Here is a 72,089-nt window from a genome sequence, read left to right on the forward strand (position 1 = left end):
CACCAGAAGATTTTGTTATTCTTCAATCCCAAGTGCCTACATCACATCACACTACATCTCCAAAACTGAGACCCTTGCCCTCCGACACCTCGGAAGAGCACTCCTGACATCAACTCCATAAATGATTTAATTTATTGGCATCCTACTCCTGCCTTGGAGCGTCAATACTCATCACGAAATATCGCAACCCCAGTGAAGTCCTTCCCGGTCAACTCCTCCTCATGGCACCCAGACCCTGCATTGCAGATCTTTTCCATTTACCACATCCCCCAAAAATCCCTTCCAACATTCCACCAAACCCAGAGTCTGACGAAACTCATTTACTGACAACCTGCAGCTTCAGCCCCACACACAACGTCAACCATGCTGAACTCATCAAAGATCTCCTGATCCCTACAGTGGAAGCACTTCTTTGCTCCCAACCTAATCACAATGTTGAACCTTGCTTGTCCCATTCATATCCTATTGAACTGTGACCTCCTGCCCCCCATCCGCCCCCCCCCCCCTCCCACCACCACCACCACCTCCTACCAACAAATCACCCCCTGTTCAAATTCCAAGAATTCCTATTTCCAATTTGGGCTTACCATCCTCCCCCAGGTACATTCCCAAGAAGATAAACCTCTCGACAGAAGAACAGCCATTCACATTCTCAAGACAGCAGCAAATTTTAATCATCCTCCCTGCCAATTAAGAAACAAATTGCAGAGACTACCTGACAGACAGCTTCCATCGGCTGTAACTTCTATACCTATGAGCTTTGCCATAGTGATCTCATCCCAGAAGTCCAACATAACCTCCAATCTCTTTTCAATTCCATAAGCCCATCCCAGAATCTCCCCCTTGAATCCCATTCTGTCCTCATCTCAATGACCTCTGCACACCCACCTTCTACATATTTCTAATATCCATAAACCCAACAGTCCTGAATGTCCCACTATAGCTGGTTACTTTGCTCCCACTGAAAGACCCTCCACTATTGTCGACCAACACCTCCAACCAGTTTCTCACAGCAAAGATACAAATGACTTCCTCCATCAACTCTGGACCATTGCTATCCCACTACCATCTGGATCTCTACTCGACACTGTTGGTACCACTTCCCTACACACAAACATGCTTGCTGCTTTTGAACACTACCTCTCCCAACATCCTTCAGACTCTGAACCTACTGCCTCTTTCTTTATACATGTGATCAGTTACATCCATAAGATATATTTTATATGATATACCAGCTCTGCTGCAATCATTGCACAAGTTTTTATACTGATGTGACTACCAATCAGCTTTCTATCAGGATAAGGCCGCCAACAACCAATGGGCAAGTGGAAAGAGGACCTCCCTGTGGCACAATATGCAGCTGAACATAACATACTTGATTTCAATGGCTGCTTCACAATCCTGGGCATTGGGATCCTCCCCTCCATGACCAGCTTTGTTGAACGGCACAGATGGGAGTTATCTTTACAATACATTCTCCATTCCTGAAATCAGCCCAATCTCAACCTACAGTAACAAAATGCCCCTCCACCCTCCTTCCCACCCAACAGGGCTTCTCTGTCCTGTCACTTCCTCCAAGATCATGTTCTCTCATCCTCACTGTGCACTGCTCCCTGCCAGCATTACTCAATTCAGTGTCCGTTCTCTCTCTTCTTTCCTGTTTTTCATCATCTTCCAAATCACACTTACTCTGGCATCTGAGCCACATATATCACTGGTCTCATTTGCAAACAGAACATGGACAGATTATTGGTGCAGCATATCATGCCCTGAATTCTTCCCACCAGTAAATATAATTATACCTATTGGTCACATTTCCTCCCACATCCTCACATATTTTCCACGTGTACCTGTGCCGTATGAACTTTTGAACCTCGACCTAACTAGTTCCCCCTCCCATTCTCTATTACCTTATCCCAACAGGCGAACTCCCATAAGTCATTCATTCTGTCCTTTTTCCCATGTTTTTCATTTTAAATGCTTGTGCTTATATGTGCATATTTTTATGCACCTTTTTCTGGTATACAGTTCTCCTCACACCCACAAAATGCCTTCATTTTCCCATTTCCTATGTTACTTCCTGTTTCCAATGCCATTCCTGCCACAACAGACACTGTTCCATCTTCCTGCACTGATTCAGAAAACTATCCCTCTACCTGGCTACAACTCAACTCACACCCTGTTCCTTAAATGCTGCCTAAACCATGGAATCCCGCCTTCCCAATGGACTAACTATAAAAATTCCTTTCTCTGTGTCACTCTCATTTCACAATGACCTTCAGCTTTTAAGATTTCGACAGTTCTTGTCCCTCAAAAAAATGGCACTGCACAACCACATCTCCATAGCACTTGCATCCCAGAACCACCTCTGCTGGATAGTGTTACCTGTTAAATCCCTAATACACACATCACATCTCTGAAATTCAATGCCTTGCATGACAGAACATTCCAGAGACCATCTGCATAAGTTATCCAGCCTCCTGACATTTGTTGCCACCTTGGGCTACCACTCATAGTACCTGGACCTTGCCTAGCTTACCATTACAACTTGCCACATCCCCTAAAACTGCCTACCAATACTCCACTAAATCCAGAGCCAAAACAATCCCAGAACACTGTTGATAACTTTTCAAACAAACTCCTCAGCTCCATAGAATTTTCAGTCCTATCCAAAGGGCTCACCTTTTGTGCTACACCCAAATTTTGCCATGTTGGACTTGTCAAATATCTGCTTTTCTTCTCCCAATTCCTGCAATGGGAACATTTCTTTGTCAACGATTCCTATCAAACAAAGCCAATTTAATCTCAACATCTAACCCTGCCTCTCCAAGTTCATACCACCATTCAACCTTCATCCTCAGCTCCTCCCACCTAACTACTCCCTAGTCACCTTCCAGAAATTCCTTAGCTCCTTCTTCAGGTTCGTTTCTAAGAAGACCTTTCAGCAGATGAAAGGGCAGCCACTGTCATTATGAAATGCAGTGACTACCTGGTGGAAGGCCATCACGAATTGTCTGACTCACCCACCTATAAATGCTGCCATAGTGATCCTATCCCAGAAATACAACATAACCTAACAAAGCCTTAAGCCCTTCCCAGGACCTCTCCTCTTGAATCCATTTCCCTCCTCACTCCTACAATATCCTTCACACCCACCTTCTGCATGCTCCCCAAAATCCACAACCCCAACAATCCTGAACACCCCATTGTAGATGGTTATTGTGCTCCTACTGGAAGAATTTTTGCCTTATTGAGCAACACCTCCAACCAATTGCCCTAAATATAGCATTACCACCAAAGACACCAACCATTTCTTTCACCAGCTCTTAAGCTCCTGGATCCCTACCCATCACTGTTGATGCCAATTCCCTATACATCAACATCCCACATGCCCATGATCTTGAAGCTACTGAACAGTACCTCTCCCAATGTCCTCCACACTCTGAACACAGTACGTTGTTCCTCATACAGCATACTAACTTTTTTATTTCATCAAATAGATAAAAAATCTACTCACCAAGTGGCAGCAGAACACACATAAAAGACTGTTGTAACTGGAAAGTTTTCAGAGCCAGTGACTCCTTCTTCAGGCAGAAAGGTTGAAGGGGAAGGAAGAAGGCTGAAGGAAAAGGACTGGAGAGATCTATGAAAAGGAGTAGATTTTGGGAGTCTCCCAGGACTGCGGGTCAGGGGAGACTTATTGTACGGGGTGAGAAGGAAGCCTTTCCACAGTAAACACACCAACAACCAGTAGTACCTGCATTTTGACAACTGTCACCCATTCCACACCAAAAAGTCTCTCCCACACAGCCTGGCCACTGAGGGACAGGGTATCAGCAGTGAGCAGTGACAAGAATTCCATTGCCCAGAATGCTGAAGGTTTCACAAAGGCCTTAACAGACAGGCAATATCCCACACACCTATCTGGCAAATAGATTTCCTGTGCCATATCCCTACCTCTACAACTACATTTACATCCATACTCCGCAAGCCACCTGACGGTGTGCGGCAGAGGGTACTTTGAATACCTCTATTGGTTCTCCCTTCTATTCCAGTCTCGTATTGTTCGTGGAAAGAAAGATTGTCAGTATGCCTCTGTGTGGGCTCTTATCTCTCTGATTTTATCCTCATGGTCTCTTCATGAGATATACATAGGAGGGAGCAATATATTGCTTAACTCCTCGGTGAAGGTATGTTCTTGAAACTTCAACAAAAGCTTGTACCAAGCTACTGAGCATCTCTCTTGCAGAGTCTTCCACTCAATCCTCCCACCATCCTCAAGAACCAGCTATGAAGGTGTACCCCCTTTGTCAAATGATACCTCCTCAGACTAGAACATAACCACATCCTCCACCAGGGCTTTGATTATCTATCATCATGCCCCAAACTGAGGGACATCCTACCCCAGATCTATCTCACCACTCACAAAGTGGTGTTCCATTGCCCACCCAACCTCCACCAACATCACACCCCTGTTAGAGACCAAAGTGCAAGACCTTCCCAATCCACCCACTCAGCTCTTCCCACTCCAGTCCTGTCACAGACTTATTCTACGCCCTCAGAGGCTGGGCCACCTGTGGGGAAGCAGTCATGTCACATACCAGCTTTACTGCAATCATTGCACAGCTTTTTATATTGGTATGATTACCAACCAGCTGCCCACCAGGATGATTGTTAACTGCCAAACTGTGGTCAAGAGCAAAGTGGACCAACCTGTAACACAACATGCAACTCAACATAACAAGCTTGATTTAAATGGCTGCTTCAGAACCTGGACCATCTGGATCCTTCTCTTCTGTCATCAGCTTTACTGAATTGCACAGATGGGAATTATTCGTACACCACAGTCTCTGCTCCTGAAATCACCCCAATCTCAACATAATGTACCCATGACCTCTAACCAACAGTTTCTAACTCCTCTGTCCTGTCACCTCCTCCAAATTCATGTCCCCTTCACCCTCGCTATTCACCACTGTCAGCCAACACACCCACTAGTCTTTTCCATTTCTCTGCAACCCTCCTTTACTGTTCCCATCCTCCCTCCCCCACTGCCTTCTGACACTGGTCCTGGCAGCCTTATCCTGCCACCACCTATCTAGCCCCAGCACACTCTGCCAGACAGCACTGACTTCTATTCCCCTATACTTTCCCTGCTAATCCTGCCCCTTTGACATTCCACCCCAGATTTCTTCTTCCATTCAATATATCACAGTGGCATTTGGCTGGAGCATTGGTATGTGAGGTGTGGCTGCTTGTATGAAAATGTTTGTGTTTTCATTGTTGAAGCGCATACTGGCAGAAATCTCAAATTTGTAACAATCTTTTCATTGTGCCTGTTTGCAACTTAATGTGTCATCTTCATTGTGAGTAACAATCTATCATTTTCATAATGCTGTTGATATTTCAGTTTGGACTTCCTCATATTTGATTTCATCAATTATATCCTCACACACAACTAGTTCTCCTTTGAGGGTCAGATACACAAACAAATCCAAGGCCTCAGCCAAGAACACCCAATGGAACCAGCTTATGCCATTGTATTTATGAGACAAATAGGTGAACCTTTTCTAGCCTCCCAAGAACCCAAGCCCTTTGTCTGGTTTAGGCTGGTTGATGATATCTTCATGACATGAGTCAGGACCCTCCTCATATCTCCAAAGCCTTAACCCCATCCCTTTCACCTAATTGTTCTCAGCCCCACTTAACACCTCCACAGATGGCTCATCACTTCTCTGATGGATCTATTCATACCTCTGTCCACATCACACCCACTAATCACCAACAATACTTGCACTCTGTCAACTGTCACTCCTTCCACACTGAAAACTAGCCCCCATTTAACTTGCTCACCTGTGGACAGTGTATCTGCAGTAACAAGAGAAGTCTCTTGCCCAGTGTGCTGAAGGTCTCTCAGAGGCCTTCATGGAAAGACACCACCCTGCAAACAAAGTCTGCAAACAGATTTCCAGTGCCATATCCTCACACATCTCTGATCTTCACACCATCTCCAAGAACATGCTGCAACACAATGCCCCCCTCATTGTCCAACATCCCTCCATACTGGATCATCTGAAACATGTCCTTCGCCAGGCCTTTGACTATCATCATGCCCAGAAATTAAGGACATCCTACCCACCATCCTCAACACTCCTCCTATAGTGGTATTCCACTGCCCATCCAATCTACACAAAATCCTGGTCCATCCCTATACCACTCCCCTCAGTGGTTATATTCCTATGGAAGCCCCAGGAGCAATGCCTAACCAATTCACCCACCCAGAACATCATAATGCAACCCTGTCACAGACTTATCCTATCATGTAAGTGGCAGGGCCACCTGTGAAAGGGGCCATGTCATCTACCAGTTCTGCTGCAATTTCTGCATAGCATTTTATGTGAGCATGACTGCCAACTAGTGGTCCACCACAAAGTATGGTCACAACCAAACTGTGGCCAAAGAACAGGGTTGACCACCTAGTGATGTAATACACACCTGGGCACTACATGCTAGAGATCCATGGCTACATCACAACCTGTGCTGTTTGCAACTTTCCCCAAAGCACTAAGTTTTATGAGCTATGTGAGTGGGAGTTATCCTTGCAACACAACCTTTACTCCGGTTATCTTCTTGGCCTCAATCTCTTCTAAGCCACTACGCCTACCCGCTCTATCCAACAGTCTCCCCTTCCTCTGTCCTGTCATCTCCACCCATTCTACACCTTCACATTATCATCATTGTGTCCCGTACGAACTCACCAGATCTGGTGCCATGTGTTACAATCCTTTTCCGTACACCTGCTAACCACGTCCTGCATTCCTAATCTGCATACCAGCTGTCTCCCTCCAAGACACAGCCTGCCCCTCCCCAACCTCACCTTCTGCTTCCTATTCCACATGACACAACCCCTCACCCCAGTCCACTAGCCATACTAAAACCTCAGTGTGTGTGTGTGTGTGTGTGTGTGTGTGTGAGACAGAGTTTGTGTGTGTGTGTGTGTGTGTGTGTGTGTGTGTGTTTGTGTGTGTGTTTTTGTGTGTGTTTTCTCTAGTTTGTTAAAGGATTTTTCTAAAAGCTAGCGAGTTTTCACCCTTTTTTGTGTGTCAATGACACAACACTTCACTTCTACTACTCAGTGAAAGGTCTTGTTTACTCCATAATTTTACTTACCTTGTAAAAGAAGATCTATTCATGTGTACAGCTGTGTACTGTGAACTTTATCTCAAACTTGTATGAATAAAGAAAATAAATTTTAAATCATTATCTTGTTTTTGTTGTACATTCTTGACATAATAAATTATATAGCATCCATATACCAATAAGTAGCAATAACATTTTTTTGCAAATAAAGTGAGATGTAGAAAAACTATTGGAAAAACTCATGTGGCCATGCAATGTATAAAGACAGTGTTTTATGGGAACAATTAAAAAAACTAGTTTAAAAAACAAAGACAATAATCACATATTTAAAAAATAAACAATATCATTGTACTGATAAGTGTTCAGATGCAGTCTTCAACCAATTTATATATGTAAATGTTATCACTCTCTCTGTGGTTGTCTTTTGAACCATTATTATGTACACTGTGTGGTTGTCTTTTGAACCATTATTATGTACACTGCTTATCCAGGTCTGTAATGTAATGTATTGTAATTTACTGAAGTGATGTCAAACAGATAATAAGTTAAAGTGCGAGCTGAGTTTCATTTGTAGAAGTGTTAAACCTATGGCAAATAATCCCAGTTTTCAGAATTGTAGCATTGTCCAGCAGAGAGAAAACAGTATCGCTGCAGACTGCAGTCTGCCACCATTATGCAGCACATTTAAAATTTACATTATTGTTTTACAGGTGGATTATTATCAGTGACAATTATTTACCAATTTTCTTCTAGCAAAGTTGGAGATCTGAAACAGGCAGTTTAATGAGGAGCTTGCCAGTTATTGTAAGGTTGTTGTTGTTGTCTTCAGTCCTGAGACTGGTTTGATGCAGCTCTCCATGCTACTCTTATCCTGTGCAAGCTGCTTCATCTCCCAGTACCTACTGCAACCTACATCCTTCTGAATCTGCTTAGTGTACTCATCTCTCGGTCTCCCTCTACGATTTTTACCCTCCACGCTGCCCTCCAATGCTAAATTTGTGATCCCTTGATGCCTCAAAACATGTCCTACCAACCGATCCCTTCTTCTAGTCAAGTTGTGCCACAAACTTCTCTTCTCCCCAATCCTATTCAATACCTCCTCATTAGTTACGTGATCTATCCACCTTATCTTCAGTATTCTTCTGTAGCACCACATTTTGAAAGCTTCTATTCTCTTCTTGTCCAAACTAGTTATCATCCATGTTTCACTTCCATACATGGCTACACTCCAAACAAATACTTTCAGAAACGACTTCCTGATACATAAATCTATATTCGATGTTAACAAATTTCTCTTCTTCAGAAACGCTTTCCTTGCCATTGCCAGTCTACATTTTATATCCTCTCTACTTCGACCATCATCAGTTATTTTGCTCCCCAAATAGCAAAACTCCTTTACTACTTTAAGTGTCTCATTTCCTAATCTAATTCCCTCAGCATCACCCGATTTAATTTGACTACATTCCATTATCCTCGTTTTGCTTTTGTTAATGTTCATCTTATATCCTCCTTTCAAGACACTGTCCATTCCGTTCAACTGCTCTTCCAAGTCCTTTGCCGTCTCTGACAGAATTACAATGTCATCGGCGAACCTCAAAGTTTTTACTTCATGTCCATGAATTTTAATACCTACTCCAAATTTTTCTTTTGTTTCCTTTACTGCTTGCTCAATATACAGATTGAATAACATCGGGGAGAGGCTACAACCCTGTCTCACTCCTTTCCCAACCACTGCTTCCCTTTCATGCCCCTCGACTCTTATTACTGCCATCTGGTTTCTGTACAAATTATAAATAGCCTTTCGCTCCCTGTATTTTACCCCTGCCACCTTTAGAATTTGAAAAAGAGTATTCCAGTCAACATTGTCAAAAGCTTTCTCTAAGTCTACAAATGCTAGAAACGTAGGTTTGCCTTTTCTTAATCTTTCTTCTAAGATAAGTCGTAAGGTCAGTATTGCCTCACGTGTTCCAACATTTCTACGGAATCCAAACTGATCCTCCCCGAGGTCTGCATCTACCAGTTTTTCCATTCGTCTGTAAAGAATTCGCGTTAGTATTTTGCAGCCGTGGCTTATTAAACTGATAGTTCGGTAATTTTCACATCTGTCAGCACCTGCTTTCTTTGGGATTGGAATTATTATATTCTTCTTGAAGTCTGAGGGTATTTCGCCTGTCTCATACATCTTGCTCACCAGCTGGTAGAGTTTTGTCATGACTGGCTCTCCCAAGGCCGTCAGTAGTTCTAATGGAATGTTGTCTACTCCGGGGGCCTTGTTTCGACTCAGGTCTTTCAGTGCTCTGTCAAACTCTTCACGCAGTATCGTATCTCCCATTTCGTCTTCATCTACATCCTCTTCTATTTCCATAATATTGTCCTCAAGTACATCGCCCTTGTATAAACCTTCTATATACTCCTTCCACCTTTCTGCCTTCCCTTCTTTGCTTAGAACTGGGCTGCCATCTGAGCTCTTGATATTCATACACGTGGTTCTCTTCTCTCCAAAGGTCTCTTTAATTTTCCTGTAGGCAGTATCTATCTTACCCCTAGTGAGATAAGCTTCTACATCCTTACATTTGTCCTCTAGCCATCCCTGTTTAGCCATTTTGCACTTCCTGTCAATCTCATTTTTGAGACGTTTGTATTCCTTTTTGCCTGCTTCATTTACTGCATTTTTATATTTTCTCCTTTCATCAATTAAATTCAATATTTCTTCTGTTACCCAAGGATTTCTAGCAGCCCTCGTCTTTGTACCTACTTTATCCTCTGCTGCCTTCACTACTACATCCCTCAGAGCTACCCATTCTTCTTCTACTGTATTTCTTTCCCCTATTCCTGTTAATTGTTCCCTTATGCTCTCTCTGAAACTCTGTACAACCTCTGGTTCTTTCAGTTTATCCAGGTCCCATCTCCTTAATTTCCCACATTTTTGCAGTTTCTTCAGTTTTAATCTACAGGTCATAACCAACAGATTGTGGTCAGAGTCCACATCTGCCCCTGGAAATGTCTTACAACTTAAAACCTGGTTCCTAAATCTCTGTCTTACCATTATATAATCTATCTGATACCTTTTAGTATCTCCAGGGTTCTTCCACGTATACAACCTTCTTTCATGATTCTTAAACCAAGTGTTAGCTATGATTAAGTTGTGCTCTGTGCAAAATTCTACTAGGCGGCTTCCTCTTTCATTTCTTAGCCCCAATCCATATTCACCTACTATGTTTCCTTCTCTCCCTTTTCCTACTACCGAATTCCAGTCACCCATTACTATTAAATTTTCGTCTCCCTTCACTATCTGAATAATTTCTTTTATTTCATCGTACATTTCTTCAATTTCTTCATCATCTGCAGAGCTAGTTGGCATATAAACTTGTACTACTGTAGTAGGTGTGGGCTTCGTATCTATCTTGGCCACAATAATGCGTTCACTATGCTGTTTGTAGTAGCTTACCCGCATTCCTATTTTCCTATTCATTATTAAACCTACTCCTGCATTACCCCTATTTGATTTTGTGTTTATAACCCTGTAGTCACCTGACCAGAAGTCTTGTTCCTCCTGCCACCGAACTTCACTAATTCCCACTATATCTAACTTTAACCTATCCATTTCCCTTTTTAAATTTTCTAACTTACCTGCCCGATTAAGGGATCTGACATTCCACGCTCCGATCCGTAGAACGCCAGTTTTCTTTCTCCTGATAACGACATCCTCCTGAGTAGTCCCCGCCCGGAGATCCGAATGGGGGACTATTTTACCTCCGGAATATTTTACCCAAGAGGATGCCATCATCATTTAGTTATACAGTAAAGCTGCATGTCCTCGGGAAAAATTACGGCTGTAGTTTCCCCTTGCTTTCAGTCGTTCGCAGTACCAGCACAGCAAGGCCGTTTTGATTAATGTTGCAAGGCCAGATCAGTCAATCATCCAGACTGTTGCCCCTGCAACTACTGAAAAGGCTGCTGCCCCTCTTCAGGAACCACACGTTTGTCTGGCCTCTCAACAGATACCCCTCCGTTGTGGTTGCACCTACGGTACGGCCATCTGTATCTCTGAGGCACGCAAGCCTCCCCACCAACGGCAAGGTCCATGGTTCATGTGGGGAGGTAAGGTATTATGTGGAAGGGTAAGGTATTATGTGGAATTAGACCCTGACCTGTACTACGTCTATATTCAACTTAGAACATTGAAAATCAAAGTGACACCTAAGAGCATATTTGTTTTCATGAATAATTATCAAGTTGCATTTCGTTGTGTTTAATGTGTTTGTAACGTATCGATTGTATGTGGCTCAGAATTTGCATAGTGTTGCTAAATTGTTTGTACTGTTTTATCAGTTGTAGCAATATTACATCACACGTGGACAATTTCACTGGAATAATAATAGCAATCTCTATTTAATATAATAATAATAATAATAATAATAAACTGAAATACGAACAAATTTTCAAAGAATACATAAAACATAATTGAATCAGAGTATGGGCACATTAAAATTATGTATAGTCGAATACTAAATGTTTTTGTAAATCATATATGTATGCCTGACCTATCCAATGTCATTATAAAAGTAATCCACAGATGAAAAATATATTTTCCCCCACAGCCACACAGTTTATGATATTAAACAAAGGGTAAACGTAGATCATTGACACAGATACAAAGGAATAATAAAGTTTATCTTAGTAAGGAGAGACTGTACCATAATTTTTATAAATAATGATCCAAAACCCATTTTCAGTTATGGTAAAAGGATTATTGCCCAAAAAATAGACACAGTAAAATATATTTATATTTCATACAAAACTTCAACATTTGATTGTAGATACAACATCTGTTACAATGATATGGTTTTACATCACCTCTCTACCATCTTTTCATAAAATAATGAATTATTTGTCAAAAATGAGTGTTTCACAATAACATGACTTTACACTTGAGCTTCATACCAGAGTACATCACTGTTTTACATCAGAGTTACAGAGTAGTTAGAGGACAGGAAGTCATACACAAACCTTAGTCAACAAAACTATTATCAGTTACAAAAATTAATGCACTAATTTTTCTCATATTTTCTTTATCATGAGTGCACCAGACAAAAGTCCATTGTATACAATGAAAACAAGTTTGTTGGTAGTATTAAAACATGTTTATTGCCAATACATATGCAGTTCCCTGTAGCACAGCCATTGTAAGTATATTCCTGACATCAGGTATACGGGCACTTGCCACTGACCCTACATTGCAGAATGATGTAGAACAGCAAGAGGTGCATGCATAAAGTTTGGTTCTTTCACCAATAATAATACACCCTGCATCACACCTCTCAGTACAGTTGCGTTCCAGGGCCCACATACGTGGACTAGATGTTGAATTCTCAGTGCTTGTTGTGTAGGAGTAACGTCTCACCTATTTAACAATACCCACATAGTCAGTGACAGCTTCAGAGAATAGTTTTTGTTGAGTTAAGTAATGTTCCATTAATATTACTATTCCATTACTAATTCTAAAGTCTTCAAAAATCAATGTAGGTGTTCATTCATTTGAAAAATATTAAATGTTACTAATCTACAACAGTATTTTAAACTTAGTGCTCAGATGATATTGTTCATAATATTGGATGTCAAAGATCAGGTACATAACTCTTTACTAGGAAAGAACTCACTAAGGCTGCATCCTATGTAAGTTACAGAAGTAACTGACAGCACGTGACAGCTTCATACAGCATAACACAACTGCCAGTATAGTTATGGAAGTGTCCTACGTGAGTTACGTTCGTGGCACTGCCTGTCCTGTGCTACAATTTGCAATGTCTCAATTCAAACATGTTTGAATCTTGTCGCTGCAGCATGCATGACAGTGACAGAGACAGCTACAAGTTTTCTCGGCAAATCATTGGAGACGACATCACAAATGCTATGAAATACTTGTCATCCAGTTCTACGAAAAGTATTCAGTGAAAATAAAATTGATTCTTCCTCATCTTACAGCTTGATATCTTCAGTTGACAAAGGACTGGATTTATTTTCATTATTCATCATAGTTACTCTGCTGCATGAAACTAAGTGAATGACTGCATGAAATTTTTAAGAGTTTGCAGAGGTAAGATCACTTTGCATAAACATTGTTCATTTTAGGCATTACATTATTTCATATGAAATGTAGCCAGTATATCAAAATTGTATTTAAAGTTGAGAGCAGAATGATATCTCTTTTTATTCTTGAGATATTATTGTTATATTTGCAGATGGGTCTCTCACAGTGCGCTCAAATCCTTTCCTGCACATTGGGAATCACGTAGTTGTAAAAATCATTGTATTTTGTAAACAATTCAAGATATTGAAATGAGGCATTTTGGAAATGACAGCACGCAAAAAGAATGTATTTTGTCATATGATTAACACTTGATACGTTTTGTCAAATGTTTGAGTGGAGCGAAAACAAGACTCCTTATAAATTACACAATGAGTTTTTGTCTCAATTTTCATAGCCAAACAAAGTGAGAAATGGGCAAGTAGGATATCAAAGTGACCAGTGTGAGGTTTAGTTTTGCAAGAAAATATTTAATAGCTTGAAAGCAATCAGGGTAATTAAGGAAAACGTAATTAGTGATTTGAGGAAAAACTGAAATATTTCACGAACAGCTGCTGTTAGCTATATAAATGAAGTGCCAAAAAGTTCATCTGTTCAAGGCTTAGCTAACTTGTGCATACAAAGATACATTGGTGTGATATTTAACTGTCAAAAAAGGCTGCCTTCAAATAAGTACTAACTTTAGAATTTTGAGAACAGAAGAATAAAACTTGAAAATAAAAGAATGAAAGAAATCAGTCAAATATGTTGTGAAATGATTTGTCTGAAAGAAATAAAATACAGTGGGGTCTATAAAAATATAGACACACTTTGAAAGTTATTATCTTTGGAACAAAATGACATATCACAGCAATTTTGTGTGGCAGCATAGTCCAGTGCTTTCTCAACAGATCTTGGTGCGCATTTTCCAGCAGATGACAATGTAGCAATGAATGAAGTAATTTTGTCACTTGGATAATGCAAAGCCATATTGAAGTGGTACTGAAAGTATGAAAACACAATAGAGGTACAAAGGCAATCGTGTAATGTGTATGGAACTCAGCCACTAACCCGTACTACAATTTATCACAGTCAGGATAAATTTGAAGCTTATGGTACTGTTCAGACTGTGCACAAAATATTCCATTTACTGATGAGGTGATGACTTATACATCAGCTGTACCAGGTTCTTTAAATTTAAATCAAGACTGTGGATTATAGAAGTTGAGTATTTGTGAAAAGTATGTCTTCCATTTTTTATTATATGTAACTCTTGTTGGTCAGTATTTTCCCCAGCTGACCAATAGTAAGCTGCTCCATTTTAGAAAATTTACTAATATATTATTATTATTATTGTGCTTTTACGGCCTCATTGGACCACTTCAGTCAATTTCTTTCCGGTCTTCCTAAGATTTTTCATTGTTTTTTCCTTCTTGGCTTTCCAGTATTTCTTCATTCTATCCGATCTTTGTTTTCGTTCCTCTTCTGAAAATACCCTTTTAGTTGTTTCTCTTTTATCAATTTTTGGTAAGAATCTAATATTTCTATTTTTTAATTTATTTACTTGTTTTGATTTGGTTTTCAAGTCCTCCAGAGTTATGTCTAGTTCTTTCATGTCTTCTTTTATTTCCTTTATCCAGACAGGTTGTTGTTTTTGTTTCCAGAGTTTCTCTAAAATTTTGCGTATTAATCTGTCTTCAGGTGTTCTCAATAGATGGCCAAAAAATGATATTCTCTTCTTTCTCATGGTATCCGTTACTGGTTCTATCTCCTGATATACTACTGCATTTGGGACAATACGCCATTCTCCTGCTTTTTGGTACTTTTTATTGATGCATGTCCTTATTATTATTCTTTCTATTTTTAGAATTTTGTCTGTGTTGTTCTTTTGATTTAGCTTAAACAGGTTTTCACTTGCATAGGTTATTTCTGGTTGGACAACAGTCTTGTAATGTTTTAATTTTGTATTTATTAACAAACATTTTTTGTTGTATGTGTTTCTGGATACTTTTTGGGCTCTTGATAATTTATTAGTTCTCTCTGTCCAGGACATTATTTCATTTAAGTTATAGGTTATATTTTCTCCAAGGTACTTAAATTGTTTTACAATTTCTATATCAGTCCCACACATCTGTACACTATTTATTACAAGGGGGTCCGTTGCCATTATTTTTGTTTTTTTCAAGTTAATCCTACTTTTCCAGCAATATTTTGGAGATTTGTGAGTTGATCCCTAGCCTCCTCAATGTTGTTGGCTAGTAGTGCCAGATCATCTGCAAATCCCAAACAATTTAGGCTAATTTTGTCTTTATTGCACCCAATTTTTATATTTTTTTATTTTCTTTACACCATTCTCTCATTAAATATTCCAGAGTACAGTTGAAGAGAAGGGGTGATAATACATCACCTTGTCTTAGTCCTGTTTTAATTGTGAAGGGTTCAGACATTTCACTTCTGAACTTCACCTTTGATTTAGTATTTGTTAACGTTAAGCTTATCATCTTCACTAGTTTAGGATGTAATCCAAGATTTCGTAGTATTTTCAACATTGAAGGTCTGTGAATACTATCATATGCTTTTTTAAAGTCCACGAAAGTTATAATCATTTGTTTCTGTCTTCTTTTGTAAATATCCATTACCAATTTTAGTGTTATGATTTGTTCCGGACAGCTGCGCAACGGTCGAAATCCTCCTTGGTAATCCCCTAATTCTTTTTCCAGATCACCTTTGCATCGATTATAAATTATTCTAGAAAATATTTTATATGTACAATCCAAGAGAGAGATTCCTCTATAGTTGTCCCGGATTAGTTCTATCTCCTTTCTTGTGTAGAGGGTGTATTACTGCTGTTGTCCAATGTTCCGGCAATGTTTCATCATTCCACATTTTAATTAAACTTTGGTGAAGTGATTCTTTACTTGATTCTGATGCATTTTTCCACAGCTCTGCAAATGTTTGATCTTCGCCACTAGCTTTATAATTTTTCAATTCTTTAATGGCTTGATTTACTTCATTAATGTTTGGTGGACCAATGTATTCTGTTGAAGTTTTAATGGGCGTTTCTGTGTTTATATGAAGCCGTTCTTTTGGTTCTTCACCATTCAGTAGTTGATCGAATGCATCTGCTAGAATTTGGGCATTATCTTTATTGTTGTGTGCTATTTTTCTGGTTGTATCTTTTAGCATGAGTGTTGGTGGTTCATATTTTTGAAGTTGTTTACTAAATATTTTATAATAATCCCTTGAATTTGTCTTTTTATGATCTATTTCTATTTGTTGAATAATGCTCTTTTGATATTGTCTTTTAGTACTTTTGATTGTTTTTTGAGTTAGTTTTCTTTGTTTAGTCAATTCTTCATGTGATTTCTCTGTTTTCTGGCTTTGATGATTTAACTATGCTTGGTGTCTATTTTCAAATGCTTTATTGCATTCCTCATTCCACCATTGATGCTTTTTCCTTGGGTTTGGTGGGGCAATTTTTTCGGCTATTTCTTTTAGTTTTGGGACTCTCTCTTCTAATTTATCAGTTTTCTCAATTTTTTGAGTTAGTTCTTTATATTGATCATTGTTTATTAGTTTATGAGGGTCATATATTTTTCTCATTTTAAATTTGGATTTTGGTTTCTTTGCAGGTGTGAATTTACATTTGATTTTCACCATGTAATGGTCTGACCCCATGTCTATTCCTCTGAGTACTTTAACATTTTGGATTTCTTTATGGTAATTTTTGTCCATACAGACATGATCTAATTGCCATTCCGTATCCGAGTGCAGTCTTCCTTGGGTAGTGCCAAGCGGTGGAGATTTTCTTAAAAGATTTCCGTCCATATTTGACTATCGAAGGCATTGAGCCTTGGATGGAGCAAGCTCCGAATTACAACTATGGTTGTGAACCATAGAGGTTGAGTGTTTGGTCCACGAGAGCTATTTTATTTCACTCATATCTGCCAGTAAGCTGGTGAGGACACCCCTATCCGCCACCCGGGGATGCGCCACGTCGGAGTATCACCTCTCCGCCAGCTACGACACCGTAGTAGTATATATCTCCCCTGCTCTGTATGCTTGAAATCATCCTGTACTTCTCTTATCATACGTTTATAGCATTCCCTTTCCTCTTGTCTTAGGGTTTGTTGTGTTTCTTATGGGATGTATAGTATCTCTCTATTTTACTTTCTTGAATTTACATTTTCCTCACATTTCTTTCTCCAACTCTTTTGCGTGGCACTTTATGTTTGTTCTCCTATAACTTTGGAAGTTACCTCTTGAATATTGTTTTCAGGTGTCTCAATCTGCTTTTGACATCTTATTGTTCCCTACTGACCAGTATAACTTTTGTGAAGTTACTTCCAATTTCTTTTGTAAGTTTTTTTTCTTGTTGTATTTTCTTCTGCCAAGTTTTCTATGTTGTGTATAGTATTTTCCATTCTATGTCTATTCAGTTTTCTTTTGAGTTTCATTTTAATTTTTGGATGATTAACATATGGTCTGTGTCACAACCTGCACCCCTAAAGCTTCTAATATCTTTAACACTGTTTTGGAATCTTATTTTGGATAGCTACATGGTCTCTCTCATTCACTAGCCCCCCATCTGGTGACAATGAAGTCCCTAAATGAATGTGTTTGCATTGAAATTTTGTGCTGCTTAGTGTGAGACTATGTGTCATTGCAAAGTTTTTAAGGCAAACCCCATTACATGAATTTTCATCAAGTAAGCTGAAATTGTCAGTGGTTAGTTTCTGAAATTCCTCCTTTCCTACTTTGGCATTAATATCTCCAAACACTTCTTACATTAGGCCTACTTATTGAGTTGTACATGTGTTCTAGTTGACTGCGGAATTCTTTCACATCATCCTTATCTTCTATGGGTGCATTTGCATTTAGAAATGTAAGTCTAGCCAGTGAGTCTGGATTGTGATGTACGATATATGAATATTAACATTTTTGAATTTCTTTATTGAACCATTTATTGATTTATGAATGTAGAATTTGGTTCCAAATTTCATGGCACTGACTGTATCTCTGTACATTATTGTCCTGTCACCTTTTACATATGTCACTGAATACATTTTAGATATGTGAAGAACAAGATTTTTAGTGCTTTACTTGGGATATTTTCCACTTATGACACTCAAATGACATCAGCATCACACTCTGATTTTTGACTGATGAGCTGTTGTCTACAACAATGTAGCATTGCTAAAAGACTCTATGGAAATGCAGAACAAAGAAGATTAGTATTTGGACTTCATGTACAGAGTCGCAGCACTCTTTAAATGTGGATAAATTCACAAAAACACAACCGGATAGTATGCAATTACGGGATCAATGGTAAACTTCACAAACCCATCATATTACTTGAATACCTAGAACTACAAGGTGATAAGAAATGGAAAATATATGTGAATTATTTGCACAGAAGGCAAAGAAAAAGACTGATTTATCCGGAGCATTAAAGGAAACTGGCAAACATGTAAGGAATCACAAGTCAGTATGTGATCCTATATAGATTACTACTTCAGCATTTATTGTCAAGTGAGCATGACAGATGACATTCAACATATTCATGAAAGTACTGGTAGAATGCCTGGTCATTAAAGCCCACCAAGCGAGGTGGCGCAGTGGTTAGACACTGGACTCGCATTCGGGAGGACGACGGTTCAATCCCGCATCCAGCCACCCTGATTTAGGTTTTCCGTGATTTCCCTAAATTGCTCCAGGCAAATGCCGGGATGGTTCCTTTCAAAGGGCATGGCCGACTTCCTTCCCCGTCCTTCCCTAATCCAATGAGACCGATGACCTCGCTGTCTGGTCACCTTCCCTGAAACAACCAACCAACCAACTAAAGCCCACAAAAAATGGACTGGAGATGCCCAGGGAACTTTAATTGGAATAAAAGATGGTTAAAAATGGTTCAAATGGCTCTGAGCTCTATGCGACTTAATGTCTGAGGTCATCAGTCGCCTAGAACTTAGAACTAATTAAACCTAACTAACCTAAGGACATCACACACATCCATGCCCAAGTCAGGATTCGAACCTATGTCAGTAGCGGTCGCTCGGCTCCAGACTGTAGCGCCTAGAACCACCCGGTTACTCCAGCTGGGACGAATAAAAGAAGAAAGAATAATTGTATAAAGGTGACATTCTTCCAGTAAACCCAGTAATTTAAATTTAGCCAGTCTGTATTTGATGATGATATAAGGACAAGAAGAGTGAGATAAGACACCTTAGTTCACAATGTACAGTATATATGCACATATGTAATCCTGTGGTTCATACAGAAACAAAACTGGAGCAAAAATCACTAAAATTGGCAAGAACAATCTTCCTCCATGTACTACAGAGATGCTTGTAAATTATAAACGTAGATGCAGCTCAATGTGCAACTAGGTGATGGTCAAGATGTTCTAGCCTATCATTGCATATGTACATGCCACTTTAAAACAACACTGGTGAAACTTTCACAAATGAGCCAAATACAGGAATGCATAATCAGTTCACTTGTTATGTGGGAGAATAATATGGTAACAAGTGGAACTTAGAAGTATAAATTTTTGTGTACAACTATTTTATATGGAACTGCAAACTATGAAACTTACTTAAGCTATTTTGAGTTCAGACTGTATGACTTGGACCTTAAAACTACGCGGGATGGAAGAGATAAATATGCGAACAAGTGGAGCAAAGATGGAGAATCAGAAATAGAAAAAAAAAGCAGGCACTGTGTCTCAAGAGGCACAAGATCCAAGTAAAAATGTGGCATAAGTTCATTATTTTCTATTTCTTACATCCACCTTCCGCCTCAGTTAGCTTAAAATGTTCCTCTATTATCGGCCCAGTTCTACCTTACAGATCATTCTTTCTTCCCTTCCTTTCCTCCACATGAAAAATTGGTTATAATGGTGAAAATATATGGTATTTAATTTTGGTTTTCCCAGTTCTATTGTTTTCAGATGGATACTGATTGTTCCTGCCTAAACTGTCAATAATTAAGCATGTCTCTTGTGTCTCTCATAGTGTTTAAATTTTATAGCTTCACATGAAAAATCACTTTCGTTGTATGGAATATTTTTCAAATGTTCTCACTGTTATGTCAAATCAAACTTCCTAGCTTCTAAAATGGTATCTGAAACCTGCCTTACAGCATGTACCAAATGATAATTCATGCTTATGTAGCTGAGTGTAGGATACGGGTGCTAAAACAATAGCTTTGTGTACAACACTCAGTATAGCATTCATTCACTGCGTTAAACAGATCCCAGTTAGAAGGGAAACCGCAGGGGATGTGGAACAAGTCAATATTTACATTAACCCTACAACCACCAGGCAGGTGGGACTTTTTCTACTTGTCTTTCACCTTATAAAGTACTATACTCTATGTTTGTATGCTTAACATTTTAAAAACTGGAAATAAAGAATAAAATATATATGCTCCAGGGCATATTTTGCCCTAGGTTGGTATACTATCTGTGGCTGTAATTCTTATTGTCTTCCCTACAACCACCAAGCATGGACAAAAATTGTCTGTACATTTTTATTTTATGCTCCCTTATTCTTTTATTTATTTTATTTACGCATCAAATTCTGTAGGACCAAGTTGAGGAGCAAATCTCCAAGGTCCGTGGAACGTGTCAGTACATGAAATTGCAACATAAAAGTAATATCATATAAAAATAAAATGTTTATTAATATATAAAATGTCAAGCCATACGTTTCAGTAAATGCAAATCAACATTATAACAACAATCAGCTTAATTTTTCAAGGAACTCCTCGACAGAATAGAAGGAGTGACCCATGTGGAAACTCTTCAGTTTCGATTTGAAAGCACGTGGATTACTGCTAAGATTTTTGAATTCTTGTGGTAACTTATTGAAAATGAATGCAACAGTACACTGCACACCTTTCTGCACAAGAGTTATGGAAGTCCAATCCAAATACATTCCTGCCAAGTATCAACTGAGCTGCTTATTTTTGGGAATAAGCTAATATTGTTAACAAGAAATGAGAGTAAGGAATATATATATATATATTCAGAGTCCAATGTCAAAATACTTACTCGTGAACAGGGGCTGAAAAGAGGTCTGAACCACCCATTTCTGAGTCAAAAATACCCTTTTAGAATTAGAAGAGTTACCCCAAAATATAATACCATATGGCATAAGGGAATTAAAATAAGCAAAGTAGAGTAATTTTTGTGTCAAATGATCACTTACTTCAGATACCATTCGATTAGTAAAAATGGCAGCATTAAGTCTTTGAACAAGATCCTTAATGTGGGCTTTCCATGACAGTTTACTATCTATCTGAACACCTAGAAATGTGAACTGTTCAGTTTCACTACTCATATGCCTATTCTGTGAAATTAACATTTTGGATTTTGTTGAATTGTGTTAGAAACTGTAAAAACTGAATCTTACTGTGACTTAGTGTTAGTTTATTTTCTACAGGCCATGAATTTATGTCATGAACTGCACTATTTGAAACTGAGCCAGTGTTGCACACGACATCCTTTACTACCAAGCTAGTGTCATCACCAAAAACAGAAATATTTAAAGTTACCCATAATACTTATCATTTATGTAAATAAGGAACAGGAGTGGCTCCAACACTGATCCCTGGGCCACACTCCATTTGACCATACACCACTCAGAATCCACATCACAGCCATTCTCAACACTGTGAATACTGACCTTTTGTTATCTGTTGCTAAAGTAAGAGGTGAAACAATTGTGAGCTACTCCCCATATTCCGGACAAAAGACAATATAGCTTTTTCAGTTGTTAAACGGCTTCTAAAACCTAACTGTACATTTGATCGCAAATTGTGTGGTATAAAATGATCAATTATCCTTAAATACACAGACTTTTCAATAACTTTAGCAACTATTATTATTAGCAGTTTGTCACAGTAGAGCAAACATCTTTCTTGTGAGCAAGATTTAAAAAAAATTGAGTTATAGAAGCTTGAACGAGGCAGAAATTCTTTCTAACTTAGACAATAAATTTTCAGATTTCAGTGATTTTGAGTCAGATCACACAGAAGTTGAATTGAATTCAAATGAAGAAACAGAGGACAATGAAGAAATGAACCATTCTTCTACTGCTTTCCAGTAGTTTACAAACTGAGGGCAAAGTTGACAATTTTTCTACAGAAAGCCAAAAATGACTGTTTTTGGCCCTATTTTACAAAAAAAGAGTCTTCTTTAAACTCTTTTAAACCATTTTTATTGGAAAGACCATGTTAGAAACCTATGTTCTACAGTTGTTTAGTACTCTCTGGGGAAGGCAATATCTAAATTCGTGATGACTGGAAAGTGACATTAAGTCCAAATAACTTGAAAAACTTAAAAAAAAGGAGTGTCTTCTGTCACGACTCACCATAATATACAGGGTGATTCAAAAAGAATACCACAACTTTAGGAATTTAAAACTCTGCAACAACAAAAGGCAGAGCTAAGCACTATCAGTCAGCGAATTAAGGGAGCTATAAAGTTTCATTTAGTTGTACATTTGTTCGCTTGAGGTGCTGTTGACTAGGCGTCAGCGTCAGTTGATGCTAAGACGGTGACCGCTCAACAGAAAGCTTTTTGTGTTATTGAGTACGGCAGAAGTGAATCGACGAATGTTGTTCAGCATGCATTTCGAACGAAATATGGTGTTAAACCTCCTGATAGGTGGTGTATTAAACGTTGGTATAAACAGTTTACAGAGAATGGGTGTTTGTGCAAAGGGAAAAGTTCTGGACGGCTGAGAATGAGTGATGAAAATGTAGCACGCATCCAGCAAGCATTTGTGCGCAGCCCAGGAAAATCGACTCGCAGAGCTAGCAGAGAGCTGCAAATTCCACAATCAACTGTATGGAGAGTCCTCCGATAAAGGTTAGTTATGAAACCTTATTGTCTGAAATTGGTTCAAGCACTGTCTGCAGCTGATAAGATTAAAAGAATCGATTTCTGTGATTTTATCCTTGCTCAAATGGAAACAGATGAATCTTTCATTTCAAAGATTGTGTTTAGTGATGAAGCAACTTTCCACACTAACGGGAAAGTCAACCGTCACAATGTCTGTATATGGGGCAGTGAGAACCCGCGGGAAACAACTCAGTATATACGTGACTTGCCTAAGGTGAACGTTTTCTGTGCCATTTCAACCAATAAAGTTTTTGGTCCCTTTTTCTTCGAAGGTGCTACTGTAACTGGACTACAGTATCTGGAGATGTTAGAGAATTGGCTGTTCCCTCAGCTCGAACAAGATGCACAACAATTCATATTTCAGCAGGATGGAGCGCCACCACATTGGCACTTATCTGTCCGTAACTACCTGAACGTCAACTACCCGAGGCGATGGATTGGCCGCCAGGCAGCCCGTGACAGAGCACTTCATCACTGGCCCCCTGCGATTTTTTCTTATGGGGGTATGTTAAGGATATGGTGTTTCGGCCACTTCTCCCAGCCACCATTGATGATTTGAAACGAGAAATAACAGTAGCTATCCAAACTGTTACGCCTGATATGCTACGGAGAGTGTGGAACGAGTTGGAGTATCGGGTTGATATTGCTCGAGTGTCTGGAGGGGGCCATATTGAACATCTCTGAACTTGTTTTTGAGTAAAAAAAAAACCTTTTTAAATACTCTTTGTAATGATGTATAACAGAAGGTTATATTATGTTTCTTTCATTAAATACACATTTTTAAAGTTGTGGTATTCTTTTTGAATCACCCTGTATTTTAGTCTGTTTTCCTGTTATAATTACAGAATCAACTGGTTATAAACTTCTGACACTTTTTGGAATGGATTCATGCTATAGAGAATTATGTGAATGTCTTTTTATTATATGATTCTACTAATGTGCTGGTTTAATTAAAGTGTAGCATACTTCGTGTTGGCATAGTCTGCAGTTAATGTGGAACATGAGTGTGCACATGAAAAATAGTATAAATCTTTTAGTATTGTCCAGGGTGGCTTAACCACTGCAGGTTTCTTTTAAAGTAAGATAACCAGCCTCCCCATTGCTATAGGATCCACACCCAATAGCTTTGCAACAACAGCCACAGGTGGGTTTCTTTACCATAGGTTTCCAAACCTGGAAAGGTTTCTTTAGGCAGGATCTCTAGCTGATAATACACTCCTGGAAATGGAAAAAAGAACACATTGACACCGGTGTGTCAGACCCACCATACTTGCTCCGGACACTGCGAGAGGGCTGTACAAGCAATGATCACACGAACGGCACAGCGGACACACCAGGAACCGCGGTGTTGGCCGTCGAATGGCGCTAGCTGCGCAGCATTTGTGCACCGCCGCCGTCAGTGTCAGCCAGTTTGCCGTGGCATACGGAGGTCCATCGCAGTCTTTAACACTGGTAGCATGCCGCGACAGCGTGGACGTGAACCATATGTGCAGTTGACGAACATTGAGCGAGGGCGTATAGTGGGCATGCGGGAGGCCGGGTGGACGTACCGCCGAATTGCTCAACACGTGGGGCGTGAGGTCTCCACAGTACATCGATGTTGTCGCCAGTGATCGACGGAAGGTGCACGTGCCTGTCGAGTAGGGACCGGACCGCAGCGACGCACGGATGCACGCCAAGACCGTAGGATCCTACGCAGTGCCGTAGGGGACCGCACCGCCACTTCCCAGCAAATTAGGGACACTGTTGCTCCTGGGGTATCGGCGAGGACCATTCGCAACCGTCTCCATGAAGCTGGGCTACGGTCCCGCACACCGTTAGGCCGTCTTCCGCTCACGCCCCAACATCGTGCAGCCCGCCTCTAGTGGTGTCGCGACAGGCATGAATGGAGGGACGAATGGAGACGTGTCGTCTTCAGCGATGAGAGTCGCTTCTGCCTTGGTGCCAATGATGGTCGTATGCGTGTTTGGCGCCGTGCAGGTGAGCGCCACAATCAGGACTGCATACGACCGAGGCACACAGGGCCAACACCCGGCATCATGGTGTGGGGAGCGATCTCCTACACTGGCCGTACACCTCTGGTGATCGTCGAGGAAACACTGAATAGTGCACGTTAGATCCAAACCGTCATCGAACCCATCGTTCTACCATTCCTAGACTGGCAAGGGAACTTGATGTTCCAACAGGACATTGCACGTCCGCATGTATCCCGTGCCACCCAACGTGCTCTAGAAGGTGTAAGTCAACTACCCTGGCCAGCAAGATCTCCGGCTCTGTCCCCCATTGAGCATGTTTGGGACTGGATGAAGCGTCGTCTCACGCGGTCTGCACGTCCAGCACGAACGCTGATCCAACTGAGGCACCAGGTGGAAATGGCATGGCAAGCCGTTCCACAGGACTACATCCAGCATCTCTACGATCGTCTCCATGGGAGAATAGGAGCCTGCATTGGTGCGAAAGGTGGATATACACTGTATTAGTGCCGACATTGTGCATGCTCTGTTGCCTGTGTCTATGTGCCTGTGGTTCTGTCAGTGTGATCATGTGATGTATCTGACCCCAGGAATGTGTCAATAAAGTTTCCCCTTCCTGGGACAATGAATTCACGGTGTTCTTATTTCAATTTCCAGGAGTGTACATGTCTATAAGTATCAGAGACTAAACCCAGATGACGTCTCTCTTAGGATCCTAAGCTTATGTTTACTTCAAGTTACTTGAATTGTTTACAGGTTTCATTAATTTGCTGTGGAATGTTACAAGGAAGACTATACTGCTGTCCAGATGGTGTCACTGATGGCATAGTTTGGGAAGAAATTTTGATAACACTGACCTCACATAGTTACAATTTTCAAATGTGATTACTTCAAATTATTATTACAGCAAAAAGAAGAGAAAACTATTCTCTTATTTTGCAGAGCAGAACAATGTACAAATGTTGTTAAAAAAAGAAAGAGAGAGAGAGAGAGAGAGAGAGAGAGAGAGAGAGAGAGAGAGAGAGAGAGAGAGAGAGAGGAGGAGGAGAAGAAGAAGAAGAAGAAGAAGAACACAAAGAAGAAAAAGATTACTTCCTTGCAATTTTCCTGACTCAAGCTCATTTCCTAGTCATCAAGACTTTTGCTATTATCTTCCACAGAGAATAATAAACAACTGAAGAATGTAATGAAAGATGTCAGATTTAATTTCAGTACCCATTTTCAATTCATCTCCACCTTGTAGTTCATTTTTAGGGCCTCACATGCTCACAGAAAAACCAAAGACAGTTTTCTAAACGGTTTAGAACATGATCGTGAGTCGTGACATGGTTTAGAACATGGTCTTTCTAATGAAAACAGGTTAAATGAGTTTGCACAAGACCCTTTTTTTTTGTAAAAGTGGGCCTCAAATAGCCACTTTTGGCACTTTTAGAAAATTTTCATTTTTGTCCTGAATCTGTTAACAACTGGAAAGCAGTGGGAGAATAAAATTTTATATTATAGGACCTTGTACTGGTACGTTATTAGCGAAAAGTTACAGGTGTGTCTGGCCATTACTTTACCAGAGATAAACTGCTAAACTTCACCTTTTATTTAATTTATTTATTTATTTATTCTTTCTCCCCAAGCTTCAAGTTTTTCGGCTGAATCTGTTTCACATTTTTGTTTTAACGGTTTCGTATGCTTTACTGCAAAACCATATTCTGTTTTTTACATGGGTTAGGGCATGGTCTTTCTAATGAAGTAGGTTTAAAAGATTTTTCAGAAAGCTCTTTTTTTTTGTAAAAGTTGGCCAACAATTGCCACTTTTGGGTGTTTAGAAAAATCTTCAATTTGTAAGCTACTGGAAAGTAATAGGAGAAATAATTTTTACGTTCTACAACCTTGTGTTGGTAAGTTATTATGTGCAAAGTTTCAGGTGGATCCCACAATTACTTCTGGATATGTAAAATGCTAAACTTCACTTTTTTTTGAGCATATATATTTTTTCAAATGCCTTTGTATCAAATTATTCATAAGAAAATTGGTCAAGAAATCTTTTATTATTATTATTATTATTTCACTTAAGAGTGAACAAAATGTTGTACAAGATGGCCTAGGTTTGTTTCTTTCAAAAAATATTGCTAGAGATATTATGTCTAAAAACTGTTGAAAACTCAAGGGTGCAATGTTGATAACTGCGATACCGAGTCAAGAAACTGGCTATAATATCTCTGCAAGTATTACACTGGCAAAAGGAAAACTTTACCAATGTCCACTGGGAATATGTATGAATGTTTACACAAAAGTTCAGCAAAATCGGTTAGGCTCATGTGGGAACTCTTTTCTGAAATTAGACCACATCTGGTGGAATGGCATAACTACTCATGCCAGCAAGGATTCAAATTACAGAGCAATTCATGGGATGAGGATTAGAATAAAAAAATCAAGGAGCAGATGGGACATATAGAAACGTATAACAAAGTGGTAGAGGAAGGAAGGGAAAGGACAGAATGATAAATTACAAATAAATATCAAAACTGAAGGAAGGTACTAAAAGAAAGCATGACAGCAGAAGACAAAAATCAATAGGACTTGTGCTTCTATGAGAACATATATGCTGAACATCTACAAGAATTTTCACAATCAAGTAGCACTGAAATAATAATTAGGAAACATAGTGTTTACAGGACAATGCAGTGACACATTGGAGGAGGGAAGGGGTGGGCAGAGAAGGGAACTCCTAAAAGTTTCCTTAAACAGCAGATTGCTATTCACCACATAGAGAAGGAACTGTGTCACAGACAGGCACAATGAATAGGAATACTATTTCATTATGCCTGTTTCACTACGACACAAACAAGCCCCAAGTTCAGGAAGAGGGAAAAAAAATAGTTGGATGTTTTTCTTTCAAGAAAATGATTTTAATGTCAGTATTGCCTAGGTTTTTAACTGGAACTTTCTTATGGCTACTCGCAAGTCAGCATTCATCTTCCAAAAAATTAAAAATACTCCACACACTCTGGTCTAGGGCCCCACATCCCCACAAACGTTCATATAGGTGCCCTTGCACACAAAACAAACAGTTAATGATGTGTGTGATAGTTTTTAACAATTTCTGCAAGCAGCACTGAACACTTTTGCAATTTCTCCACAAACAATTTGAATATTACACATGCTATATAAATACAGAAAAAAATCTCACCATGCACATTCGACGTTCTTTCGGACATTTTGTACCCAAGTCATGGGATGCATTAATTGAAAGGTTGACACAAGGGCCAGTAGGTTCCATGGATTCACACTGATAGCACCAGATTGGTGGCAACTGCTCCGCTGCTTTGGTTGTCACATGTTCCTTTCCAGAAAGAAATTGTGGCTCAGCTGTATAAAAGAAAAAAAATACACATTTAGACTAATGGTCAGTACCACGTAAGAAAATTGAGTTACATTTTGACTCCTACACATAAAGACATTGAAAAAAATCTGCTTTATTCTTTATGAATATATAAGAACAACAGAGATGAAAAATTTGCTAATGGTTTTGACAAGTAAATATGCTAAGTACACAAGTCTTTTACTATGATTCCCTAAATCGCTCGAAGCAAATATTATGATAATTTATTTGCAAAATCCATGCTGGATTACCTTCCATCTCATTGTTAAATCAAGGCATGTTTTCCTCCTTGCACTTTTCTGCCTTTTCTTCCATTACAAAGTGAAATGCATTATACAAGGGGACTTCCCAAAAGTACATTACACATTATTATGGTAGTCTTCTTATGGTAGGCCAAGTAGCTTTTATTGATGTTGCACTACACTTTCAAGTGACACAAATACATGACATTATTTTTCAACATAGTCACCAACTCTCTATAAACAATAATTAGAATGTTCTACCAGTCATTCAGTTTCTCAGTGATAGAAATCTGTTCATTGGTGATAGAGCCATTCATTAGAAAAATCACTTTGCCCCAACATGTTCTTTCAGCTTGTCAAACATATGGAAACTGCATGGTGCAAGATATTCCTTCTTTCCCAATCAGCATCATCCACATTTGTGCATCCTTGGTCAAACAATTGGCACTATTTCATTACCGCTCAACATGTCATTGCAATTGGTGCATACACTGCCAGAATTTTCACAGTGATTATGTGTACATTTTTGACATTTTGCCCACAAGAATTGTAATGTACCACTTTCTTCAAATTTGGAGTATTTTGATGGCACAATGTGATGTGCCAGTTACCAGTATTGCAGGAGAACTGTGTCTGCAAGGAACCCAGAAGATATACTCACTTCTGACAATGCACCACTCTCGTTGTGCAAAGACCTTGGTATGGGACAACACACACTAAAATGACAAAAGACATGGGCTGCCAATATCATGTTGGACCTTCTTTTGCCGTATATAGTGCAGGAACTTGGTGTGACATGGACTCAACAAGTTGTCAGCAGTCCCCTGCATAAATACTGAGACATGCTGCCTCCATAACCATCCACAATCCAGTACAGGATTTTGTGCAAAAACTAACCTCTTGATTATGTGCCCTCAATATTCAGTGGAATTCATGTTGGGTGATCTGGGTGGCCAAATCATTTGCTCAAATTGTCTAAACTGTTCTTCAAAACAATTGCGAATAACTGTGGCACAGTGAAGTGGCGCATTTTCATCCATAAAAATTCCATCATTGTTTGGGAACATGAAATCCATGAATGGCTGCATATGGTCTCCATATTGCTGAATATAACCATTTAGAGTCAAGATTGGTTCAGTTTGACCAGAGGATCCAGTCCATTGCATGTAACCACAGCCCACACTGTTATGGAGCCATCAGCTTGCACAGTGCCTTCTTGGCAATTTGGGTCCATGGTTTGATGAGGTCTGTGCCACACTGGAACCCTACCATCAGGTCTTATAAAATGAAACTCAGACTCATCTGACTAGGCCACAGTTTTGCAATTGTCTAGGGTCCAACAGATATGGTCACAGGCCCAGGAGAAGTGCTGTAGGTAATGTCAAGCCATTTAACACAGCCACTCATTGAGTCAGTTGTCTGCTGCCAAACCCATTAATGCCAAATTTAGCCACACTGTTCTCACGGATACATTCAGTGTTCATCCCACATACATTTATGCAGTGTTGCTTCTCTCTTATCACTGACAGCACTATGAAGGCACCACTGCTCTTGGTCATTAAATGAAGGCTGTTGCCCACTCCATTGTCTGTGGTGAGAGGTAATGCCTGAAATTTGGTATTCTTGACACACTCTTTATGTTAATGGTCTCAGAATACTGAATTCCCACGCAATTTGCAAAATGGAATGTCCCATGCATATAGCTCCAACTACCACTTCATATTCACAGTCTGTTATTTCCTGTAGTGCAGCCACAATCATGCAATCACATTGGACACCTTTTGACATGTATCATGTGGCTATAAATAAGAGCTCTGTCAATGCACTTCCCCTTTTATACCTTGTGTATATGATACTATAGCCATATGTATATGTGCATATCACTATCCCATGACTTTTGTCACCTCAGCATATGTAACTGCATATATGCGTCTTCTTATTCTTTTCATACTCAAAAAGTAAAGAAAGAAAGAAATATGTTAAGTATAATAACTAGAATATAACTATAATGATATAGGTATCTGTTATTTTTCTTTCTTCTCTATCTTACATGTTATTCATGAATTGCTCACATTCTTTTATGTAACACGAGGTACAAGTTTATAAAAGCCAGCATACTAACAATTTTTCAATCTTATTTTAAAGGAATTCCTAAAGTAACTAATTGAATGATATTATCTCTGGACCTAACCACTGACAGCATCTGAAAAATGTAGAAACACTCTTTCCAAAACTGCAAAATGTTGAATTGCAATGCAAGTGTGGAATTGAAGGTGGTAGCAGTTGACAAACTGCTGCCCCTGTGGTCTTTGAAGTCATTCAAGTACTATTACACATCAACATCCCAAGCAGCCTCCATTGTTACCTGTTAACCTAACTAAACCATAAAAGTCAAATAAAGGAAAGATGTCTTGCTGTGAAACAGAAATAAACAACTTAATACATTGTCTCAAAGTTGGTCCCATTTTAACAAACTTCACACTTGGCTGCCCAATAATGTCAGCAACAGATGTATCAGCATATGGTGTAAATGTGGTGCTACTATAAAAGAGGAACACAGGAATTTAACAAACATCATGTACACCTCAGAAGCATTTACTGCTCCACTTATTCACTATCCAGAAGAAGGGCAGAAGGGCTCTATGTCATAAAGCAGACCACTTATGGCAATACATTGTCCCAGTTTTGTGCCACAGTGTCAACAGGCAGCATCATCTACCTGCCGGGCAGTATGTGGATGGTCAGTGTAACCAAGGGCACTTTGGCACACAGCATAAATAACTTATGTAGATGCAACACCACAATAAACCTGTTTATCCACAAATAAATATTGGCTATCTAGGCAACCTGGGGATGAATTGAAACAGCGAATCATCGAGTCATCAACCGTCACATTGCATGCCATCACCATTAGTTTGTTTCCACTCTGCCATCATCCTGACATGACCACCTGCTGAGGGGGTCCTACTGCAGCCCGATGGGCTGAGATTCGAATTGGGGCACTCTAAGCCATCCAATCATTGCCAGGAAGCCACTGGTTCGGTCCTCACTCACTTGATGTCTGCACACATCACTTGAGATGGCCAGTTGGGACTCATCATCCTACATTCAGCAGGCAGTGTCAATCAGCTGCATCAGCTGTGACACAGCTTGTCCACTGACCGGAACTGCTGTGATGTAAAACCATGCCATGCCTTGTCTATACTTAGCACTGCAGTACCTGCTATCCTACTGCAGTGCTTCACTGCCATGGGGTGTGTGGATTGAAGCCCAACTTCCAGCCACATCTAGATGAGGGTTTGAGCTTGTAATAAATTAATAAAGTGATTCTGCGACCTCCTAGCAGCTTAGGTATCATTCTAATACACTATCCTCCACCAGAGCATACCCAGAGCCTCTGCAGTGTAGTGAACTTAAGCATAACAACTGCTGAAGTGACAATTTAAGCACTCATGAAAAGTTTCTCAGTCATGGGACTTCCTTGACTTAGGAAGAGATAATGACTCTTAATGCTATTCAAAAATCAGTCCAGCTACAGAATTGTGTGGAACCCCTCCTGGTGACATCATTCAATTCTGCATGCCAAGGCCAAGAGGAAAGAGTGGATTTTCAGCAGTCACATGTCCATGGATGGGGGGAAAGTGTCAGTACATGCAGAGGTGATGCTTTTCCTCAGCATTTATGAGTCAACCTCATTCAGCAGGCAGTGCTGTATCATAAGTCTCCATGAAAACCAACTGCGCACCATTCTCTATCTGCTCACCACACAACTTAGTGCCTCCAGAACACAATGCCACCATTACATCAGCAGTGCTCAGTGAGGATTGTCAACTTGATTTGCTCACTCACTCACATCCAGGGATGGATACTAGCCATTGTCACAACAAGCTCTTGGTGTATATTGGTATGTAGCAATACGGATATAGCTCAGAAACAGTTGGTTAATAATAGTTAGCCTGTCGAGATCCCTCAACAGTAACATGGAAGAATTTTTTTGTCATCTAGAGGAACTTGCTGAGAAACTCTCACCTCATAATAAAACAGATTATAATATTAGGGAATGTAAACATTGACTTCTTAACTGATAGCATAAATTACCTTAGATATATTGATGTGTTACAGTCTTATAATTAAGCCCTTCTGAATTCAACACCAACAAGAATGACATGGGACTCTCAGACATGTATTGACCACATTATTACAAACTTAAGCAATAAAGACCTTGAAGTTAGAACTGTTGAGAACCGTATTTCAAACCATAGTGCATTAGCCCTAAGCTTCATACAGACAAAGAAATAGTATCTCATGGGTCCCTATTTACCTATGAAAGAAAGCTAGCCTATCATACTTTAAAGAAAACCCTGTCACACATAAACTGGCATCAGGTAGGCCTATATAAAACAGAAGATATTAATGAAATGTTGGACAAGTTTTGTACAGCATTAACCCATTGTCTTAATCAAGCATGCCCAGTGGTCATTTTTTCAAGTGGTATTGAATAAACTTGATGAGGGAAACACAATTATTGGCAGCTTTTTAGAACTATCCAAGGCTTTTGACTCTGTAAATCATTGTATTCTTCTATATAAATTAGAAACTTATGGAGTCAGAGGAGGGCACTTAGATTTATTAAGATCCTACCATGCTTGACAGGAGACAATGTGTTAAGCTGTATCATACAACTGGGGGATGCATGCACACAGTAAAACTGTCTTATAAAATTCTTAACCAGGAGTCCCTCAGGGAACCATTATTGGGCCTTTTTTGGTTTTTGTGTTCAGCAAAATGATACAATAATTCCACACAATTCAAACCTAGCAAATTATGCCGACAATACCTCCTTCATAAGTTTGGGCTATACAAAACAGTTAGCAGTGCAGAATAATACAGAGACCATAAGCCTCACCACAGAATATCTCACAAAAAACAAATTGGCACTAAATATGGACAATACAATTCTGATGGAATTCCTGCTAAATTATAATTCAAGAAAACTGGATGCACAGCCAGTCACCAGTTGAAACAATTGATTAATATAAATTCCTGGATATTATAGTAGATGAACATCTTATATGGAAGGAGCACATTAGCTAAATGTGTAAAAAAATTCTCCTGTAACACCTACCAGCTAAAATGCCTTTCTAGCATAATAGTGGCACCTATCTTAAGAGAAATCTATTTTGGAATTATACTCTCCCACCTATAATATGGTACTAAGATTTGGGATGGGACACCAATGGTACACATGGATAGGACTTTCAGAGCTCAGAAAAGAGCAATTAGGGTAATAGCTAATTTTAGTAAACATCAGTCCTGTAGAGAATACTTGATTACATATAACATATTAAAAGTGTGTTCATCATATGTCCTCAGGATTATACTGTCTTTTTTTTTTTTTTTTTTGTCATCAGCACTATACCATTTTAAAGAAAATATAGAGCATAGTATAATCAATTGTGAAATCCATCATCATAATAGAACAAAAAGAGAGGATTCCCACATAAAATTTAGTAATAAGAGAACAACAGATCATAGTCCATCTTCTGTTGGAAAATTTTCTTGCAACAAACTGTCAAATAACATAAAACTTTTAAATGGAAACATATTTAAGACAAAATTACAGCAAATGTTAACTCATAAATGTTGTATGCCATCGAGGATTTTTAATGTTGTTGTGTACAATTTATCTTTATTTATAAACTCTTATTAATATTCATATGTTTATAAACCGACTATGACCATGACCGTAAAAGTTGTTATGGACAAATAAATCATTTATTATTATTCTTATTATTATTATTACTATGGGTGGGGGGTTACAATGTGACACCAAAATACACTGTGGCTATGGAAGAAGAATAAAGAAAAATCAGACACCAAAGGATTTGTCGACCTGGAAAAACATTTGAAAATGTCAAATGGTGCAAGATGTTCAAAATTATGAGGAAAATAGGGGTAAGCTATAGGGTCAGATGAGTAATATACAACATGTACAAGAGGCAAGAAGGAACAATAAGTGTGGAAGACCAAGAACGAGGTGCTCGGATTAAAAAGGGTGTAACACAAGGATATAGTCTTTTGCCACTAATGTTCTCTCTATACACAGAAGAAGCAATGATAGACATAAAAGAAAGGTTCCGGATTGGAATTAAAATTTGAGGTGACAGAATATCCATGATATGATTCGCTGATGACACGGCCCTTCACAGTGAAAGTGAAGAAGAATTAATGACCTGCTGAATGGAATGAAGAGTCTAACAAGTACAGAAGAAAAACAAAAGTCATGACAAGTACCAAAAATGAGAACAGCAAGAGAATTAACATCAGGATTTATAGTCATGAAGTAGATAAAGTTAAGGAATTCTACTGCCTAGGCAGCAAAATAACTAGTGATGGACAGAGCAATGGGAACATCAAAAGCAGACTATCAATGGCTGAAAGGCATTCCTGGCCAGGAAAAGTCTATTAGTATAAAATGTAGGCCTTGATTTGAGGAGTAATTTTTTTTAGAATTTAGATTTGGAGCACAGCATTGTGTGGTAGTGAAACATGGACTGTGGGACAACCAGAACATAAGAGAATTGAAGCATTTGAGATGTGGTGCTACAGAAGAATATTGGAAATTAGGTGGACTGATAAGGTAAGGAATGAGGAGGTGCTGCACAGAATCAGACAGGGGAGGAATATGTAGAAAACACTGACAAGAAGAAGGGACAGGATGATAGGACGTTTGTTAAGACACTAGGTAATAACTTCTAGAGTACTAGAGGGAGCTGCAGAGGGTAAAAACTGTAGAGGAAGACAGAGATGGAATACATCCAGCAAATAAGTAAGGATGTAGATAGCAAGTGCTATTGTTATATGAAGAGGCTGAATCTCTTGATAGTCTGTTGCAACAACGAACTATTTTCAGGTAGTTTAAGTCTTCTCATCAACTCTTTTTGTCAGGTCAGCACTGAGTCTGTGATATGCTGGATCAGATAGCAAACACTGCATCTTTTGAAATAAACCTGCTTGTCCAGTCAAATAGGAGAACTGCCCTAGTCATGGGTTAGATAACCTCAAGCATTTGCATGACTGGTTTTTAGTAAGTTGTGATATGGTCTCTTTCTTCTCTTGCACTCCTCTGCCCGATTTCTTACAGTTAGCTGACATTAGGTTTGATGCTGAATTAGACAATTTTGACATTTGTTGACTTCCACTTACTTTTTATTCAATGAACAGTTCTATGCAGAGACACATATGGAGTTGTGATTGGAAGTCCTTTGTCACCTATTATTGCCAATATTCTCATGGAAAATATTCAGGACTACGCTGCAGCTGGTGGCATTGACATCTGGAGGCTTTTTTAAACATTTAGTCAACATTTTTGTTGTTCAGCCTCATGGAAGATAGAATATAAATAGCTTTCCCAAACATATATATACATCTAATCCACCTGAACATTCATTTCAGTATGGAGCTGCTGAAATAAGGGGTAATTTGTACATTGGATGATAGGTGGCATGTCATCTCAGACCCTGAAAGTTTGACAGCTCAGTTAGCCTATCTTGAGGAATAAATATGTTTCATGATGACATTACAAGATTAGGGCCCTTTGAGGGTCTAAAGGTAGATTTCTGGTTGCATAAGGTGAGTGTCTGTTTTACCGAGCATCTAAATTTCCTTGAACATTGCTCTCTTGCAGCATTTGTAGCTTGAAACTAATGGAGTGTGCACTTGTTCAGCTATCAGCAGTTGTTATCAATGTCACCCAGCTGCATTCCTGTAAACTGTCTGAACATCAGAAAGCTGCTAGTGTTAAAGAGTGGCTTCCAGACATCATGACAAATGAAAGACCTCGGCACTCAAGTGAGTGGGATGTTTTCAGATACCATAATAGTCATCAGCATAAACAGTACAGGGAGGAATAAGATGAAATATGCCAGTGCATTTTACCACAGTCAGTTCAATGGTGTTCAGTGCATGAGATACTATATCTTCAAACCTGTAACAGAACTGAGCTTTTTATGCACCACTGTGTAATGTGCTACACATGACAGCTCTTGATGTAGTGGCTGATAATGACAACAGCAGATTGCAACAATGAATATATGATTTAGGAACTTGCTCACCAAGTCAATAGTGAATAACAACTAGTGAGCAGAAACTTCCTGGCAGATTTAAACTGTGTGCCAGACCAAGATTTGAACTGGGGACCTTTGCCTTTTGCGGGCAAGTGCTCTACCAACTGAGCTATCCAAGCAAGACTCACACCCTGTTCTCACAGCTTTAATTCCACCAATACCTCGTCTCCTACCTTCCAAACTTCACAGAAGCTCTCCTGTGAACCTTGCAGAACTAGCACTCCTGGAAGAAAGGATATTGTGGAGACATGGTTTAGCCACAGCCTGGGGGATGTTTCTAGAGTGAAATTTTCACTCTACAGTGGAGTGTGCACTGATATGAAGCTTCCTGGTAGATTAAAACTGTGTGCCGGACCAAGACTCGAACATGGGACCTTTGCCTCTCGCCCCCAGGCTGTGACTAAGCCATGTCTCTGCAATATCCTACCTTTCAGGAGTGCTAGTTCTGCAAGGTTCATAGGAGAGCTTTTGTGAAGTTCAGAAGGTAGGAGACAAGGTAGTGGCAGAATTAAAGCATATTTCATCTTATACCACCGTGTACTGTTTATGCTGATGACTATTATGATATCTGAAAATACCCCACACACTTGAGTGCCAAAGACTTTCATTTGTCATGATGTCTGGAAGCCACTCTTTAACACTGGTGGAATTAAAGTTGTGACGACGGGGCGTGAGTTGTGCTTGGGTAGTTTAGTTGGTAGAGCACTTGCCCGCAAAAGGCATAGGTTCTGAGTTCGGATCTTGGTCTGGCACACAGTTTTAATTTGCCAGGAAGTTTCATATCAGAGCACACTCCACTGTAGAGTGAAAATTCATTCTAACTAGTGAGCAGCTACATTACCCTGAACCACGTTATTGGAAGGATACAGAAGCCACTATCCTATACAATTACCATGAGTCACATTGACTAATTAGCATGTGGCCTCATACTGCCACTGGGCACTCAAAGCATAAGTAAAAATTACCAGTACTGACAAATTGCCAAACATGTTGTTGAATGCCAGTGGTAAGGTATGAGTTCACAGAAAACCATGAGGTGATGTATCCCATCAGAGCAACATTCAGGCAGGTTCTGGATGTATTCTTATTTGGTGGCATTTATATAGGATGAACCCGGTCCATAATACTCCTGCCATCATTTCACAATGGCGATTGATGTATAGAAAATTACAGCGTGATCATGCGATTCTGTTTGTCTGTGATACTCTATGTGTGATCTGTACCTTTGCAAGATGCGTTACCAACCTGTCACTCCCACATTATGTCAGAACAGTTTGAGGAACACTCCACAAATATGAGGGTATTGGGTGGCACCCAATAATGATCAATATTATGTCTTGTGATCAGCAACTGAGTAGTCGTAAATCAGGACTGTTCACCAATGCTCCAGTCGCTGTCTTGCTGAGACCATATCATAACACAATGCCACCATTATGAGACTGAAGACTTCCAACACAGCAACAGGTAAGTGTGCCGAATTCAGTTTCTCGTAAGCATATTAATGAATATATGATGCATACTGCAGTTGGTAACAAACCTACCTTTTGTCAGCACATTATTGAACAGTAACAGGAGAGCAATATGCAATGCAATCCAAAACATTGGTCCAAATCTATGGCAGTTAGTGAACTCTTGAATCGTTGATGTATCCATGACAACATTCTACAAGAGTCTCAGTTCTTGAAGTACCAGCAATGCCTGCATCCGAAAGAAACAAGTTATACAAAATGCACAGTTGTTATAATAAAAACTTTGCAGTTTGTAAATGTCATTGTGGGGGCATTTCACAATATTTTGGACAAGATATGTGTATTTCACTATTCAAGAAGCTAATGAATGTGAAATATGAAATGATAGATGATTAAATGTATTTGCCGCATACAACAAAATTAACCACCAGAAATTCATATACTACCAAGACTGGTGTAACAGCAAACATGAAAATTTTAAAATTCTTGTCAAAGATGAAAATTTTAAAATTCTTGTTATACATGTGACATTACCTTTTTCTTCTTTCCAGAGTAAGAGGAAAGTATTTTCCAAAGTTGGTACAATTGATAGTTGCACCTAGCATCTGTGACTCTTATCCATCAATATTGCCAAAATTATTGAAAATGGCTGCCAACAATAGGTTTAGACATGCAGTTCCACCACATGTGTAACAATGTAAACTAATTTCTCTATGCTGAAGCTATGAAGTAGTTCCTTCTGCAGAGAGAACTTCTATTTTCTAATTTCATCATCAAGTAAGTCAACATAAAGAATCAATTTTCGTCTGAATGTTTGTTTTACAAATGTGAGAAGTAGCATTTTGTAAGTTTCATTTTTTTAGGCACGGGACAGTCTGTTGTTACTCCAAAAACCACTAAATCTAGTGGCCATGTCTTATACACCTCGGAGAGTAATCTGGCAAAACTGGAGTATGAAGCTAGCAGGTGAAGAAGGAACACATTGAAAAATTAAGCAGTAAGAGAGAGAGAGAGAGAGAGAGAGAGAGAGAGAGAGAGAGAGAGAGAGAGAGAGAGAGAGAGAGAGAGAGAATATCACCAAAAGAAGAAAAGTAGTGCAACACTGGCAGAAAATGAAGAGCAGTGCAAAAGGGCTAGAGAAAGCAAGCACTGTCAGCAAAAGCAAAAACAAAAAAAAGCAACAACAGGACACAGATTTTCATAAAATTTCTCCTCAAGCACTGGGCAATCTACACAATATCTGTAATGTGATTAAGGCTTTCAATGTACAGGTGGTCAGCAATTGTCAATTCTGTGTGATATAGGCCTACATGACAACTCAGTTATTATTCCAAATGTACCATAAAGCAGGGTGACTTTGAATGGAGAGGCGACTTTGAACAGCAATTTAGCATCTTTTTAAAATAAATGCTGCACTCTAGTGTGTAAATATGGAACTAAGGCCAAAGTTGTTAAATATTGCCAATAAGCGATTCTTTCAGATGATATGACAGTCAATGTGAAATAACATTGTATACCAATCCCAGACAATAAAATAATTTTCTTGAAATGTAAGTTCCTTCACAACTGCAAAAACATTTGCCTATTATTATAGCATTTTTTGAGTTTAGAATTTGAAACGAGTTTTTATGAGTAATGTTAACAGCTGAATGAACATTTACAGAAAGCATAAAATGTTAAATTTATTCTTTGGTGGTGTAAAAAAAAGTAAAATATGAAGGCTTGTCTTTCAAGGGGTGACCTTGAACAGCACCTTCCCTATTATTTGACACATCAGCTCCTTGGAAAACATGTTTTAGTGAAGTTTCCTTCAAAGAAAAGTGTAAAATAGTGTTGGACATTTTATCACTGATGATGAAATTTCACTTCTGAGGAAATGGCATTCCACAATGGAATCACATGACTTTTTTTGAGTGGGTAATGTTCCCAATGTGTCAGATTTTGAGAAAGATGGCATTTTTAGGATTCTATCTGATTCTACAGTAGACAGACATGGAAGGCTTTACTTTGAGTTCAGATTTGATGTGTATGACATCTGCTAGAGTGGACACTCTTTTGTGGCAACTTCCTTTCCTGTAGAGTGTTTACATTTGTAATTCTTTAAAATTTGATAACTTTTTTTCATTTCTTTTATTAAAGTCATACAGACTGTTTTGAAAAGATCTGTTTTTAAATAATTTTCTTATTTCATAACTACCTCAGCACCCATTTACATTATTAGCAAAATTTAGCCATAACCATATCTCAGTTTCAGGTGATTAAAGAAGACTCATAAAAATACTCAAATTTACTAAATAAGTTACTTTCAAAACTATATTTATATACAAAATATCATGCTGTTTCATATGATAGGGGTGCCATTTAACAGTAATTGACATGACTCCCACAGACTAGGCAAATGTTTCCATGTTCAAAGTGACCCCGACCCATGGAGTGAAATTGGACAGTGAAAAAAAAAAAAAAAAAAAAGAAAACCTAAGTGGGGGGGATAAAAATTTATAATCTGCTTTATCGTATTCAGCAACACCTCTTGCAACTTCCCAAAAAGTTTCATGTCAATATCTTCAATGTCAATGTCTTCAGAAGTTTCTGTTTAATTTACAAAAATGAATTTAAAATGTTCAAAATCACCCCACTTTATGGTACATAAAGAGATTGAGGAGACTGATTCTGTAGACACTAACAATGTCATCTTTATGTGGACAGATGACAAAACAACGATCATGATGTGATTGATGATATCGACATAGTATCTCTTTTGTCTGAACCAGCACCTGACAACAGGGATGAACAGATTCTTGCTGTTGTTTTTTCTGAATACAATGTGTTAAGTAGTTGATATAAATATACTGAAGCTTTGGTTGATATTTATTGTCTGTTTATGAACACAGCCTTAAGTACATTGTTGCCTTGTTTGATATTTAATGTGTGTTTATGAATGTAGCCTTATAGAGTAATTGTGGACCTCACTTTCGAATCTTTTTGTGAAGGGCAGATAAAATGAATTCATAGAATAAATAAGCTTCACTATTGTTCTATAGTGTTCTTGTGGTATATATTAATCATGTTTAATATCTACGGGAATTAAATTTCCTATGGGCAAAGTGTCACACACCTACCACACATTAGGACGTATAGTAATGTACAACAAGTTATAGAAATAAAGTTACATTACTATGGAATCATAATGAAAGGTTATGGCTACAAGTAAAATGTTAAACATCAAATTTGTAACAAATCTTCAGAATATTTTCTCAAAGCACCAAAATGATTTTCCTCCATGTCTCTTCTGGCACATACCTATAAGATGTAAACTAATTTATTTTATACACAAAAATTAAATTCTAACTTGTAATTTATCATGTTTCTTCAGATCAAAAGATAGGCCTGCATGACAACTATTAAGCAGCAGGAGCAATGGTAAGTTTAAGTTTTAACTATCACATGCCTAATGAAAAAAATACCATAAATTCCTTGCTGTAATTCTATCAGAAACAGCAAAGTGCTTGAAAGAGAAATGGAATGAAATGGACAGTCTCTTGAAAAGATAATTTAAGCTGAACATTAGCAAAAGCAAAACAAGAGTAATGGAATGAAGTCAAATTAAATTAGGCACTGCTGAGGGAATTAGGAAACAAGACACTAAGAGCAACAGATAAGTTTTACTATTTGAGGCTGAAGTAGAAAGGATATAAAATGCAGACTGACAGTGGCAAGGAAAACGTTTTTGAAGAAGATAAAATTGTTAAGACTCAATTTAGATTTAAGTGTTAGGAAGTTTTTTCTGAAGGTATTTGCCTGGTGTGTGGCATTGTACAGAGGTGAAACATGGACAGTAAATGGTTCGGACACGAAGAGAATAGAAGCTTCTGAAATGTGGTGCTACATAAAAATGCTGAAGATTAGAAAGGTAACCATGAGGACGTACTGTATAGAACTGGTGAGAAAAGAAATTTGTGGCAACCTGACTAAAAGAAGCGATTGGTTGATGGGACACATTATTGGACGTCAAAGGGGAAACTATTTAGTACTGGAGGGAAGTACAGGGTGTAAAAATCATAGAGGCAGCCCAAGGGATGAATACAGTAAGCATGTTCAGCAGGATGTAAATTGCAGTAGTTATTAGATGTAGAGGCTTGAACAGGATAGAGCAGCATTACATTAGACTTCTGACGTGAAAACAGCAGCAACAAAGTGATGAGTGAATTTGCCTTTCCCTGCAACCTTGAAAATTAGCAAAATGCAATAAAGTACCTTCACTCTTTCATCTCTAATAGTGACACCATTGTACTGAAGACTGATCACAGTTTATTGCAAACCTTGTAATATCATTCACATCAACAGAGGAAAATTTTCCAAATGCCAACTATGATAAATCCTCAAACTTAACACATTAAACCTCCACATTTGTCAGCCGTCCGCAGCGGCAGTGCGGTTCTGACACTGCAGTTCGGAACCGCGGGGCTCCTACAGTCGCAGGTTCGAATCCTGCCTCGGGCATGGATGTGTGTGATGTACTTAGGTTAGTTAGGTTTAAGTAGTTCTAAGTTCTAGGGGACTTATGACCTAAGATGTTGAGTCCCATAGTTCTCAAAGCCATTTTTGAACGACATTTGTCCAATGGACTCACTTTTTCCCATGATGAATATGGATCACATATTATGACACAGCAGAAAATGGATGGTGTTGCCATAAATGAATGCTGCATTAATTTTTTTTTTGTGGTTGTGTGTTGATGAAATTATTGTGATGTGTGAACCCCAGTTAGAATGCGGCAGTTTGCCCCAGTAAATCTTTGATGTGGTAATAGACTGTTGTGCAGTGCTCAATGCATTACAATGACCACGAAAATTTTAGTAAGATTAATTTCTATTTTCTCAAGAAGATGGTTCATTTCAGAAATAATAATTCAATGAGTGAATAGTTCTTGATCTAAATTATTTTCTAATACTTAATAGCAAACAGGTTTATAATCAGTGCTACCAATCCATCTGTTTAAAGTGCTCCATGCCATTTATTTATAATAGGCCTATGTGTATAGCTGTTTTTTGAACAATGTACAAATTCATGAACAATATAAGTAAATAGAAAGTTCTTCATTAAAGTAACTTTGATGCAACTTACATATTAGTCCAATGCCACTTAAATGAGATCAGTTTGCAGTGGAAGTGTAGCTGTACAAACCTTTGTAGCCACTTATTAAAAGCAGTGTGTATGTATAGGGTTTTAGCATATTTATACTGTTGCATTTTTTCTCTCTTTTGCTACAGTAAACGTGTTACCAATACAGAACTGTCTAGCGGTTTAATTATGAAGATACAGAATTTCCAGTTTATGTGAATTTACGACAAAGGAAAACAGGAATGGGACATAGTTCTGGTTTACATACGAAATTTACTTGCATTTCGTAAGGAATATCTTTGATGGGCGAACAGTAAATACTGACGCCAGACTTAAAACGAAGTAACGGCAAAAGGTTATGTGCTACGGATAGGCCTACGGTTCTTTGCCAACAACACTTAAAACAAAACTGACTTTTGCTCCTTGGATTTCTGCCAACGTCGAGAAAAGCAAGTCATTAAATACAAACAATGTACCTGTCGTGTTAAATATTGTTCTCGTCTCATCTGCACCAGGCACCTACCTTGGTACACCTATACTTTGTGTCAGCAATGCGACATGTGTACCGGTACGACAATCGGCACTCTGCTTGCACTGCTTCCAATTGGATCTAAAACGACTTAAATGCGTGTTCAAAATCAAAACTGAATGCCTTTCACGATTGCAGACGTGGTTTGATATCGTGCGGCGAAGACAAATATCCCCTCACTCACATGGTCTGACATTATTGATCGTTGGGCAGCTGGCGCGCCGCTCTTGTTTCTGTGACGCTATTGTAGCAGGCATCCGCTGAGCAGCGCTGCCGTATTACCGTATGTTACACGTGAGCAACGTGGCCAATAATTGAGGCACATATTGTCTGTACAACACTCTCGTTACAACGACGCAGCAGCGCCGTAGGTCTCACGAAACAGAATACAGAAATCGTTAACCTGAGAAGTCGGTTTGCTTATACCAGAGACGGATAGTAAGTTAATGTCGGCAACGAAGTTTCTGCATTTGATTTTCCTGCACATAACAGAAAAACAATAAGCATTAAATGACAATCGTTTCACACTTGTCCAGCTATCGTGTAAACAGCGCTGTAACTTGTGGCGGCAGTGTCTAACGGGCTGTAGCGACGGTAGCATGTCAGATATTCGTACTTGTACATATATTCGTAAAGTTTGACAGCCGCACGGAGTAGCCGATCGCTCTGTGGCGCCTACACGGTTCGCGCGGCTCTACCCGTCGGAGGTTCGAGTCCTCCCTCGGGCATGGGTGTGTGTGTTGTCCTCTGCGTAAGAAAGTTAAAGTTAGATTAAATTAGAGTGTAAGCCTAGGGACCGATGACCTCAGCAGTTTCGTCCCATAGGAACGTACCACAAATTTCCAAAGTAAAATTTGGAAATTTATGGTAAGTTCTTATGGGACCATACTGCTGAGGCCAGCGGCCCCTAAGCTCACACACTACTTAATCTAACTTGAACTAACTTACGCTAAGGACGACACACACACCCATGCCCGAGGGAGGACTCGAACCTCCGACGGGTAGAGCCGCGCGGACCGTGATATGACGTCCAAGACAGTGCGGATACCCCGCGCGGCAATTTCCAAAGCTTGACATAGAATTAAGCGAATGGACCGCAATAAATTCCTGGCGTGAATGGTCTTTTATAGACGCCCGAAGAAAAGAAGAAGAAACAGGACGGAATGGTTTCATACACTCAACATGAGAAGACACGATGTTGGGGCACTCTTTATACTCTTTGAGAACTTGAGAAATGATGGTGATAAAATTTTCAGTTATTTTAGGATGAGTATGCAAATTTTCGACCTTCTAAATGTAAAGATAAAGGATTCAATCCAACGCAGCAACATATTCTTCAGAGACTGTATCCAACCTGTGCACATGTTGGCAGTCATCATCGTGCAAATAAAAAAATGAAACATGTTAAATTTATAGTAATTTTTATTCCTGTTTCAAAGCACTTCAGTAATACTATGTATCTGATAGATAGTTAAAAACCGAAGACGTATATATTAAAAAAAACTTGTAATAGAAAAAAAATCTCAAATGCAAAACGACATTTAAGAAAAAACTTTAAATGTTTCATTTAAAAATTGTATGAATCGAGTGATGCGGTTTCGGAGTAGTCTGAGATAGCGGTGGATGTGCAAAACGTTCCTGTGAAGTCTTGCCAATGGGACTATAGGGTATGGTGCTGGTTACACTGTGCTGTATGATATCCAAGTGCCACACTAGCATTTATAGCGTTTACTGAATTTTTGTTGTTGTTTTTAATTTCAGAATCGTTTTGTAACGCTCTCAGCTGGATTTCCACCATAGAGGCAATTATCCCATTGAAAAATAGGTTATGCCGATCTTGATTTGGTTTCAAAGCACTAATTAGTTCATATGGGTTTGGTTTCCTGTTTTGGGTCAAGTAGTGTCGATTTTCTGAATGTTTCAACTTCTTGCTTGAAGTAGGATGGTGTATTTCTTCGCTGTCTTTTTCACAATGTGCGGTAGGTAGCAGAGAATCATCTGGAGGTATATCTTCAGTAGGACGGTGTCAATAGTTTCTTTTTATATTTTTTCAAAAATTCTAGCTGTTTGTAGTCCTTTGCTACCTCTCACTCTTTTGGAGTGAGTTGCGAATATTCACCCACTTCTACATGACAGCTTTCCCTGTGAAAAAGTTACTCGTTATCAGGCATCCTCGTGACAGTGGTGATAATAACTTTTTAAATTCATAGGTAATTTAAAATAATATTACTACACAGGAATTGTACGTTACATGATTGACGCAGTTAGAAAAAAATCATTTCACATGGATTTGGATGGTTTGTTTCAGAAGTATGGCCAGCGGTTGTACAGTCAAAGATCTTCAACACAGCTACAGACTCGACAATTCCACTTTCAGCAAAAGTGTCACAGATGTTTGTAAAAGACATCATATTTACGCCAGTGACTGTAACACTTTCTTTATTTCCCAATTGCAATTTCGGCCTTAGGCCACTGTCAAGTGAAGATGTTGTGGCTGTTAGGCCAAGTCAACCTAAAATGAGTTGATAATGGCCTACGGCCGAAATTGCAATAGTGAAATAAAGAAAGTGTTACAGTCACTGGCGTAAATATGTCTTTTATAAAGTTCTACATGACTGTGAGTACCAGGTATATAAAAAAATAGTCACAGATGTACCGTATATCAAGGGGTCTTGCCTGTTCGGCACAAGTGTCTCTCGGTACCCACATCAGATCACTGGAAGGAAATTTTTGAAAAAATTGAACAAAGAGCCTATTTCCCTCACTGCGTACTAGCTGTCAAGGAAAACATCTTCGCATTGTCCATCCGAATAGTGAATAGTTCATTGTACCTATTACAACTGCAAGGGACTTCCGTCTGAATTATTAATCGTAGTGCAAAAAGTAACATGGTGCCAAAGTTTTTTGTTGCTGCTGAAGCGTTTGGGCACCTTCTTCGACCGGTTCCTGGACGTCAGCTGACGATTGCAAAGAGGATTTATAACAATGGCCACTGGAAGGTACGTATGATGTATAGTTGGAATAATGAGCAATAAATGGAGGCTTTTCCACAGAGTTATAAAGCTAGATCCCGACTTTGCGATTAATATTATGAAGGCTTGTGGTGTTTTACATAATTTCATCACTGAAAGAGACTCTTATAATACGGAGGACATTTGGTCGATAACTGGGCTAGAAAGCATAACTCTAAATGAACACACGTGTGGGGGAATTTCAGCAAATAATGTCCGGAAAATGATGATGGTTTATTTTTAACACAAACAGCTCTACTTAAAAGGCAACACTCTAAGAGCTAATATGTAAGCAAAACATGAAAAATTGGAAATTTTAATGCATCAGAGCAAGTATGATTTCACACGAAATACACACAAGTAGTGAAGACTAAGTGGAGCGACAAACGTCAAGTAAAGCTAGATGCGATCGCCAACAATAATCGACAACCACCACTCCATACATCGGCTTGGTTTTCCATCACAGGTCCAATTCACACAGAAGTGACATCGTGGACGTGGAGCTGTTTCGCGTCACCGCAGTGTTAACAAAAGGAGCAGTTCACACACGGATGGCGCGCGGTCGCGTTGCATCGTTGTCCACGCCACGTCAGTTTGTCGCTACGAGTGGGGCAGCAAAGGGACGTTGAGGCGGAGACGCGCAACTGCCGCTCTGCTGTTTTCATTAATTCGAAGTCGTCCAATGTGCCTAAGAAATACATATTTTATGTAGATGAAGCAGAGCTACATCCGTCTGTGTAGATGGTTTCTCAGTAAAACTTTTACGTTGCCAGTAAAAAGTTAAAAACCACTCTTTGGGAATCGCGCGTGTTCTCTGCTATGTAGTCTTTCTTATTCGATTTTGAGAAAACTATTCGGAGAGGAAAAAATGATTTTTCAGCGTCTTATATGGGCTGATATCACTACTTGAGAGTGAAATTGTTTTATTTTCGTTACTGCCTAAACGTATCGTGATACTTCTCAAATAACCAAACCACTGGACATATTTCGAAACGTTTGCAGAAAAGAATGTAGCCTCTAGCCTGTTAACATTGTGCGGGTTTTAGGGCAGTTTGCTGCGCATAAAATATAGCTAACATATCGAAGTTGTTTTTAACATTGAAAAGAGAGCAATACCTATTTTCAGGCATGAGTAAATAAGTGATTCGAGTCCTCCCTCGGGCATGGGCGTGTGTGTTTGTCCTTAGGATAATTTAGGTTAAGTAGTCTGTTAGCTTAGGGACTTATGAAGCTAGCAGTTAAGTCCCACAGGATTTCACACACATTTTTTGTAATAATTGATATATTTTGACGTTTGTCCACGAGGAGCAGCGACGCGCAAAGCTGATTTATGGTTCATGTTTGTCTTTCGTATGTGCATTGTGAAGCCATTTACAATCACATTTTAACTTAATATTGCATTATGAGTTACTTTTATTTTAAGACTAGAGGTACATAGCTGCAGATCTAACAGCATCCAGAGAGAACTGTATCTGTTGTCTACCTTAATTTTTCTTGTCTACACTGACAGCTCCATTCAGGAAACATTCAATAACTGTTATTTTCACTTATTGTCGAACAACTGGTGCGTGTTCGAGCAAGCAGCGCGTGAGAAATGGAATTTTGCCATCGATATACCTAATATATTCTGTGTTCTGGATGTTTTATGTTTATCTGTTTGCTTACTTATTTTATGTTTATATATTTGGGCTTCTTGATACAGAGAGTGTACACTGATGTGACAAATGTCATGGGATAGCGATATGCTAATATACAATTGGCGGTACTATAGCATGGGCAGTGTATTGGCAGAACTGTCATTTGCAACCGGCAGCTGTGACCGAGCGGTTCTAGGCGCTTCAGTCTGGAACCGTGCTGCTGCTATGGTCGTAGCTTCGAATCCTGCCTCGGGCAATAATGTGTGTGATGTCCTTAGGTTAGTTAGGTTTAAGTAGTTCCAAGTCTAGGGGACTGATGACCTCAGATGTGAAGTCCCATAGTGTTTAAAAACCCTAATTTTACCTTTTTTTGTTTTGTCATTTGCACTCAGGTGATTTATGTTCAAATGGTTCAAATGGCTCTGAGCACTATGGGACTTTGCATCTGAGGTCATGAGTCCCCTAGAACTCAGAACTACTTAAACCCAACTAACCTAAGGACGTCACACACACTCATGCCCGAGACAGGATTAGAACCTGCTACCGTAGCGGTCGCGCGGTTTCAGACTGAAGGGCCTAGAACCGCTCGGCCACTCAGGCCAGCGTGATTTAAGTGAAAAGGTCTTCATTATGGTCGCGCGACGTGAGTTAACACACTTTGAAAGAAGAATGGCAGCTGGAGCTAGATGCATTTGAGGCATTCCATTTCGGAAATCGTTAGACAATCCAGTATTCCGAGATACACAGTGTCAAGAGTGTGCCGAGAATAACAAATTTCAGGCATTACTTCTCACTGCGGACAACGCAGTGGCCGACGGCCTTCACTTAACGACCAAGAGCAGCGGCTTTTGCATAGAAATAACTGCAAAAATCAGTGTGGGACGTACGACGAACGTATTCGTTAGGACAGTGCTGCAACCGACGCGAGGCCTTTGCTAACAGCGCATCGCATGCAGCGCCTCTTCTGGGCTCGAGACAGTATCGGATGGACACTAGGCGACTGGAAAACCGTGCTCTGGCAGATGAGTACCGATTTCAGTTGGTCAGAGCTCAGCATAGGGTTCGAGGGAGGCGCAGACCCCATGAAGCCATGGACCCAAGTCGTCAACAAAGCACTGTGCAAGCTGATGGTGCCTTCATGATGTTTACATGGAACGCACTGGGTCCTCTGGGCCTACTGAACCGATCGTTACCTGGAAACGGTTATGTTCGGCTACTTGGAGATCATTTGTAGCCAGTAATGGATTTCATGTTCAAACAAGGATAGAAATTTTATGGATGACATTGTACAATGTCACCGGACCACAATTGCTCGCGATTGGTTTGAGAAACATTCTGGACAAGTAGAGCGAATGATCTGACACCCAGATCGCTCGACATGAATCCCATCGAACATTTATGGGATATTAGCGAGAGGTCGGTTCGTGCACGAAATCCTGCACTGGCAACATTTTCTCAATTACGGACGGCTATAGAGGCAACATTGCTCAATCTCCCTGCAGAGTACGTCCAGTGACTTGTAAGAGTCCATGCCAAGACGAGTTACTGCGCTACACCAGGCAAAAGAAGGTCTAACACGATATTAGGAGGCTTTCCATGACGTTTACGACCTCAGTGGTATGAGGTAAAATGCCGTTTTGTGTGTTTTTGTAGTGGTTATTACATAAATACTTATTTTTTTAAGAAATACAACTATTATTTTTATTTTTCTGGACGGACAACGTTGAACCTGTACAGTTACAACGTTATACTGCTGAAAGATTGGTTTTTTCTGTGTTGGTTTTTGCAGAAATATGAATCTTAGTTTGAGGTAATACAACAACACAGGTCAAAACACATCATGTTTACTGCAATACAAACCTTCAGAAGCAGCAGTAGAATATACGGGAAAATGTAACACTATTTCTGTTGCAATTATACTAAACATTTTCTGTCCACATTCAATGGGTTTTGCCAGGAATATGTGCAGATCCACAGTTCACTTAATACTGGCCCATAGAAAATCTGTGTTTCAGCTGGGCTATACTGCACATGTCAAGTAAGGCTTCCTTCTTGACACTTTCAACTGGCAGAATTTTATCACACAAGATAGGGAAGACTGTAATATTATCGAGCTGCAGATTTCTTTACCCAGCACCTCTCCGCTTCTTTGTAGTGCTTTGACAAATCCACGGCTGCTAGATGTTACGACTTTTTGTTTCCCTTAGTGTAGCATGGTCGTCAGATGAAATATGTAGCCAGACATACATTTTGAATGAAGCTCGGTGCAACCTGAGGTCTAGTGCGGTAAGATGCCTGAAACCTTCTGGTTCCACCTTGTACAGTTGTCCTTGGCTTTAGCAGCGACTGGAAACCGGTGTTCTGGGTGAAAGGATATTATGTTCCTCTCCACACGGGTGAAATTTTTAAGCTCCCACATGGTAGAAAACTATGTCCTGTAACGAGAAATTTTTGGTCTACAGCAGTGAAATATTTACAGATTATCAGATTTTGGAAAAGTGTCGTAATATTATTAACATCTCTCAGAAAATCAGCAATGCATAGGTTTACGTTCAAACTAAAATCATGTGGAAAATAGGAATTGTGATCAAAACATTCCAGTGTCGTTGTTTTTTTTCTTATTGCTGTCCTTCAATTTGTGTAACGCAATAGAGAAACATTTTTGAGGCATTCTGTAAAAATAGTGGAACCGTTTGAGATATACGTTCAGTTCTTTCGTTACGTCGAATATGCCACATTTCTTCCCGTTTTCCAACCACAATGGATGTACCCAATAACTTCATCGTCACACAACATTTACAAGTTACAAAAGATCCACTGCATCAATATCTTCGTTGATGAAGACGACACATTCTGATCCATTAGTAGATCATTTTCAACCAAATTGCGTTTTTGTATTTTGTTCCTAAGATTTTTCTTCGAATTCTCCTTTCTTGTTTTTCAACGATTTGTATTTGGGATCTGCCACCAACAACCATGGTTCCGGATGCACAAAGAGCTTATGTTTTAACAATTAAGTTATAATGGTGCAATGCTCACTTTTGTGTTATAGATTTTTTGTTGTGTCTGCTTTTTTCGTCGTTAGCTTCCCTATTTAGCACCGCCGGTTCAATAATTTCTCCTAAATGCTTGACATTGTCTACTTGGGAGAGTTTTCCAAATTCTTGATTAAAGATTGATTATTAAATCTGCATCTGGTCCTTTCTGTATACTGCGTCGTCTCGAATGGAACTTGGAGAATAGCTTTTGCCGATATTTCAAAGAGTTTCTCCACAGAATGGATTGCTTCTAGTCTGTTACTGTAGAATATCGAAATGTCATCAGAAAATGCTAGACAATGAAGGCGAATTTTATTTCGGAGATTTTTGTCAGCATGTATATCTTAAGTTTCATTTCCCCATTTTCTGATCAGTTTTTCCAGAAATAAATTGAACAGTAATCTCCATAATTCACTTTCTTGTCAGACTCCTGTTTTGTTTTCAGGACGTTCTCTACAAAATTTGCTTTTGACGTGTTTGCCAGCGTTAGTTTGCTTAGTTCCTTCTTTTGCTAATTTAGAATTCTCTAGTACCTTAAACAGTGTTCGTCTATCTACGGAATCATATACATTTTTCAAAATCAGCAAATAGGTTACTATTTGTTCACTTTAGCAAACTGCAGGATGGTTTTAAAATTTAGAATCTAGTCTGTACGTGATCTTTATGGAAATCATACTTGGTATTCTCCAGTTAAGTGATAAGCTTACTTTTCTAACCTATTAAGCAGATTTTAGAGATGTTTTTATAGACGACTGAAAGTAAGGAAGTTCCTCTGCACTTGTATTAATAACTACCTAGCCTTGTCTTGAAAATTTCGCTGGAAGCCTTAACAAACGCTTGAGCACTGAACTCTTCTTTCCAAAGGTTTCAAATGCCGTTAAAAGTAGTATCCTGTTCCATTATAAAAAAAGCTTAAATACTTGTTTCAGTACCTCGGTGGATGAATAAATGAAGATACGAATGTTACTACCAGAAAAATTTACCATCTCTTGCAGACTATCATTTGCCGAAAAATTTCCGTCGCTGCCTGGAATAGTTCACGAAAATTGAGGGTGAGCAAGTTGCGTGGTTCATCACTTAAGTTGTACATGATAATATGTGGCATAAACGAACGACAAACGGTATGAAGTTCAAGTAGGTATCAGACAGAACTATTTTTCTCTATTTTTTTCTTTGCTTGTTAGGGAGTATGATATGGCGGGATTTATTTACTTGTTAAGGAGTTCACTGAAGAAGCTATTTCACTAAATGAATAGTATCCATCAGAATTCTTTACTATCATAACAGAAACCATATTCATCTTTATGAAGAAAGGAACGCATGTATTTAACCATTACTAACTTCATTAAATAAATATTTACAGGATTCAAGTGCGTAGAATTCCGCTGGCAGTCATTTATCATAAAAGCTTTCTGGGTGTAAATAATGTAAGATAATTTTCACTGAATAAAAACGCCGTTTCGACCACTGCTTCCACCAAAGCAAGACAGTGCAATAAAATTTCCCACTCTGAGTGTTACAAACCAACGGTATCAAATGTTTTGAAATTTGTGCCAGAAGTCGTGGCTGGTAGATGAATCATGACGAAATACGAATGGATCATCGACAACGAAGTGCATACTACAGTGTAGAGAGGCAATTCGGGCCGCATAGGTGCCGATCTTTTTATTAAATGGCACCCTACATAAACTAGTATGTAGTTAGCCTCCAGCAGACTAGCTATAGTAAGGGTGCAAAAGTTGATCGCTAACCACCAAGTACTGACCGTTAAGCGTGTGCACCACTCAGAACACATCGTGCCGACTGTTCTCTGTTTCAGATTGCTGCCTCCCTCAGCGACTTCAGCGCCGTGACACTGCAATTGCCTGAAGAAGCGTTTTTGTGTTGTCTTTGTGAGCTGATGAGTAATTCATTAGTAATATTAACTGTACTTTTCATTTCATTAACTGTACTTATATTAAAATACGTTATGCAATGTGAGACTGTATGACAAACGTTAACCAAATGTCCCGCATGTAATTTCTTCTTATTGAATTGTATTAAAATAGCCTTAATTTAATTTCAAATTGATTGCCACATATATGTAGCAAATTTGAAGATTATGGTGTTTATAAGTGCATTGACGAAACCATGTTACTACCGTCTGAAATTTATACCATGCTGGCCGGTATGGCCGAGCGGTTCTAGGCGCTTCAGTCTGGAACCGCGTGACCGCTACAGTCGCACATTCGAATTCTGCTTCGGGCATGGATGTGTGTGATGTCCTTAGGTTAGTTAGGTTTAAGTAGTTCTAAGATCTAGGGGACTGATGACCTCAGATGTTAAGTCCCATAGTGCTCAGAGCCATTTGAACCATTTATACCATCACAGTTGATCGGAACGAGGCATATATGACTCTGAGTTGCCAGCGCTGGGAGGTAAACAATGTTCTATTTTTCAGCATGTTTTTGGTTCGTATCCAAGTTTTATTTCTACGAGGGTTGGAAATTAAATAGTAGCAACTATTTATTCACAACCGATGCAAAAGAGTTACATGTTGACACCTGTTACTGCCCTTCAGAGTAGTCACCAGCGTTGTATAGAACCCGCTGCTAGCGATAAGGAAGGCGTTGTCTACCTTTAGCAGAGCCTGTTCTGTTGATGGTGCGAATTGAGCGGTCTAAAGTTATGGTGATTCTCGTGTACGACTGTGATGGTGTTATGCTAACGCATTGAGTTCCTCCACGGCAGACCTTCAGTACACAGTATTACCGTTCGTTTTTGGAGCATCACCTGCGACCAGCTTTTCGAAAGAAGCGGCGACACTTTTTCTGTGCTGCCCACCAATCATTTTGCACGAAAATGTGCTGGCGGATACAGCGTAAGCTGTGGTTACTCTGTTCGGTCGATGGGACTGGGAAGTACATCCCAGTACATCCACCATACTCCCCGGATTTAAGTACTTGTGACTTTGATTTGAATCCAAAGATGAAGGAACCAATTCTTAGCATTCGCTTGAGAACTGTTCCAGAGATTCGACAAGCAATAGACCGTTCCATTCGCACCATCAACCAAACAGGTTATGCTAACGGTATACTACTCCTTCTACATCGCTGGCAACGGGTTCTACACAACGCCTGTGACTAACATGTAACACTTTTGTATCGGTTGTGAATAAATAGTTGCCACTAATGAAGTTCTAACCCTCGTATATGTTTTGCTATCCCCATCATTTTAACTACGGACTATCGCTTTTAGCGCGCTATGTGTTTGTAATTTAATGTGAAGGGTGTGAAGTGGCTCAAAGGCTCGTACCTTTCCGCTACGAGTCGTTAAAAAGTATCTCTGTGCGTACTCTGCAGGGATTGCTCTATGACACTACTCGTTAGTAACCGTTTATCCTTCAGACCATTGACGACAAATCTTTCTAAAAAAATCTTTATGAATTTTTGTAGAGGTCATCTGAGGAAGCGACTTCAATTGCCGCGAAACCAATCGTGATTTTTTATGAACATGTTTTACAGGCAGTGTGGACAGCTTCATTCAAAGTAAAATATTCCCCATATCAGGCATCCTCATCTCATAGTCGTGGCGTCACTTACACCTCTGCCCCTGAGATTAGCAATGAACTTAATGTAGGTCACGGTCGAATTTATCAGACATTTAAAATTGAACACATCTTGAGATATTACTGTCTCTGTGAGTAGTTTTGTTTGTTACTGGCAAGAGAACTACGTTCTTAAATAGCTCTTAACGTTAGCTGACATTTTTGGATTCTGCTGTTAGTTTCTAGATGCACAATATTGTAAAATACGGCTAACAACTGGGAATCGCACGAACATCTGATTACGGCTGCATGCGGCCCGCGTGTCGCAGTTTGACGACAATGATCCTAGACCCAAACTAAGGGCACTGCAACCATGACCGTAACATTTGTTTTATTCAGTGATACGTTATTTCAGAATATGACACGGTAGCGTATCAGGAAAACTTACATGTTAAACAGGGCGTTTAACAATTCGTACGGATCATCCCGGCGGAGGTTCGAGTCCACCCTCGGGCATGGGTGTGTGTGTTTGTCCTTAGGATAATTTAGGTTAAGTAGTGTGTAAGCTTAGGGACCGATGACCTTAGCAGTTGTCCCATAAGATTTCACACACATTTGAGTTTTTAACAATTCGTATTAAAGGCTTCTAGGGCTTGTCGAGGAGACTTGGTAAATAAAGTTTTGGTAAGGAGCCCGTGTCCATAAATGTACTGGTTGGATGTAAAACACGTTTGAAGATCGGATGACTTCCAAATATCTCGCTTCACGATACGCACACGGCGGGGACCATGCATTCCGCCCTGTGCGTTCAACAGGAATAGCCTTTTGCATATGCTCTACAGCAGCCCAAGGCATGGACAGTGCTCTTACAGGGTCTTTTGTCTAACTCCCTCTTTACACTCTCCATGCTACTCTATCCGGTGCAAGCTTCTTCATCTCCCAGTACCTACTGCAACCTACGTCCTTCTGAATCTGCTTACTGTATTCATCTCTTGGTCTCCCTCTACGATTTTTACCCTCCACTGTGCCCTCCAATACTAAATTGGTGATCCCTTGATGCCTCAGAACATGTCCTACCAACCGATCCCTTCTTCTGGTCAAGGTGTGCCACAAACTTCTCTTCTCCCCAATCCTATTCAATACTTCCTCATTAGTTATGTGATCTACCCATCTAATCTTCAGCATTCTTCTGTAGCACCACATTTCGAAAGCTTCTATTCTCATCTTGTCCGAACTATTTATCTTCCATGTTTCACTTCCATACATGGCTACACTCCATACAAATACTTTCAGAAACGACTTGCTGACACTTAAATCTAAACTCGATGTTAACAAATTTCTCTTCTTCAGAAACGCTTTCCTTGTCATTGATAGTCTACATCTTATATCCTCTCTACTTTCACCATCATCAGTTATTTTGCTCCACAATTGGCAAAACTCCTTTACTACTTTAAGTGTCTCATTTCCTAATCAAATTCCTTCAGCATCACCCGACTTAATTCGACTACATTCCATTATCCTCGTTTTGCTTTCGTTGATGTTCATCTTACATACTCCCTTCAAGACACTATCCATTCCATTTTCAACTGCTCTTCCAAGTCCTTTGCTGTCTCTCACAGAATTACAATGTCATCGGCGAACCTCAAAGTTTTCATTTCTTCTCCATGGATTTTAATACCTACTCCGAATTTTTCTTTTGATTCCTTCACTGCTTGCTCAATATACAGATTGAATAACATCGAGGAGAGGCTACAACCCTGTCTCACTCCCTTCCAAACCACTGCTTCCCTTACATGCCCCTCAACTCTTATAACTGCCATTTGGTTTCTATACATTTTATAAATAGCCTTTCGCTCCCTATATTTTACCCCTGCCACCTTCACAATTTGAAAGAGAGTATTCCAGTCGACATGGTCAAAAGATTTCTCTAAGTCTATAAATGCTAGAAACGTAGATTTGCCTTCCTTAATCTAGCTTCTAAGATAAGCCGTAGGGTCAGTATTTCCTCATGTGTTCCGATATTTCTACAGAATCCAACCTGATCTTCCCCAAGGTCGGCTTCCACCATTTTTTCCATTCATCTGTAAAGAATTCGCGTTAGTATCTTGCAGCTGTGACTTATTAAACTGATAGTTCGGTAATTTTCACATCTGTCAACACCTACTTTCTTTGGGATTGGAATTATTATATTCTTCTTGAAGTCTGAGGGTATTTCGCCTGTCTCGTACATATTTTTCACAGATGGTAGAGTTTTGTCAGGACTGGCTCCCCCAAGGCTGTCAGTAGTTCTAATGGAATGTTGTCTACTCCGGGGGCCTTGTTTCGACTGAGGTCTTTCAGTGCTCTGTTAAACTGTTCATACAATATATATATATATATATATATATACACTTGGTGCAAATCTACATGCACGTCACAACTGTTTTACTGTACAACAATTAAAAACTACAACCACAGAGGAAATTCTCTCTACAATTACGCGCTAGCAATATACAAACTTTACACTAAGTAAACAAACTACAAGAAAAAAATCAGAAGATTCCAGTAAGGCATCCTCGGCTAAGGGTCGACATATGAAACGTCCCCTTAGAAAAATTGTAAATGACTCTGCTTAAACTGACACACAATATTTTTAGCGCAATGCAATCTGACTCTCAATAATCCCTACAAAAGAATGGCCCTTACTAACATTAACATATACCTTGCACAAATGACTTACCTCACAAAAATCTTTGTTACTCAAACTACTGCAAGCACCACTATTGCCAGCTAAATAAGATTCAAACTACTGAAGGCACTAACTACTGACAGCCATAGTTAGCCAATGAAAGATTTTGATATAGAACAAACAATGTATTTACCTTAATATTGTTCAAAAGTCATATTATATATATATATATATCAGTTCATGACATCCACTCTTACAAATTTACTCTCTCCGTCCAGATCATCCGCTCTCAAAACTCCGCCATCTCACTCCCCACGTCCACCACTGTTGGCGGCTCACCTCCAACTGCGCAACGGTACGCACTGGTAACATCCTGCGCCCAACATTACAATAGCAAACAACAATGCAAACCAGCCACAGATTGCACACAGCACAGTCAATGCTTTTCATACAGAGCGCTCTATGGCGTTACCAACATAAAAACCTAAAGAGCCTACTTACACATTTATATAGAATAAAAATAGATAAAATACTTGTAAGCAAATTCTTTAGAAGGTGCAGTCAAAATTTCATCATAACTACTTTTACTTTTCTCATTTATATCTATGCAACAATGTCACTGGATTGGTCGCAAAATTTCTCAATGAAATAAGATATACTGTTCAAGTGATTATTTTACATTTCCTTAGATTTATCTTTTCTATGTGCATCAAAGTAAATACGAAGAATATGTTCAGCTTATTTATAATTTTTACATTCATATTTTCTGACATAATGTGTTATCTTCTTCTGCCCTTCCACTATTGTAGCCATATAATCTTCCTGTAAGACGGTTTTTAGACAATAAAACACCAACTTTAAAATAATTTTTCCTGCCTTACTGCTTATATGTGGCTATGTAAATAATTTGTTATTTCTTCATCAGTACCATGTCAGAAATTATATTTTTTGTTGTATACATTCTCTGTCTTTACCTTATATTGTTGTTATAGTTGCTGATTGTCTTTACCTTTTAATGTTATCATTATTTCGTTTTTATTCGCCATACTTTCCAATTGCTGGTAAAACATCTTGTGTTACCCAATCTTCTAGCTGTTCAGCTAATTTCATTTTCGACTTGTAATTAATGCATATAGGCTGGTTTGCTGATAAAAATTGTGTCTGGATGCAAGAGTAACTGGCTGTGACTCTTCATATCTTTTCCTACATTTTTGTCAACGTTGTTGATTATAAACAAGCTTATTGTTATTTTATTCTGAAAAGTATTCATGAAACTAGATGTGTTTGGTGAATCAACTTATACAGAATAAATTTTATTATTTAACATCTAACCCTTTCTAATTGATGGTAAAACATTTTTTAATAATTTAGTCTCCTTGATAAAATTTAAGAATACAAACCAAATCATTGTTAATTATAGTTCCTTTTTCCTTATATGGTAGACATGTATCAGAAGTGAACCTAGAAATTTTTCCATATTTTATTTTATCTTGTCCCTGTTTGAAAATCATGGAGTCAGTTTTTCCCTCCACTTATAAGCCTCACTAATTAATATAATTAATATCTCTTTTTTGACTCCATATAATATAAAATTTATATCAATTTTTGTAATTTTCTTAAGAGTGCTTCTAAAGCTCTTTGATTATAGATAAGAATTTCTTTTTCATAAAATATGTGTTGTACTAAAAACTCATAAATGAAATAAAAATACATAGGAGTACACATGCAGCAACAAGAAAGGATATATATATATATATATATATATATATATATATATATATATATATATATATATATATATATTTAGAAAAGGGAAAAATTAATTCAGATTACCTGAAGCTAGAACGTAATTTTACTCAAGTCTAATAAATTTTTGTGTATAAATGGAGGCCCTCAAAAAATGTAAAAAATATGAACTAGAAAAATAAATTGATAACTTTTATTCAAACATGTTCACAAAGGATAAGCGTTCACATATTTGTAAAAAATGTAATAAGAATCGTTATAGAAATGTGTTTAATAACGGTTATCTTTGTATATGGAAAATATATTACATCTGAATACTGTATGAATCATTTTAAAAGGCTTTCAAGGATGAGCATTCTAAGACATTGCCATTAATGAAAAATGATGCTTGTGATAATTCAACAAAAAAGTGTATTGGCTGCCAAGAAATTAAGACTTTTACATATTTTACCTAACCTAAGGTTAGGGAAAAATTCTCAAGTACAAGAAAGATTTGTCATCGAGAAGATACACAAAAAAGACAAATGGTTTGTACATAAGGAAAAGAAATAGTATTTACAAATGTTCTCAAAAATATTTATTGTCAGTCAAACATATATATTTAATTGAAAATTAAATTTATTTAATCACAACATTTTGGTGTTTTGTGAAAGTCATTTATCAAAATTTAACAAAATTTTATCTGCATAAAGAAAAACTCACTGAGACCATTCACAGTTGCTCAAGTATGTGATTATTGTAGAACCAATAATAGAGGGATGTGTAGCAAATTTTAAAATATGATTTAAATAATTTAATGATTTCACAAATTTACCAGCCCCCAGAAGGACACTCCGTTATATACAAATACCTGAACTCAGAAAATTAGCTAAAAATAATGGCATTAGTGGTACAGCGAATTAAATAAATCAGAATTAATCCATTTAATTGTGTTACAGGAATTTCTTTTTCATCAAAAATCATTCCGAAAGACTTACACTACATTAAACAAGTGCCTAACAAAAACTATTTTTACAGGTTTGATGATGATGTTTTTGACAAAACTCGGCCACTAAGACAAGAAAAAATAGTGAGATTAGATGAAATTTATTCATTCAGTAGAAAACTATTTGAACAAGAAAAAGAGAAGAAATCGCCTAAAAAGTATTTATGTGAGATTAAACGAATAAGAACCAAAAATAATGAAATATTTAAAGCTTGGTCTGTTGACTGAAAAATTGCCTTTATCGACGCTAATGTTACTAAACTCGATATCACTGGTGAGGAAACAGATCATGTAACGAAAGTACTCAGTTCTATAGTACAAGTAGCTAAAAAGAGAACTAATTTTAGGAAAGAAGATATGTTGAATATAACAGTTCCCGATCCAAAAGCGTTTTATCCAATTCCTACAGGATATATAAGGCATCAGATAATACTAAACAGTCTGTTCAAGTGTTGTGCTATAAAATCAGAGATATATTTACATTTGATGAGTCTACTGGTATAGCAGACACCACATTTATTACTCAGATTTCAGCAATTTCAAGAGGTAGAGGCGGTGGAGGTAGAAAAATTTAAAAAAGTAAAGGAATAAATGTGGCATTAACATATGGTATAAATACTATTTAGGAAGAGTTTTAAGTTTAAAAAACTAGAGAAGGAGATAAATACAAGCCACAAAAGAATTTAGCAAACATATTTTGTAACCAATAAGGAAAATACAACAAGTAAGAAGAATGATTTGCGCTAGATAATATTAAAAACATTGAGCAACTATAGATATCCAAGTAAACGTTGTATGTGCTGTGAATTTCCATTTAGTCATCTATGGTGGTTCTGAGAAAGCAATGGAAATAGATCTGTATAAAAAATCTCAATCATTTTCATGTAATTAACAGTATTTCAGCATTCTTACACTCATCACTTTATTGTAGTACATGTAATAAACCATGTTGCAACAAGACCAAGGACAACTGTAAAATAGGGAAATAAATATGCATTCTATGCAGTGGTACAGAACACAGTACAGTAGAAAATAAGTTATACTGTGAAAACTGCAATAGACACTGTTATAATGAAAAATTGATTAAAAAATCGCCAAGAAGTTAATGATACAAGTTATCAATGTAAAGAATGTAAGTGCAGTTGTTTGAAATCTATAAAACATAAATGTGGCTTTGAATTGTGTAAGAAACTATAAACAACTATTAAAAATGAAAAATCATTAATGTTACATGGAACACAAATAGGAGAAGGTGAAACAAAATTTGATAAGGATTTTATAGCTGGAGGTTGTCAAAATTCTAATAAAGACAGTTGTTATATTAATGGAGAATTCAAAGATTATTATATTTTCCATTGCTGGGGATGTTAAAAAATAGTTACAGCAAAACAATTTACATGTTGAAACTTCCTGGCAGATTAAAACTGTGTGCCCGACCGAGACTCGAACTCGGGACCTTTGCCTTTCGCGGGCATCAGGAAGTTTCATATCAGCGCACACTCCGCTGCAGAGTGAAAATCTCATTCTGAGTTTACATGTTGTAAAAAGTGAATACCAAAGAGAGTTCCTTGCATCTGTCAAGAAGGAAATATGTTGTTTGATTAAGAAGCAAAACAAGAAACTGGAATACATATTTGATTTCTAATATCTGTCCAAAATTTTAATAGTTTTACTGTTTATAAATTTAAAACAAATTATGAATTTTGTTGGTGGAATTATCCATTCATAGCTCACCATGCTAAAGGATATGATTCACTATTTAGTCTGCGGTTCTGTGTTGAAAATACAGTAAAAATGTATGCAGTCTACACAAGAACTAAATCACTGTTATTTTACAAAAAGCATTTAGAACTAAAAAATATAATTTTTAGTAATTTTGTAAAAGTTTTCTTGACAGCTTCCCAAATTATTTAATTTAAAAGAATTGAAGAAAGGTTACTTCCCCCATTAATTCAATAAACACAAAAGTGAATATTAAATAGACCCAGTTCCTGATATAAAATTTTATTGTCATGACACTATGAAACCAAAATGAAGAGAATTATTTCTCAAATGACATTGACAAAAAATTTAAAAAAATTATGTATTCAATATGAAGGAATAAATTAGTGAATATTGTAATTCTAACGTAGATATATTGACAAGAGGGTTTTTAGAACTAAGAAAACACATCCTAGAAGTAGTTAACATACAACCATTCTGTTATTTAACCATTTCTGGAGTTTTTATGTCTATATACAAATCTAAATCTTTTCCTGAAGGAAGAATTGCTGTAGTGGGTAAAGAACAGATAGTAAATTATAGCAAGAATCCATAGCTTTGTTAAACAGTTTAAACAATAATAATAATTCAGTATGCCCTTAATGGTGATGAAATAAATATAGCTGGAGTTAAAGGAAATGGCTTTGATAAAGAAACAAGTACTATTTATCATTGTCATGGTTGTTTTCTTCTTTGTTGCAAAAAAATGTTGGAACCCATGTAAGTGTTGAAGTAAAGAAAGCTATGGAAAAAGGTTATAAAATTTTAGATGTCTATGAAGTGTGTGATTTTAGAACTGAAAGCAAAATTATGTTAAAGCCTTTATGAAAATAAAATTAGAAACCAGTCCTCATTATTTTGAAACTAATGAGATACATATACAAAATGGTGAAAGAAAAATTGGATGTGGCTTAGATCCTGGTACGACAAAAGAAAATCGAGTAAAACGAGCTGTTGCCAAGATACGTCTAAATTCATTATAGAGAAAATTTTGACAACAACAAGATATGAGTAAAACTGTGTATGTGACAGATTTACAACAATTTTATGCGATCATCCTGCATGATCATTAAGATAATGTATGCATAAATTTTGTTAATGGGAAAATGGTACAGATGCGGCACAATTTCAAGGATTATATAGAAAATTAAACAGCTACAAATATTTTTATAGTAACATTCACTATGCCAAATACAAGGCATAGCTTGTATGGTAGGTTAGATGATCTAGGACCAAATGTTATACATTTTGATTCAGACAGTACATTAGACATCTATAAAGGAAAAAACACTGAAGAAAAAGGATGTTTGTTTGGTGATTTGACTGACAAGTTAGAAAATAAAAATGCATTACAAATTGGGTTTCAACTAGATCCAAAAGTTATTCTTTCGAGAAAAATGATAAAACCACTGTACTTCACTGAAACTATAAAAATATTCAAAAGTTGAATGGTGAATTTATGATAAGATTGATTAAGAGTGAAGTGAGAGGCAAGATACAATTAGAATACAATCAGATAACAAGAGATGTAGACACTAAAAATTTATAAACAAACAAGAAAAAAATCTCATTTCAATAAAAGTGTAGTTCTGGAAAATTATAATACAGTGCCTTAAGGATATTAAAATATTTAATTTTTTATTTAAACAATTTAAGAAACTAAAATTAAAATAAGATTCTATATCTTCTAATGTAAAAATGAAATCTATATTAGCTGTTTCATCATAACAATGGAATAAGTTTATTGTTATTGTATTCTCTGTTTTCTAAACATACAGATTTAGATTTTTTAGTCAGTGAATGAGAAACTTATAAAAATAATATATAAGCTTTAATACAAGTTTTTGATATTTTTGGTTCATTATTTATTGGTAAATGATAATCATTATGTTGATTATGTTGATAATTGACTATTGTAAAAAAGATAGACTCTTAATTCTCTGTTTCTTCCCATATTTCTATGTGAGTTTGCCTAAATGTCTCTTCTTCATAAGCATTGTGTTTCGTATTTCTCAAATGTTCTATAATTGAAGATGGGTTAAAGTAGCATTTGCAATTTTTACATTTAACTTGTTTCTCTGTTGCTGTAAAGTTTTTCAACAAAAATAGTTTGGTCAAATTTAAATTTGTTCCACTGCCCTCCAATGCTAGATTTGTGATCCCTTGACGCCTCAGAACATGTCCTACTAACCGATACCTTCTTCTAGTCAAGTTGTGCCACAAACTTCTCTTCTCCCCAATCCTATTCAATACCTCCTCATTAGTTACGTGATCTATTCACCTTATCTTCAGCATTCTTCTGTAGCACCACATTTCGAAAGCTTCTATTCTCTTCTTGTTCAGACTAGTTATCGTCCATGTTTCACTTCCATACATGGCTACACTCCAAGCAAATACTTTTAAAAACAACTTCCTGATACATAAATCTATATTCAATGTTAACAAATTTCTCTTCTTCAGAAACGCTTTCCTGGCCATTGCCAGTCTACATTTTATATCCTCTCTACTTCGACCATCATCAGTTATTTTACTTCCTAAATAGCAAAACTCCTTTACTACTTTAAGTGTCCCATTTCCTAATCTAATCCCTCAGCATCACCCGATTTAACTTGACTACATTGCATTATCCTCGTTTTGCTTTTGTTGATGTTCATGTTATATCCTCCTTTCAAGACACTGTCTTTTCCGTTCAACTGCTCTTCCAAGTCCTTTGCCGTCTCTGACAGAATTACAATGTCATCGGCGAACCTCAAAGTTTTTACTTCTTTTCCATGAATTTTAATACCTACTCCAAATTTTTCTTTTGTTTCCTTTACTGCTTACTCAATATAGAGATTGAATAACATCGGGGAGAGGCTACAACCCTGTCTCACTCCTTTCCCAACCACTGCTAGAAACGTAGGTTTGCCTTTCCTTAATCTAGCTTCTAAGATAAGCCGTAGGGTCAGTATTTCCTCACGTGTTCCAACATTTCTACGGAATCCAAACTGATCCTCCCCGAGGTCCGCATCTACCAGTTTTTCCATTCGTCTGTAAAGAATTCGCGTTAGTATTTTGCAGCTGTGACTTATTAAACTGATAGTTCGGTAATTTTCACATATGTCAGCACCTGCTTTCTTTGGGATTGGAATTATTATATTCTTTTTGAAGTCTGAGGGTATTTCGCCTGTCTCATACATCTTGCTCACCAGCTGGTAGAGTTTTGTCATGACTGGCTCTCCCAAGGCCGTCAGTAGTTCTAATGGAATGTTGTCTACTCCGGGGGCCTTGTTTCGACTCAGGTCTTTCAGTGCTCTGTCAAACTCTTCACGCAGTATCGTATCTCCCATTTCGTCTTCATCTACATCCTCTTCCATTTCCATAATATTGTCCTCAAGTACATCGCCCTTGTATAAACCTTTTATATACTCCTTCCACCTTTCTGCCTTCCCTTCTTTGCTTAGAACTGGGTTGCCATCTGAGCTCTCGATATTCATACACGTGGTTCTCTTCTCTCCAAAGGTCTCTTTAATTTTCCTGTAGGCAGTATCTATCTTGCCCCTAGTGAGATAAGCTTCTACATCCTTACATTTGTCCTCTAGCCATCTCTGCTTAGCCATTTTGCACTTCCTGTCGATCTCATTTTTGAGACGTTTGTATTCCTTTTTGCCTGCTTCATTTACTGCATTTTTATATTTTCTCCTTTCATCAATTAAATTCAATATTTCTTCTGTTACCCAAGGATTTCTAGCAGCCCTCGTCTTTTTACCTACTTTATCCTCTGCTGCCTTCACTACTTCATCCCTCAGAGCTACCCATTCATCTTCTACTGTGTTTCTTTCCCCTATTCCTGTCAATTGTACCTTAGTCTCTCCTTGAAACTCTGTACAACCTCTGGTTCTTTCAGCTTATCCAGATCCCATGTCCTTAAATTCCCACCTTTTTGCAGTTTCTTCAGTTTTAACCTACAGGTCATAACCAATAGATTGCGGTCAGAGTCCACATCTGCCCCTGGAAATGTCTTACAATTTAAAACCTGATTCCTAAATCTCTGTCTTACCATTATATAATCTATCTGATACCTTTTAGTATCTCCAGGATTCTTCCATGTATACAACCTTCTTAATTTGGTAATTGTGCATAGGGAAATGGAGCGGGCTGCAAATAATGGCGTAGGCAGTGAAACAATTAGTGGACAGGGAAGCATTATCGACCGATCGGTCGGCAACAGCTCGCCTCAGGATTCCGAAATGACAGGACACAATCTTGCAAATACTGTAGATTCAGATTTTGCGTCCTCACTGTTTTCTCAAATAAATCAAGACACATTTTCTGCTTTTCAAAATGCGAATATTGTCGGTGCAGATGCACTGCCGAATAGCACTGAGGAACATGTTTCAGACACCAGTGCACTGTTATTACAGTTAATGCAACAAATGGGACAAAGGCTACAAAAGTTAGACACAACGCTTGAACAAAATCAGAAACAAATGGGACAAAATCTTCAAAAGTTAGACATAATGGAACAAAATCAGAGACGAACACAGCAAAAGCTTCAAAAGTTAGACACAATGGAACAAAATCTTCAAAAGTTAGACACAATGGAACAAAATGAGAGACAAACACAGCAAAAGCTTCAAAAGTTAGACTCAGTGGAACACATTCAGAGACAAACACAGCAACAGTTAGACACAATGGAACAAAATCTTCCGAAGTTAGACACCACACTTGAACAAACACGTGAAGATTTAACTACTGAGTTACATAACATTGAATCTAAATGTAAAAAAATCTGTAATGACATAAAACACAAATTTGTGAGCATTTTCAAACTATTTTTTCGCGGCATGGAAATGCATTACAGAATCACGAAGCAGCCATAAAAGAACTGCAAACTATAAGTTCGTGAAAATCGCGACACCTTGCAAGCTAAAATGGACTCAGTTGCATCCACTGATTCGGTTACGCAATTTGCAAGAACTGAGGAAAACTTAAAGGACACAGTAGATTCGATTTCAACACAAATGGACACTCTGAAACTTGGTTCAGAAAAACACACTGAGGAAATGAGTTCACTATCAGAGAAAGTAGCCGAACTTTCGGATCAGTTCACTGATTTATCTGCCAAGGTAGATTATGATCTGAATGACACAAGACCTGTAGCCATCACTGACACAGAAGAGTATGAACAAATTAAGAAATATCAAACAAAATCAGAATCAAATTAATACGCAACACCAAAGAGAAATCCGGGAAGTTCAAGATCAGCTGACACAAGTAATACAAGAATTACGTATTTCAGAGGACACTCGCGCTCCAACACAGGAAGAGGAAATTAGAAATACGGGAAAGCCACAAAATAATAACACAGGGCATTTCGGAAATTATGAAAGAAATTGGCAACGTGCACCGAATTTTGAGATGGAACCGCTGACACGACGTAACAATGACCGATATGCGAGTCGCCGACACGATGATTTTGACTATAAGCTGCTTATTACTACACGTAAATTCAAAACAAGTAAGAATTCCGGCAACAACATTCACCCACAAGCGTGGCTTCATCAATTCTCTCATTGTTTTCCTCCCAACTGGTCATTAAAGCACAGATTAGAATTTATGTGTGGCTATTTAGAGAATGAACCAGCTGTGAGAATGCGATAGGTCATTCACGATTGTCACAGTGAAAGAGAATTTTATCATGTCTTCCTCTCAGCATATTGGTCTCAAGCTACACAACAGAGAGTAAAACATAGCATCGTAATGATGAAACATTCCGAACAATCTGAATTTTTCAGTCTTGTCAAATATTTTGAAGACATGTTGCATAAGAATCAGTATCTTTCAAACCCATACAGCCCCTCAGAACTCATCCGCATTTGCTTTATCAAATTACCTGAACATTTACGACATTATTTTAGCAGGACGATGCAAAGACGACATTGAAGCTTTTTAGGGACTGTTACAAGAACTGGAAATTGACACTGACAATCGCGGAACGCGAAAACAGGAGCACAAGAATTACAGGTCACACCTGTCACAATTCCGCGATGACAGAAATAATACACGACATGGCTATTCGTAAAACGTAAATCGTGACCAAAACAGACACCAACCGTATGACAACCGTCGGCAGAGTAGTAATAATTACAGAGAAAGATCGCATTTCCGTAGTAATGAATATGACAGAGATAACCATAGAAACTGACAATATGGGAACAAAAACAATTATTATCAAGGGAGACAGAATAACTTTAGACGCAACTGTCCAGCGAGCATTTACGATTCAGGGAGAAATTCTCCACCACGTGACCGACAAGAAAGAAACTATGGAATCTACCGACATGACGACACACGATATGATCTTAACGACACACCTGAATTGCATCAGAACTGGCGAGCTTCAAACAGGGCAGCCCTTCTCGTCAAGCTGAATTTGTAGAAGTTAGGTCTCCTAATCCCAATAACGGAGTGCGCCAACAAAGAGACAGACAATGACTCGCACTGCAGGCAGCCGCGTGCGCCGGCTGGCTCAGAGAAAAATTACATAAGCTAACCTTGAGAAAAATTCAAGTACTCTTTACCGACGTATACCGCATGATAATTGCGTTGAAGTTAACTCTGAGCACTAGGAAGAGTAAAGGTTTACACCACATTTCACATGTAAAACCGTTTATTGAAAGATAATCTGCTTTTAACTTTGTCTTTGCCATAAAACATTTTACTTCACATTTCTAGTATGCTTTGTCACACTGAGAAACTGTTAACATGCAACAATGTTTTGAAGTTAACTATCCAGTCTAGAACCTAGGGAACATATTTAAAGAGAAATTACGAATACGTTGTTATAGTGAACAGACGACACAGTGTTGTTATTTGTACATTCTTGCTTGTTAATTGCACGGCTTACATACTAAGAACGTATACTGCTAATGAGATTTCAATGCAGCATTTTGGTTTACTTGAAAAGATACTCTTTATTTGAAGTACATTCTGTGAGATTAAAGATGACTTAGCATTTGGTTTCTTTGATAGCTATACGATTATATCACGACGCTACTAATGTGTGACACAATTTACATTGTGCTTTTGCGGTGTATCTGTTTTATATCTGCACAGATTTTCTGAATTCTTCTGGAAGGGAAAACATGTTTTACTAGTAACTTTGTGGTATAGCTACAATTAGACAGCCTTTTCTGTAGCACAACAATACGTTACAGTACAGTACTTACTTCATCACGGCAATAAGCGTAGTAACTACGATATCTATACGCAAAGCATTTCACTTTTGTTTATCATGAGGTAAGTACATTGACTTCTGCAGAACTTAGCTTTCGGAGGACGATAACTACGACACTTCCACAGAGATTATCTTACAACAAGACGCGCAGTTTAGAGCTAAAGTACACGTATTTGAGTGATTAATTTTGTGCTTAAAACATTTATTTTTAAAGATATTTGAAGCACAATTATACAAAGTTTTTCCGTGATACATTTCATTCCATTATTGTAATCTGTAACACCTGAGGATATAATTACATTAATCCTCAAGGGGGTACACGCTTACCTCGTGTATCATGTGTCTGGCAACCACAAGGAGCCCTAGCTAATATGGTATTTGCTTATACAACTTTACACATCGGTACCATATTTCTCTAACACATAAATTACACAGCTATCTGATCATCTAATTGGGAGAGACAAACACTTATTTTACTACATCAGTGACAGATGTTTACGTAATTACACAGTTGGATAACTTGACAGTTATGAAACTATATTTTGTCTGTACTTTGTGAACTGTTCATATTTTTTCGGAACCATTGTGATACTATGAGAGCTTTGAATGACATATTTGGTATGGGATCATGATTTTTAAAGTACGTTTGAGGTAGATGACACTTTTGATATGAGCAGAGAATTTTTTTAGGTTTTGAAATTATTGCCGAAAGCTATGACGTTTTTGAGATTTGACTGAGGTGTTGTGATGTTATTATTACGACGACGATGTGAATTATGCTGCCGAGGTATGTTTAAGCTGATGCTATATGAGTTATTTGGTTATGCTACATGTCTGTTATGATGAAATATTGAAGAAGTGTCGACGAATATGTATATGTCTAATAAGGTAAAGAATAAGGAGTAGTGGTTAGGGACTCTGGTTTGTGAAAAAGGATGTTGGAAACCTAGAATCGTACTTCAAGAGTAATGAAATGTGTGTACATGCGTGAATGTATTACAACGCTGTCGAAATTTTTTTTTGGACACTGTTATATTTACAGGATTTTGTTTCTACATATTTGTAACGCAAATTCTTGACCTGTGAAATATTTTTATATGAGACTGCCACTGTAGCGGAAACTGGTGTCGTAAATATTTCGGTACGAAAGTTAAGTGACCACCTGCACGTAATGCGTCGTGGGCACCCAGCTGCGCGACAGACGCCTTAAAAAAAGCCAGTAGTGTGTGCCTGTCAGAGGCACAGGTGGAGAAATAAAAGAGGCCATTATCCTCGCTATTGGCATTCCTTTGTAGAAAGCATCGTAAATACGACAGCCTCAAACTTGAAAACATGATTACACTGTAGAGTTCTTAATTTATGATATTTAGTGAAATGAAATGATGAGCAACGTTTCATGTCTATTGTCTTTATAGTTGGCAGATTGTTTATTGCATTATGAAATGCCTTATGGCTAGCGAATGGCGTTTCACGCCTTGCTTTGCCTATTTTGTTTAACATCTAGTTTCTAGCTGCACTGCAGCATTGGTTAAAATAAAATTTAATAGATGTACTAATATAGTTATTTTATGCCTACAGATCCAGTAAATAATAACTTTATGATCTACTTTAAAAAAAAAAAAACGGGTGAGCACAAAAAGACATTTTCCCTCACAGGAATTGCATACATAATTTTTGTCAATGACTGGTAACTTTTTAGTAGTGTAAGTTAAGGTGATGCATCACTCTAGTGTTAAGATCTGACATAGTTATTAGACATTTCCTATCTTTACTGTAATATTTTTTCTGCTTGAGCTTTGTAATGTTTAGGTATAAGTTATAGCATTTGCTGCTGTTGTTTGCGAGGCATAGTGTTACTGTGTTACTCAATGTGAATTAGTATTGCTCTGTTAAACCAGTTTTACTTCTCCAGAATGAGAGTTTCACTCTGCAGCGGAGTGTGCGCTGATACCTCGTCTCCTACCTTCCAAACTTTACAGAAGCTCTTCTGCGAATCTTGCAGAACTAGCACTCCTGAAAGAAAGGATATAGCTGAGACATGGCTTAGCCATAGCCTGGGGGATGTTTCCAGAATGAGATTCTGCAAGGTTTGCAGAAGAGCTTCTGTAAAGTTTGGAAGGTAGGAGACGAGGTACTGGCAGAATTAAGGCTGTGAGTACCAGGCGTGAGTCGTGCTTCGGTAGCTCAGTTGGTAGAGCAATTGCCCGCGAAAGGCGAAGGTCCCAAGTTCGAGTCTCGGTCAGGCACACAGTTTTAATCTGCCAAGAAGTTTCAGTTTTACTTCTGATTTATTTTTCTTGTTGCTGCACATTGGCTCATATTGGTTGTAATGTTGCATTTGCTCTGCTAATTTAGATATACCGCTGCTTGCTTTGCCAATTTCCATTTTTTGCCATTGCTGCTTGTGTTAATTGTTTTGGGCTACTGTATTGCCTCGTCCCATAGTTTAGCATCTGAGCTCAGTAGATTTAAGTTAGCTTAAGAGGGGGTAGGCTATATAAGAGAATGAGTTGTGTTGAACTGGTAGAAATGCATTGACAAGGTATAA

At 38.2% G+C, this 72,089-nt stretch overlaps 1 protein-coding gene across 2 annotated transcripts; it reads right to left on the reverse strand.

Annotated features, from left to right (window-relative positions):
* Positions 1 to 11,899: 11,899 nt before the first annotated feature.
* Positions 11,900 to 44,196, reverse strand: LOC126306178 (uncharacterized). 2 transcript variants are annotated; one of them, XM_049992045.1, is made up of 4 exons: positions 43,945 to 44,196; positions 38,373 to 38,529; positions 28,272 to 28,450; positions 11,900 to 12,541 (listed from the first exon to the last, which is right to left on the reverse strand). In XM_049992045.1, exons 2-4 carry the CDS (start codon positions 38,482 to 38,484, stop codon positions 12,272 to 12,274), a joined length of 561 nt encoding a protein of 186 aa, XP_049848002.1. In that variant the 5' UTR covers positions 38,485 to 38,529; positions 43,945 to 44,196; the 3' UTR covers positions 11,900 to 12,271. The 2 variants fall into 2 exon arrangements, with proteins under 2 accessions (XP_049848002.1, XP_049848003.1); XM_049992046.1 differs by lacking the exon at positions 43,945 to 44,196 and adding an exon at positions 38,835 to 38,949.
* Between the last annotated feature and the right edge of the window lie 27,893 nt (positions 44,197 to 72,089).

This window comes from Schistocerca gregaria, chromosome 1 (genome assembly GCF_023897955.1).
Source record: "Schistocerca gregaria isolate iqSchGreg1 chromosome 1, iqSchGreg1.2, whole genome shotgun sequence".
Lineage (NCBI taxonomy): Eukaryota > Metazoa > Arthropoda > Insecta > Orthoptera > Acrididae > Schistocerca > Schistocerca gregaria.

Coding starts and splice junctions, on each gene's coding strand:
- LOC126306178 (XM_049992045.1), bottom strand. CDS start 38,484: ATGGATACATCAACGATTCAAGAGTTCACTAACTGCCATAGATTTGGA. Junction 28,451..38,372: donor CAATAATGTGCTGACAAAAG/GTAGGTTTGTTA, acceptor TCTTTTATACAG/CTGAGCCACAATTTCTTTCT. Junction 12,542..28,271: donor AAGAACGTCGAATGTGCATG/GTGAGATTTTTT, acceptor ATTGTTAAATAG/GTGAGACGTTACTCCTACAC.